The sequence below is a fragment of the Canis lupus genome, chromosome 17 (assembly GCF_011100685.1).
Source record: "Canis lupus familiaris isolate Mischka breed German Shepherd chromosome 17, alternate assembly UU_Cfam_GSD_1.0, whole genome shotgun sequence".
Classification (NCBI taxonomy): Eukaryota; Metazoa; Chordata; class Mammalia; order Carnivora; family Canidae; genus Canis; species Canis lupus.
The window spans coordinates 16,889,376-16,952,734 of NC_049238.1; the positions used below are offsets into that span (position 1 = coordinate 16,889,376).

Below are 63,359 nucleotides of genomic sequence, written 5' to 3' on the forward strand. Positions count from 1 at the left end.
CAAACTCTGAATTTCTCTTATGTGCAGAGACAGATTGTCCTTTTTAGCTGATGGCTTAGCAGCTATTAAAAAAATGAGGAAAAATGGGAAAAGCTAATTTCCAAACTCTGAGGAAGAGTCCAGTTGAAATATGATAGGGAGATTTTCACTGCAGCCTGGGTCATATTCTTTGGGCCTTTGTAAAATATCATGTTTTCAAGAATCTGACCATCTAGAAGTTAGTGGTAGGCTAGATGTGATTCCCCTTGTCTCCTTGGTGGAGCTTCTAATGAGGTGCATGTCTATTTGTTTTTCAGATGTATTTCAGTGCCTATAAGTTACCAGAATCTGGGAATATAAAGATTAATAACATGTGGGTGTCTTTCACCTCATTTTTTCCCCAATTACTAGGAGAAAGGTCCTAGTGCTAGTTACAGATCTGGGATATATGAAAATAGAATTCCCAGTGCCATGGAAAGGATTGATTGAAATGGGGGTACAAAATGCTTTTAAAGCACATGAAGTAAATGATTAAATTTATTGGAGGGGGTGGTGGTAATGAGGGGTATATTAGTATAAAACTTTACCAACTAAATGGTACTTTAAATTGATCTTTGAAATGAGAACCTTTTTTTTTTTTCAAACTGAGGAGAATAATATTCTAAAATACATCCTTGAACAGTATCAAAACCATTAGACTGTAGAAGGGACATTTAGAGGCTGAAGTCTGGAGTCCATGGAGACCAGGCTAAAGGTACCCAGGGACTTCATTGTAAATATATGGAGCTCATGAAACTAAGAGTGTGTGCTTTGTCCTGTGATCACTGAGGAGATAAAGACTATCAAGAATCAGAATTACATGATACATTTTCACTTTAGAAAAACTGCATTAAAAGAATCAACCAGGAAACTCTAAGAGAAGGAGAGAACCTAAACCAGAGTCGGGTCCACAGGGATGATTAATGGAGAACTTACTGGATAAATCTACCAATGGTAGAATTTAACAGGACTCAGTAGCCTATTCAATGTAAAATTAGAATAAAGGGTAAAGACTAGGAGGATGCCATGATTTCTAGTGGAATGACTGCATTATCCCTCTAGAGATAAAAGCAGTAGGTTGTGATGAAAGATGACAATTTTGGTTTTGCACATGAAAGGCCTATGGGACATCCCAGAACAGACACTCATGGGTTGTGAAATGAGGTTCTGGAACACAGTGAGAATTCCAGGCTAACACAGAGATTCAGAACACAGGCATCATATTCTAGAGATGTCAAGTAGGAACATTTGAAAAGAAGCCAATATACTTAATATTTAAGGTATTAGTTTCAGTGGATTAATGGGTGGTGGGGTTGTGGTATATTAGAACTTAAAAATGAAGACAAGGGTTTAAATTCAATATTTGGGTAATAAAAGAAAAAGAGGGTTTTTTTTTAAAGATTTTATTTATTTATTTAAGAGAGAAAGAGAGCACATGGTGGGGTGGGGCTGCAGAAGGAGAGGGAGAAGCAGACTCCCAGCTGAGCAGGTAGCTGGACACCAAGCTATCCCAGGACCCTGAGATCATGACCTGAGCCAAAGGCAGATACTCAACTGACTGAGCCACCAAGATGCCCCAAGGGAAGGGTTTTTTATAATAAAGAAAGAAATTCATATAGTGAAAGTATACTATTCAAATGTACTAATTCAAATGTACTACATAAATATAATGGACTGCAAAGAAAACATTCTTAGGATTTGGGCATACTTACTAAAGCCCACTCACCTTCTGCAGAAGGTAACTGGGAGAAGACTCCGGAAAACATGGCTTTTACTTAACTTCATGTATATCTTTTAGGGCAATGAACAGGTATGGAAAAATAAACAGGACTCTAATTTTCCAGATTTACCTCCATTTCTAACACATCTATAAATGTTTCTGGGAGTATACAATACTCTCAAGAGTCAGAGCACCCAGTCTTGGCATTTATAATCCTCAGCACTATTCTTTACTGGTTAAAAGTCCCGTGGAAGTTCTCTAGCTACTTCTGTTCCCACACAGGCTCATACTTAATGAGGACTGTATTTCTTGTTTAAATTCTAAAGTTTGTTTCTTACTGAAAACAAAGGGAACAGAAAACAAGCAATACTAAGTGCTGACAAGTCCCTGGAGGCAGGCGGTTCTCTTGTTCTTTTAAAAGCTCTCAGTAGCCTTTGTGGAATTACCAAGGTTCATTCCAGAGACAAATAAAAAATATAGTTCTGTAGTGACAATTCCATTCACCTTTAAAGAAAAAAAAATCAAGAAAACAAGAATAACTTAAAAGTGCAAATGCTTGGTTTCAGGCTATATTTTACTTTTCGTTCCCCTCCAATCAATCTTGAAAACCTATTTTAACTTTTAAAATATAAGACTCTAAGATATCAAAAGAAAAAACACACACCTAAAATAGAGTGTAACTATTGAAAAACCAGCCTTAGAATGATGGGATTGTTGTGCTTGTGATTTATCCTAAGGGGGGGGGGAACCAATCTCATTGAAAACAGCTATTTATACTGTCTATCCCAGTTTGAATCCTGTGCAAACTGATTTCTTATAAAATGACCGCCATTCCGTATTAAGAAAGAGCAGGAACTGATTTTATGCCATTTAGAATCAAATATATATTCCTAACTAAGTGTATATATTCCTAACTAAAGCTGTCTCCAAATGGATGGGTACACCACCAATACCTCCCTTAGGTTTCCAGAGACTATTTCCAGTCCTCACATTCATCCTCTCCAGACAAACTAAACACTTTGTGGAGTGCATATAAAACTATCCTCAGCCTGATGTATGCATATGTTTCCAGAAATTGGTTAGCATCATGTTATGCTATACCTTCACTCATTCTCTTTAGTGTATCTGACTTGACACACTGACACAACATGGCATGTAAAATTTGCCATGTTGACCCAGAGTTTCTCAACTGGTTGTTTTCTTAGAGGAACTTCAGAATTTGTCAAGCAACAACAATAAAACTAGGAAAATAATTTTCCAGTATTGGTCACTGAGAGCTCTTTCGGTTGACTCTATGATCCTTTTACATGCTCCTATCACTGTGTTATTTTCTGATGCTAGAAGACACTAGAGACTTAGATAAATAGAAAGATAGGTAGGTAGATAGAGACAAATATATATCTCCACATATCATTGTATATCTATGCCTATATCTATCTGTTAATCTATCTATCTTGTCTAAGTCCTAGCATCAGCCATTTCTCCAAGAAGCCTTAGTTCCTTTTATCGGAGAATAGCATTAGAACCCAAGATCTAGGAATACCTGGGTGGCGTAATGGTTGAATGTCTGCCTTTGGCTCAGGGAGTGATCCTGGGGTCCCAGGATTCAGTCCCACATCAGGCTTCCTGCATAGAGCCTGCTTCTCCCTCTACCTATGTCTCTTCCTATCTCTCTTTCTCTCTGTCTCTCATGAATAAATAAATAATAAATAAATAAATAATCTTTAAGAAAAAAAGAACCCAAGATCTAGGCCCTTGGTATGCTAATGGGCGCTGGGGTGTCACTGTCCCTAGGCATGATCAGCTCAGAGAACAAACACATATATATGTATAAACTAATTTTTGTATAGACACAAAACCATAAACAATCCTAGTGTCACCATCTACTAAACATGAGTTCACACTGATGTCTTCTGCTCAAATCCATTATTATCACATGGATTATTTTAGCCTTTATCCATTGATTATTTGTAACCTCCAATTCCAACAGTGAGAAACTTGGCTCCAAACTTCTCCATTTATTTAATTGTTCAAATCCAGTATACATGTACAGCAGTATTGGAAGTGTTAACCTGTGCCCCACTGAAGAAAGAATATAAACTAGAATGTAGTACTTATCGCAGTTCCTTTTCCCCGTAGTCTTATCAACTCATTTCTGAATTACTTAGGTCAGTGCTTACTTCCTCTATGTTCTCCAATAAGGTTCTTTCATAAATTTGTAATGCAAGTACATAGTTTTGTCACATTTAGCATTCTACCTTAGGATCCTCTGACTGCATAAATATATTTTCTTTTCAATTTGCATGCATTGTTTCACTCTTTCTGCCGTAAATTTCTATGGGCTGTGAAATACATAGTGACATATATCCAACATTACAGTATCATTCAAACGAATACCACTGCCCTAAAATAATTCCCTGTGTTTCATCAATTTAACCTTCTCCTCCAAACCTTAAAGCCCTAAAATCACTGACTTTTACCTGTATTATAGATCTGCCATTTGCAGAATGTCATATAAATGGAATCATACAAGATGTAGCCTTTTAATACTGGCTTCTTCACTTAACAATATGCATTTAAGATTCATCCATGTCTTTTTACAGCTTGATAGTTCTTATTTTTAAAATCATAGAATAATATTTCATTGAGTGGATACCTCAGTTTATCCACTTACTTATTGAAGAGTACCTTGTTTGTTTCCAGCTTTGGACCTTCATGAATAAACTACAACAAACATTTTCAAGTAGGTTTTTGTGTAGACATGAGTGTTCAACTCAAAAAAAAAAAAAAAAAAAGGTAAATGTCTAATGCCAGGATTGTTGGATCTTATGATGACCCTATGCTTACCTTTTTAAAAAATATATGTATTATTTATTTATTTATTCATGAGAGACACACAGAGAGAGGCAAAGACACAGGGAAAGGGAGAAGCAGACTCCCTGCGGGGAACCTCATGTGGGACTTGATCCCAAGACTTGATCCCAGGACTCTGGGATCATGACCTGAGCCAAAGGCAGGCACTCAACGACTGAGCCACCCAGGCTTCCTCTATGTTTACCTTTTTTAAAAAAACTGCCAAAGTACTTTCCAAGGAGACTTTCTTATTTTACATTACCACCAGCAATCATGAATGTTGTTATTGTTCTGCATTCATGCCAAAAAATGCTTTTGTCTTTTTTTCTTTACTTATTATAATAATTATGGAGTGGTATCTCGTTGATATCTCAATTTGAATTCCATAATGAGCAATTATATAATCTTTTCATATAATTATATACCATTTGCACATCTTTTTTGGTAAGGTACCTGGACAGATGTTTCACTCATTGCTTAACTGAGTTGTTTTCTTCTTGTTTTAAGATTTCTTTGTATATTTTGAATACAAGACCTTTATCAGATATGTGCTTTGAAAATATAATCTCACAATTTGTGGCTTGTCTTTCATTTTTGGAATGGTGTCTTCTACAGACCAAACATTTGTAATTTAAATCTATCAATTATTTGAAAGAAACATGGTTTTGGTGTTGTATCTAGAAACTCATTGCCAAAGCATAATTTTCCAAGTAAATTGGTTTTTCCAGATGAAAACAAGTTAAGTATTGTATATGCTTATCAGTGGGGACCATAAAGAAAGCAGAGCATAAATCTATTACAATAAAAATTTGGCTACAGATCGATCCAAAGTGTTATGTTTAGGTTAGGCACTACTCAAGGTATAACTACTTGTTAATTGCTCCCTATAGATATGACAAATATCTATTCTTGAACATTAGGTTTTATTTTTTTCCTTTAGCTTAGCATATTACAAGAATGGGTGTGAAGATATGTATTTTTTTCCCCAGTACTTTTCTCATTTTATTCTGATTGCTATTGGCCAAGACTTTTCTTCACTTTGGTTTTAAGAAGATTTGGGGAAAGTTTAGCTCACAGTTTACAAGTATTAAATTGGACTTTTATGAGCTCTGCTCCAATTATTCTGCCTAAGTCTTGGAGTTTTTTGCTTGTAGGGATTCTGAGACCATAGCTAATTCTTTGGTTATTTCTTGAATTATACAGAATATAAGTCTACTGACTTCCAGAGCAGCTATAATTTGATTGTATGCTGGAGAATTTTCTGGGACTTCTGAAAAGTGTCCTGCAGTACATTTTATCTGGTAGTCCCATTTACAAATAGTTCTGTACCTATTAAATTTGCAGGTTTTTCTTTCTTTCTCTTTAAAAAAAAAAAAATCAAACGGAAGAGGAACTGTTCTCCCATAACAGTCCTAAAGTAAGTTTCATGTAGAAACATGGAAAAGTGCTTAGGATAGTTGGAATTCTTTCTACTTGAGTGGATTAGTAATCAAAAGTATATGACAATCTATGATAGTTGAACCAATGGCATATATACAGTGACATTCATGTAAAACAAGAAAGTATAAGCTATTCATCTTTTCTCTATAGAAATACACTTTTATAATTTTGAATAGAAACAAGAAGGAAAAACAGGATGAAAACTACTTTACATGAAAGTAGGAAAGAAGAATAAAAAGCACATTCACTGAAAGAGTATTCACCCACATAGTACAACTCCAAATCTTAGGTCTAATTATGTTTAATAAATATCTATCTATATATATAAGGCCTTACAATAACAAAATAAATTCATAAAATACAAATTATATATTATTTTTGAATAAACTATATTAAATTTATTGTTCTAGAAAATTGAAAGTCTCACTTATGTTTCAAACTAATTGAAACACTAGTCTCAAAGAATCTGAAGATGAAACTAAGAAAACTATTATATTAACAATGTTATAAAATTAAATATTTGGAAATAAACTAAATAATGGAAGTATGAGATTTGTATACTGAAAACTATAAAACATTGCTGAGAGAAATTAAGTGTACTTCTCATAGTCATGACTCTTAAATTAATATCATATAATAATAGCAATTCTCTCATTGATTTATAGATTTCAGGAAACCCCTATGTAAACCTTAGTAGGATTTTCTGCAGTAATTGACAATCTGATCTTAAACTTTATATGGAAATGCAAAGGACCCAAGGTAGTCAAAAAAATCTAGAAAGAGAATAAAAATGTTAGAAGACAGGTTACTTGATTACAAAGCATATTATCAAATCACAGTAATTAAGATTATGTAGTATTGGCATATGGAGGGGCATATAGATTAATGGAGCTGAATTGATAGTCCACAAATAAACTCTTAAATTTAATTTTTTATTTGATAAAATTTTAACAAATGTGCCAAGACAACTCAATGAGAAAGAATAATCTTTTTCCTAAATGATGCTGGGACAATTGGATATTCACAGGGACACACACACACACACACACATACCTACACACTTAATCCCTTGCCTCACACCATATACAAATATTAACTCAAAGTAAATCATAGTCCTAATGTAGAGAATACTATAAAAGAAAATGTGAGAAAAAAATTATTGACCTTGAATTAGACAAAGAACTTTTTTAGATACAAAAACATAAGCCATAAAACGAAAATGATATTGTGAATCTTTTCACATGCTTTTTAACCATTTGAATATATTCTTTGAGAAATGTGTCATAAAATCCTTTGCCTATTTCTGAGCTATTTATTTTTTTCCTTTTTTTAAGATTTTATTTGTTTATTCATGAGAGACACACAGAGAAAGAGAGAGGCAGAGACACAGGCAGAGAGAGAAGCAGGCTCCACGCAGGGAGCCCGATGTGGGACTCGATCCTGGGATTCCAGGATCACACTCTGAGTCTAAGGCAGACACCAACCACTGTGCCACCCAGCATCCCGAGTTATTTTTTTCTAAATTGTTGAGCTAAAGAACATCTGGATGGTTCAATCGGTAAAATGTCTGGCTCTTGGTGTCAGTTTAGGTCATGATCTCACAGTCAAGGGATCGAGCCTGGCATTGGTCCTCCTGCTCAGTGGGGAGACTGAGATTCACTCCCTTCCCTCTCCCAACTCACACACTATCTCTAAAATAAGTACACATTAAAGAAAAATAAAATAAATAAAATAAGTACATAAAATCTTTTAAAAAATTATAAATTGTTGAGCTAAGAGCTATTTCTATATTCCAGACACAAATTTCTTAATATATATCTGGTTTCTAAATATATTTTTCACATTTTGTTGGTTGTCTTTTTTCTCTTTGTTGATTGTGTCTTTTGAAGCACAAAATTTTCAATTTTGACAATTTTTCTTTTTTTCAATTCAATTTATCTTTTTTTAAATTATACTTGTGACTATAGTGCCATATCTGAAGAAACTTTCCCTAATCCAAAGTTATAAAGATTATACTTATTTTCTTGGAGTGTTTTATTGTTTTGTATTTACATTTAAGTCCTTCATCCTTTTTAAGTTTTATCTTTGTGTATGACTTAAGATATGAGGTCCAATTCAATTTATTGCATGTGGATATCCAGTTGGCTCAGTACTACGTGTTGAGAAGACTTTGTTGTTCCCCTCATTTAACTATTTCAGCACGCTCTTGAAAAATCAATTGACATATGCATGGATTTATTTTTGGACCTTTCAATACTATCTCAATATTCAACATTGATTTCTACATCTATTTCTATTCTATGTCAGTAACATTTTTATTTCCTTTCTTTTGCTTTCTTAAAATTGAGTCTGTTGATTTTTTTTTCTTTTTTAGGTATAATGAGTAGCTAATTCATTTTGAAATATTCATACAGTATTAAAAGTCTACTTAAGGCATGATTTTGCTTCTAATTACCAATCTATTGAATCTGAATAAGCTAAGAATTAAAACAACAACAACAACAAAAACAATACAAACATTTCAGTTTTCACTTTGGTTTTTATTTTATCCCAGGAACTACTTAAGAACTTGTTTTGTTACATTCACATCACACACATAATTTCTGTTGTTTATTTGCTTGATTAGTTATTTTGCTTTCATTTTTTTTTTTTTGGCCATTGTTTTGTTTTATTTTGTTTTTAATTCTGGTCAAATATATGTTCTGTATAATCTTAAATGATTGGGATTTGTTGCAAATCTCTTACATATAAAAGACTATCCTATGAATGGTTTCCTGATTGCTGCAATGAAAAGCCTTGTGAAGAACTTAACCTAAAACATATTTTTTTTTCCTAAAACGTATTTTTAAGTTTTCAGTTACTAGAGATTCTGTGATGTCTCAGAGAAATTATTCACACAGCACCAAGAAAGGTTTTCCTGGGTACATTACTGATACTACCTATTGCTTGGGGGCCCTGAAGCTCACCTCAAGCTTTACTATAAGAAGTGAACATGGATCCAAAGTTTCCAATCCTCTACATACAGGGAGCTAATGCTGATGCTCTTTGAAATCTCCAGCCCCTAATAATGATATCAGATCCCTAGGGCAATGCAGCCTCATATTCCACTCACCAGTAGGTGCTTCCTTTCCACTTTTCTCTTTATTAAGTGACAATACATAGTTTAATGTGTATGTGTGCATTTATACATTTTATATAGCATTGTATGCATTTACAGTAAGAAGGGGTTATTTAGGCCTATGCCTAAATTACCCTTTTAACACAAAAACGTAGTGAATTGTTTTTTACAAGCATTATGAAGATTGATCTAATAATATTTTATGCCTTTTGCATGAAAAATGGTCTATAGTTCTGTCTTCATCACAGAATTTAATGAATTTATCTTTTTTTCCCTTAGAGAAAGAATATCATCTGAAACCTGATTTATAAATCTCCAGTGTGATAATTAAAGTTGGTATAAATATTCACTGTACATGTAGATTGAATATGCATAGTAGAGCTTAAGGTATTTCCCCAATCACAACCCAGAATGTACTCAATTTTATCTACCATCACATTAAATAATTATTTCTAATTATATAAGACTTTCATTTATAAGATTTTTCTTTTCTCTTACTACTGCAACTGTATACTTCACTGCCTCTACTGGGGTTAACAGAAATTCTCTTTGAAATTGAATCTTCTTTGTCAGCTAAAAAGAAAACAAATGCAGATATGCTATGTGCTAAAAGTAGAAATTGGAGGGATGTAACATTTAAATAAGGATAAAAAATACAGCATTCCCTCTCTTTTTTTCTCTCTAAATATATATATGTATATATTTCTGTATATTCTGTAATACATAGATATTCTCTTATCTATAAACTAGACCATAATTATTCCTTTTTAATTGAACAGAAACTAGGCACAGACTGGTTCATAACTTGTAAAAAGCCACATAGTCTATTTGATCCAAATCTGGTTTTACTCCATTCTTTCCATTGTATCTACTGCACTGCCAATAAGAATTACTAATTCTTGAACTTCGTAGTGCAATTAGTCTCTGTCTCTAACTGTGACATCATTGAATGTAGGATTTGTTCAGCCTTAATTCAATTAATCACTGTAGTGACTAGATATTTGCTCTACTTTTTGGCTCTGGAACCCTGAAAATACCCTGCTTACCACTCTTATGGTAGGTATAGTATATTAAATTAGTGTTCAGCAAATATTCACGACCTCCCTTGGACCCATATGGGAAGAATATATTTCTGTGCTTGTCTGATATTATGCATAGACATGTAACTTGCTTTGGTGACTATGATGTTAGTGGGCATGATCTAAACATAGGTTTTAAATAATCTTGCATAAATGTGCTTCTTTCATGGGGCTTTGCTATTGCCAAGACAAGAATATGACATGGGTAGCCCATTTAATTAACTCAAATAGGTCATAATTAAACTAAAAAGAGAAAAATATCTCAAAAAGAACTATTGGTGTAGCTTTAGTATATAGTGTTAATTAGTATCAAATCATAGAAAACTTAGAAAGTTTTTTTTAAAAAGTGTATTTGCAAATGTACTGCCAATCTGATCTAAAATGTTCTAGACCATTCAAGTCATTAAATATCTCTGATTGTTCAACTTCTGACAGACAAGAAGCAGGCTAAGAAAATTGCTCAGCCATCAGTAAGAAAATTTTCTCCACTGACTTTTCAGCAGTGTCCAGTAGGATGAAGACAAAGTAAGAATGTTGCAGAACAGAAGAGCAGAGTCAAGAGGTATAGAAAAAAATACACTGGGACGTCTCTCTGAAGAAACAGAATCAGAGCTTAATCAAAGAAACTTTCCTAACTTGAAGGTAATAGTACCTGGGAAATCTGCCCACTGAGATTTTGGGATTTCTATGGACTACTGAGTACTAGAAGCATCCCATCAATCCCCATTCTCACAGATTTTATTGAGATAATAACTTTTATATTCCTCCATTCTTTGTTGTATATTTATTGTCAAAATATATTTGTTTTTATAGTTTATAAACTTGTAGTCTCCCCCACCTTTTTTTAAAGGAAATAAAGGCATAGCCAAAGGTTCAAAGAGTCACTTGATGTGACTTTCTTTTTTTTAAGATTTAAATTATTTATTCATGAGAGACACAGAGAGAGCGAGAGACAGAAAGAGACAGAGGGACAGAGAGACAGAGACACAGGCAGAGGGAGAAGCAGGCTCCATGTAGGGAGCCTGAGGTGGGACTTGATCCTGGGACTCCTGGATCACGCCGAAGGCAGGTGCTAAACCACTGAGCCACCCAGGGATCCCCCTTGATGTGACTTTCGTGAATGAATCTTCACAGCTGTGGACTGGGTGATACCTCTCCATTTCTAGGAGTTCTTGTGGTTTTCAGTGCATCCTGGTCCTTCCTCTACAGGAAACTGAGTGGTGGTACATCTGAAATTAATGTAACATTGTGTACCAATTATACTAAAAAAAAAAAAAGTATGAATGAGAAAAATAAAATGGAAAGTGAAAAGAAAAGTAGATAGAAGAAAAGAGGAAAATACTCTAGAAGGACTAATAAAACCACACTTTTGTTTTTTACACAGATAACCAAAAAGAACCTGACAAGGTGAATCATGAATCACTAATGGTGTAATTACAAAAGAGCAGTGTCACTGGCTACTCCAAACACTGCTTATTCAGGAAGCCAAGAGGCCATGCAGCAATGGGTATGACTGCACATTTTAGATAATGTGAGCTCTACCTTAAAATAGACATTAAGGCTAGCTAGATGCCAAAGTTAATACTACAAACTGAAATTAAAATACTGTCTGTCAAGGCAGGGTGTAAATTCTAGATGCCTTGAATCAGGAATATGGCAATGGGTCTTCTCATCTACTTCTTATACTTAATCATCAATACCCTTTGTCTTAATCAAATCACCCTTCAGACATCCTACCTAGTTATTCCAGTTCTTACACCTATTTGATATTATTCTCTGAAACACAATCATAATTGCTACAGAAAAAAATTAATTGGAAAACACCTCATCTATTGTTATTTGAATATATCAAAATTCTTAACAAATATCTAATAAACATATCTTGAATCCCTATCACTGAGATTAATATAATATAACACCTGAGTTTATTATATTTACAGTCTGGCAGGGGAAATGAATGTATAACTAAAGAAGTATCATAAAATATGTCAAGTTCTATAATAGAGGTATATAAAAAATATTATTCTAACGAATTTGTATAAAAATTACACATACACAAGTATATATACATATATATTATACATACACACATATGTATGAGAAAAAATAAAATGAAATAAATGGTACTTGTACTCCATATTTTGTACGGAAAAAACATAATGTCACAAAATTGTCAATTACTCTAAAATTGCCATGTAACTTTTTCCTCAAGTAAGTTGCATTTTAACTTTATATGAAAAAAAATCCTAGAGATCAGCTAGTGAAAAATTAAAAATACCAGCAAATGAGTAACTGCTTAATAGACAATACTCTAAATACACTGATTTTGTATTGATAGATGATTAGACCAGAGTACTCAATTCTGACATTATTAACATTTTGGGTCTGATTATCATTTGTTGGGAAGGGACTGGCATTTATTTATTTATTTATTTATTTATTTATTTATTTATTTATTATTTTAGGGGACTGGCTTTTCTATGAGCTTTAGGATATTTGGTAGCATCCTTTAACTCTACCAACTAGAGGACACTAGCAGCTATCGAATTGTTTACGAAAAAAAAAAAATGTATCCAGACATTGCCAAATGTCTCATTTAAATGCCAAATGTCTCTAAACATCTGCCTTTAAAATCACTGATCTAGATCATTTGTTAAAATGTGAATAGATCATATCTTACTCCTTGAGAATCATTAATAATTTGTCAACACATGTAAAGTTCAATGTCATTACCATGTCCAACTTAACTTTACACGATCCAATTCCAGCTCCCTTTCCAACTTCACCTTCAGTGACTGATCCATTATCACTGCTCTGCAGTTGGCTTAGCCTGTGCTGTTCCTGGAGAGCCACACATGCCCCCACTTAAAATCCTTTACACTCAATGCTTCTTTTCTCTGGAATATTCTTTCTAAAAACATTTCTAGAACTTCACTCCAAGTTTCACCTCTTCATACTATTTTTCTCTGCTTCTCCACTAGAATATGAACCCTGAGAGGACAAGGGCTTCATCTTGTTTGCTGCTATAATCTTATAACCTAGAAGGGTGCCTTGAATGTAGAAGGCACTCAATGCTTTACTTGAATAAATTTTTTTGAAAGAATAAATAAATTTCTATAAATCAATAATGAAAGAGGTGATATTTAAAAAAGAGACAATTAATAAAGTATATATAAAATAGCCAGAGAAATCAAATTTTAAGGAAGTAGATTCTATATCAAATGCATATGTTTGGCAAAAGAAAAAAAAAAGAGTAATCCAAATTAATTTTTATAGGCAGTGATGAAGGTAAAGAAAAACTCTTATACACAGGTACTAGTGCTGTTCAAGGTTCTAAAATGTTTGGAATGCAAAACGGGAAAAAACTATTGTAGTTGGAAAAATATCATAATTGAAAATGCACAAACTCTGTTATGTCATCTATTTAAAAGAGATTTAACTAAGTTATAAGTAAGTTCCTTATAAAAATGTTGTACATTTGTATATGGAGATGTGTTTAATGAGAACCATAGTTCAATTTTTAGTAATAAGAAAAATTTATTAAGTCTACCAAAATTCAGTCAAGATACAAGAACATAAAAATTATGCTAGATGATTATAGCAACAAAATAGGCAGATTTTTTCTTAAGATTTTATTTATTTATTCATCAGACACACAGAGAGAGAGAGAGAGAGAGAGAGAGGGAGAGGCAGAGACACAGGCAGAGGGAGAAGCAGGCTCCATGCAGGGAGCCCGATGTGGGACTCAATCCCAGGTCTCCAGGATCAGGCCTTGGGCTGAAGGAGGCACTAAACTGCTGAGCCACCCAAGCTGCTCCAAAATAGGTACATTTTATATAGTTAGCTAGATTAATCAATCTTAACATAATCTCAAAATAATATAAAGTTATGAAGATGTCATAGAACAAATAATTTATCATTATATGTGCCTTTAGTATTTTGCTAAGCTAAAAAAAATAGTAAAGTATGCTATATAGTGTTTATTTAAAAATACGCAGAACATAAGAATATGGAAGGGAGAATACTCACCAAATTCACAATAATTGTCACATCTGAGAAAGATAATGGCTATTGCCATGGGTGAGAACTCAGGAGGTTTTAATTCTAACTGTGCTCTGTTCATTCTCTTTTTAGGAAACAAAACTCTGAAGTAAATATAAAGTATTAATATTTGTTCTGAATGAGGATACATGAGTAATATGCCGTTTTATAAACTTATTTTTTGTTTGTATTTTCAAAATAAAAATTTGAAGTACAGTTGTCTTACAATGATACACTGGTTTCAGGTACACAGCACAGTGACTTGACAGTTCTGCACATTACTCATTGCTCACTATCATAAGTTAGCTACCACTTGTCATCATACAACATTATTACAATATCATTGACTATATTTCCCAAGCTGTAATTTTTATCTCTTTGTAGTTGTGTTTTGCAGGAGAATAAAAGTGTAACAAGTTTAGGACCATATTTATTAAATGACTATTATTTGCTAAACAACAATATTAAGTGTTAAATCACAGAGACTGGGACCATTTTTTTGCATACAGAAGAAGTTGAAGCTGAATCTAAGAGTTTACCGTGAAAAAATGATGAGATAAAGAAAAAGAAACACCATTACTAACAGTGGAAAGAGCATGAGTAAGTCCATACTTTTTGAGGTACCTTGAGATTAATACTGTCTTAGTATAGACAAAACAATAATGTCATACTAAAATTTCTTCAAAGAGTTTTGAAGAATTCACAGATGGCTAGAAATGGGGAATTCTCACAATCTTTGCTTGGTTCACCATTATTTTTAATACACCTCTGAAATATTATAATATATGATAAGTGACTCACCCAGACTCAAAATATTAAGGTATATTTCTGGATGCATTGGAACTTAGGAGACTATGGATACTATTGACTTGATATTTTTATGATTGCTCTGTTTATATAGAACTAAATTTCTAAGGTTAGGACTGAGTCAAATTGACTAATGTTTTTTACGAAAACAGAAACAAAATATGAAGGTAAATATACCCAGCACATCTCTATCTGTAGGGCACTGTGAGAAGGTGCCAAAAAAATTTAGTAAAGGAAGTCAAGAATGTTAGAAGCATAGGCATTTGAAAATATTAGTGAACAACACATGGAGCAATTGATTCATCACTTGGGTTTTATGGAGAACACTTTCTTCAAACTATTATCTAGATCCATTTTCTCTAGCTGTGACACCAACTAGGGAAAAATAATTTGTTCTTCAACTATTTCAATTGTGCTGCAATTACAGAATCAAATACAAATAATAGAAAACTAACATTCATTCTGAATATTGTTGAGTGCAAGAACCAATTGTTTTTTCTTGGCTATGGCATTCTAACTAGCTCTTAGTTCTCAGCTTAACAGCAAAATAATTCTTTGTTTCTCCACAACTGATGTGTGAACTAAGGCAAATAACTATAAATCTGGCCTCCAAAACAAATATTATGACACTACAGCCATTGGGTTAATATTTGGATCTTTTAGAATGTAAGTCTGGGGATTCGTTTTACTTGTTATCTCTTATTAGTGCTGGTTGGTTGCCACTGTATATTGCTTGAATAAATATATCAATCTTCTTGAAATTGGATCATTGTAATAGAATACATTATTTTTGATATATGTATAGAGTATGCACTTATTTGGATGAACTATACAGTTTATAGAAATTGGTTAACTACTATAATGCTGATGATTACTACTGCATTGATCGGAATGTTAGCTGCTGAAGAATCAAAAGTTGTCAGTCTTGAGAAGTATTGCTGCCAGTGAAAAAGTAAAGGAACTTGCAAACAGAAGATACCAGTTAGAGGCAGAGTATGGAAGTAAAAAAAAAAAAAAGGAAGGAAATAGTGGAAATTAAGGAAAAAGTAAGAAAAAAAAATCAGAATGCACATCAGTATTAATCATTCCAATGAAATGTGCCAAGCAATGAAGAAACTCTTTCTCTTTACCAGCAGACAAGGATACTCTCAAGGTAACAGACACTTAATAGTACCAGGTCCCTTACCCAGCTGTCAGAGACATTCTCTATTGATATTTTCAAAAAATAGAAGACGTTTAAAAATGAACAAAACTGGAAAGTGACACCCCTACACAGCTACTTCAAGAAGAAAACAGAAAATGAGAAAACAGTTCAGCTGGAGAAAATATACTCCTAAGCAACAATGAAACAGGAGAAAACAAAAACAAAACAAAACAAAACGCAAATACACAAAAAATACATCAGCAAAAACTTAAAGCAATACCCAAGGAAAATAACTTAAAACAAACATTTGAGATATGAGAGTTCTAAATCAGAGATTTAAAAAATAAATAATAAACCAATTAATAAATGGGAAGGAAAATGGGGGAAAAAAGCCAAGAAGATGTGAAATGAAATCTTTGCACACTCAAAAGAAAAGGAGAAAAGGAAAAAAAAATTAACTGAGTAGGAAACATAAATTGCAATGTAACTTCTAAGGAAAAGTAGATTTAGTGGAAAATACACTGAGGCATTGAGAAAAGGCATGAAAAGAACCCAGAGAATAAAAAATAAAAATAAAATCATAAAAGAGGTAAAATGCATCAGATAGAAAGTTATATATATAGAAAACAGGCAAAGAAAGGTTACATATGTGTAACTAGATTTGTTATAGCAGAAAAATAAAACACTGAAACTTGATGTTTAAAAAGTTATAATCCAAGAAAACTCTGTAAAAATTAAAGGTCTGAATCTATACACTTTAAGGGCCCATTAGTGAAGAAAATAAATTGACAGAACATTCAGCCCCAAAATACATCCCAGTAAAATTACTGGACTGTAAAGATAGGAGAAAAAACAAAACAAAACAAAAACAAGTCATTTGAACCACCAGGCAAAAAAAAAAAACAAACAAACAAACAATAAATCACTTACAAAGAAAAGACAATCAAGTTGACATCAAACTTCTAGACAACAGCACATAAAGAAACGAATGGAGCAAAATTAAAAACAAAACAAAAACAAAACTTTAAGAACACTAAGTGCTAACCTAAGATTTTCAAACCAGTCAAAGCTGTCAACAAGATATCCACTCAGCAGAAATGAAGAACTCAGATGACTGGACTCAGGAGATTTTCCCAGGAATCCACTGGAGAATAAACTTCATTCAACTGAGATGACTTTGGACCCCGCAGAGGATCTAATGTTCAGCGACGAAACGTCTTTAATTGTGGATAAAGGATTAAAAACAAAAATGGGGATGAAGAGTAAAGGATATTCTACATACCCATACAGTTAGAAATATAAGCAGAATCAGGGATCCTCAGAACAAGAAAATGAGGTCCTTAGGCCACCAGCCATTTTCTCTGATCTATATAGGCCTTAGGATTTCTACTTGCCCTTCCGGTACAACTTCCCCAGAGGTGTGAGAATTACAAAGAAATGCAAAAACCTCAGTGTTAAGGATTCCAAGGGAGCAATGGGAGTGCAAAAATTAATCCTCTCTATCAGGCCTGGAAATAGCCTACCCAAATCACACACCATAAATCAGTGGTAAGACTCTCAGTGCTATTTTAAAAGTAGCAAGGCCTTTCATTCCTTGGCTGCGATGAAGGGTCCAAGACTCCATCCAGTTTATACCTGTCCTGGGAATTTGTCCAAAACCTTTTACTTTTGTTCCACAGTTCTCTCTCTTCATTATAATGTTAAAGTCTCCACCCTGGGGGGGAGCACAAGTTTCATTAACATAACACATTGTGTTATGCAGGTATAGGTATGTTTCCTAAGGGACCTTATGCTCACCTTTACTTGCAAAGACAAAGCTCCCCTTTCTGAATATTCATCCTAACCTTAAATAAAGAGAACCCATTCACCTCCACTTGGAGAGTCACAGATTTGGAAATTATCCCTCAGGATCTCCTTATTTGCTGTAAATAAAGTTTCCTTTATGTGACAACTCCACCTGGTGTAGTCTCTATCTGTAACTCACCCAGAAGCCAACTCGCATTAGTTCAGTTACAGAAATATAGGTTTTTTTTGTTTGTTTGTTTTAAGCAGGAAGGGACTCCAGCAAGATAGGAGAAACTAAAATAAACTCATGATTGCACACAGGTAAAAATGAAATGGTTAAAATTGAAGCAGGCAAATAAAATAGGAAAAGCATACACAAGGAAAGAGGGGGCTAAGGCCATTTCAAATAGTATTCTAAGGAAAGGTAACTATTCATATATACAAAATGTCCTAAATATGAAATTTTGGTTTTTGTGGGGGGGTTTTTTTGTGTTTTGTTTTGTTTTAAAGAGAATGCAAGAAAGCAAGAGAATAAGCCCACAAGACTGAGAGGGAGAAAATCAAGAGAAAAAGACAGGGAGACAGAAAGACTGCAAAAAGAACCACAATAAATATAACATGCAAAGGGAAAATTACACAGAACAATATGATGTAATTGAGCTAAATATATCAGATACATAAATAAATGTAAACATGCTTTATATTTCCTCTGACAAATTCTGATGATAGCATGTACCTTTGATAAAATATGATGCGAATGATTATTAATCTCCATTGTCCTCCCAAAATTTAATAACCACAATTTTACCATGAGAAAAACACTAGACAAACCCAAATCGAGGAATATTTTATAAAACACCTGAACAGTACTCCTCAAAAATGTCAAGGTCACCAAAACCAAAGACTGATAACTATCTCAGCCTAGAGAAACCTAAAGATGCCTGATAACTAAAAGTAATGTGGTATCCTAGATGAGATCCTGGAATAGAAAGAAAATATTAGGGTAAAGCTGACACAGAGAACCCAAAGGATTCCATTAAAACCTGCTTTTTGCTCCTTTTCCTGTTTCTATTCTTGCTAGGACCTGCACCCCCACTTTACACATGCCTCATAATGTAAACAGCATATGTTCCTACTTCTAAAGGACAAGAAGTTAATGATTTCTTTCTTTTTTTTTTAAAGATTTTATTTATTCATGAGAGATGCAGAGAGAGGCAGAGACATATCAGAGAAAGAAGCAGGCTCTCTGCAGGGAGCTTGATAATGTTGTGCCCAAGATTGCGAATCTGAGAAACCACCAAGGAGCCAACACCAATGCAAGCGCATGAGGGTTTATTTGCAAGCTCGAGCTTGGGTCCAAGTATACCGGACACAGCAGAGCAGGGACTTGGACCCTGAAGTGGGTTACAGCTGGGTTTTTTTATGGGCTGGTCTAGGGGATTTTCAGAAGGGGTGGAGGAATTTCTCAAGTTCTGTTTACATTCTGATATGGGGCTTTTAAGGGCATTGAGCTCTGTTCTCGTTCTAATATGGGACTTTCTGCCACTGGCTTGGGTTGTTGTCTTTCTGATGTGGGATTCTCTGCCGAGGGCAATTCTGAGCTCTGTTGTCTTTCTGATATGGGATTCCCTGCGGAGGACATTCTGCAGTTTTTCCTGTAAAGTTCAGCTGTTATTCACAAGGGCCTAAGATGGCTGTACTTGTGCTAATGCTAAACTTGAGGTGGAATGGCCTTAATTTTTCTCCGCCTCCACAGGTAAGGGGCTGGATCCCGGGACCCTGGGATCATGACCTGAGACAAAGGCAGATGCTCAACCACTGAGCCACCCAGGTGTCTGGATGATTTATTTAGGATAGATAACATCTAAGGAAGGATGAGGTGAAAATGACCAAACAAAGCCATCACTTGTGTATTTGAGACCACAGGAACTAGACCTCTCAACACCAAGACCCCTAGCTCCAAAGAATAACACTTGGGCCCTTATCTTTGTTCTAACCTGTTCCTGGATGCTTAAGAGGACAACACATATACCAGACCACAATCCTTAATAAAAACTTCCAGACCCCAAGCAAAGAAGAGGCTGTATCCTTTCCTTTCTGAGTCTCCCAGACATGCTGTCTGTACCTGCACTCTTTTTATACCTTCAATAAACTCTGCTTTCACCTCCTACGGATTCATGTTTGATTTCTATCCTGGACACAGCCAGAGACTCTTTTGTCTGATGTTGTGGGACCCCTTCTGGGTCTTCAGGCCAGCCTGCTGGCATCAAAACTAGTGGAACTCAAAGTATGGATTTTAGTTAATAATAATGTATCACAATTGGTTCATTAGTTGTGACAAATATACAATAATAATGTAAGATATTAATAGGAGAAATGGTATGTGATGTAAAGGAACTACCTGTTCTGTCTTTGCAACTTTTCTCTAAATATAAAGCCATTGGTTTAAAAAAATAAAGCCATTGGAAAGTTTATTTAAGTTTTAAAAGAATAAGAGAATATTATAAACAATTTTTGAATAAATGTTTTCAATTTAGTTAAAATGAACTAATTCCTCAAAAGACAAACTACCGGGGGTGCCTAGGTGGGTTAAGCATCTGCCTTTGGCTTAGGTCATGATCAGGATCCTGGGATGGAGCCCCACACCGGGATCCCTGCTCAGCATGGAGTCTGCTTCTTCTTCTGCCCCTTATCCCTGTTAATCCTCTTGCTCTCTCTCTCTTTTTTTTTTCTTTTTTCTTTTTCTTTTTTAGATATTTTATTTATTTATTCATGAGAGACAGAGAGAGAGAGAGAGGCAGAGACACAGGCAGAGGGAGAATCAGGCTCCATGCAGGGAGCCCAACATGGGACTCAATCCCGGGACTCCAGGATCAGGCCGTGGGCGGAAAGCAGGCACTAAACTGCTGAGCTACCCAGGGATCCCTTGCTCTCTCTCTTAAATGAATAAATAAAAAATTCTTTAAAAAAAAAAAAAACAACTACCAAAGCCCACTCAATATAAACTAAATAGAATGACATCTGTTAAATAAATTGAATTCACAATTTAAACCTTTTAAATGAAAAATATTTTAGGTACAATAGGCTTCACTGGTGAATCCTACTAAAGATATAAAGAAAAATAAAACCTATTCTAAAAAAAAGAAAGAAAGAAATCTTCCAGCAAATAGAAAAGGAGGAAACACATCTCAATTCATTTTATGAGGCCAGTATTACTGTGATAATCAAAATCAGACAAGGCACTAAAAGAACAGAAAACTACAGAACAGTATCTCTCATGAACATAGATGTAGAAACTCTTAATGGATTTTAGTAAACAATACAGCAAAATATAGATTGATAGGTAGGTAGGTAGATATTACAAACAAGATAGATTCATATCATGCAAACAAGATTGGTTTGACTGATCAGTATACCTAATCTATCATACACACAGAAACAAAAACAATCACATAATGATATGAATATAGTGAGAAAGCTCTTTTTTTAATATTTTATTTATTTATACATGAGAGACAGAGAGAGAGAGGAAGAGACACAGGCAGAGGGCGAAGCAGACTCCATGCAGGGAGCCGGATGCAGGACTGGATCCCTGGTCTCCAGGATCACGCCCTGGGCACGAAAGCAGGCACTAAACTGCTGAGTCACCCAGGGATCCCTAGTGAGAAAGCTCTTACTGGATCCTAATGTCCATTCAAATAAGAGCTCTCAGTAACTAGGAGTAGAAGAAAACTTCTCAATCTGCTAAAGAACACTACTTGAGGATACTTGGCAAGATTGGTAAGTAGGCAAAAATGTCAGCTCCCATCATCTTTTGTCTAATACTGACTGGAAGTCCTAGACATCGTGGCAAGGCAAGAGAAAGAGCAACTGCTTTAATAGTTTATCTCTGTGGAAGAAGTAAAGGAGAGACAGGCAAAGGGAAAGGACAGAGGGAGGGAGGAGTTTTATTCTTTCTTTGAAGCTTTCAGTGCCAGCTAACAATATCCAGGCCTCACCATAGTACTTTTCAAGGTATTTTTTTAAAAAACATTTTCCTTTATTTAATTAAAATGCCAGTTAGAACAATACTTTTACTTTCCACAATAATGGAAATGTTTCTAGGAATCTAAGCTCATCTTTCCTTGGCAAAAAATCATATAGATACAAAGAACGCTCAGTTGATCATTATAGTTCGGGTTGTCATCTAACAACAGGAATGAAAAAGTACAGCTACCCATTAAATACACCTCCTATTGACCTTCATGCCATGAATTCTTTTCAGAAATTCACTTTTTCAGTGTTTTCTAGCTGTTAGTCATGACCCATTAATGGCTCAAGGCTGTGACATCATTTTTTAAAATAAAGCAGAGAGAAATAGATCATGAAAGATATATCCATGTGAGTACTTCACATAAAGAAGTATTAATAATTGTTTTCTGAAAACTGTCCCTTGGTGTGTATCATCTATCTATCTATCTATCTATCTATCTATCTATCTATCTATCTATCATCTATCTATCTATCATCATCTATCATCTATCATCTATCTATCTATATAGACACACACATATGGGAGTTTTGGAATATTTAATTTTATGCCAATTAGCCATAAAAATGTTCAAAATAAACTATGCTAGGTATTTGCTAATTATTTATTTGGGAAAAAAAAAGCAGGACTTCCCCTACTGATAGCCAAATGCTTTTTTTTATAATCAAATCATATATAAATTTATATAGTTGTTTTATTTTTCATCGTGAAGATGGTTTACTATGAACATCATGTTTTAATAGGAGAAGGTTTTCTTAAATTTGTATTTGTGCAGTAGCCTTTTGCCTTGCAAGCTGGAAAGCATGCCTTTTGTGGATGTATATCATATAATAAATACTGTTAACATAGCCATAATACATCTTTACCTAATCTGAATAGATTCAACAAAGAATTTAATAGGCTCTCTGGGCAACCAATACAGTTACCCCAAATGTATATACTAAAATCTATGTACATTATTCCTAGAATTTCAGATTCTCATTTAAAACGAAATGTAACTATTTCTATTGATATACAACGCACATTTGGCTGAAGAGATTCCAAATACACTAACAGAATGATTGTTTTCTGAAACTATTAAATGTTTATTAAAGGGGGTTGAAATAAGAAAGAAATTTTCAACCCTTTCTGTATTATTTTAACTATAAAAGCAAGTCAAGAGCTTTCCATTTTAGAGCAACTAAGTATTTATTGTTCACTTGAATAGACCTTGTGTAGCTTAGGTTGACAGCTAAGGGTAAGTTTTATTATTTTGGGGGGGGGAGGGTAAAATATATATATATATATATATATATATATCATAAAATTTCCTCTTTTAACCATTTATAAGTGTACAATTCATTGGCATTAATTACATTCACAATGTTGTGCAGCCATCATATGACTATTTCCAAAATCAGTCAAAACACCATTTCCAAAACTACCCTATACTCATTAATCAATGACTCCCCATTCTTCCCTCCCCTTGTCCCCTGATAACCTATAATCCACTTTCTGTCTCCATGAATTTGTGAATTTTACATATTTGATATAAGTAGAATCATAAAATATTTGTCCTTTTATCTGGCTTATTTCATTTAGCATGTTTTTAACTTCATCCATGTTATAGCATGCATCCATGTTATAGTAGTCATTTTTATGACTGAAGACTAATCTATTTCATTCTGTTATATAATACCACATTTGTGGTGTTATAACCCATTTACTTTGATTTATCTATTAATGGACATTTGAATTATTTCCACTTTTTGGCTACTGTGAATAATGTTTCCATGAACACTGGTGTACAAGCTTTTGAGTCCTTTTCCCAATTATTTGAGGAATATAACCTAGAACTGGAATTATTGAGTCATATGGTGACTCTATGTTTAGTTTTTTGAGGAACTGATTTTTCCATAGTAGCTATCCCAGTTTACTTTTCCACACACACACACACACACACACCCAGGAGAATTCCAATTTGTCCACAGCTTCCACTGTTGTTGTTGTTATTGTCATCCTAGTAGATGTGAAGTGGTACCTCATCATGGTTTGTATTTGCATTTCCTAATAACTAATGATGTTGAGTATCTTTTTTATGTACTTTGCCACTTGAATACCTTCTTTGGAGAAATATCAGTTTAAGTCTTTTTCCCTTTTTAATTGGGTTGTCTTTTTATTCTGGGGTCATAGTAGTACTTGATATAATATGGATATTAAACCTTTACCAAATATGATATATTTTCTTCCATTCTGTAGTCTTTCCACTATGTTGATAATGCTTTTTAATAGACAAACATGTTTAATTTTGATGAAGATCAATTTATTCATCGTTTTTCTTTTGTTATCTAAGTTTTTGGTGTCTTATTTAAGAAACCACTACCAAGTGTAAGATCATGAAATTTTCCTCTATAATTTTTTGAATGTCTTCAATTCATTTCAAGTTACTTTTCCCATGTTGCACCAGGTAAGGATCCAAATTCATTTTTCTGCATATGAATACCCAGTTTGGCCAATATCATTTGTTGAAGGGACTATTCTGTCACATTAAATGGTCTCAGTACCCTTGTTGAAAGTCAACTGACCATATATGTGAGGGCTAATGTTTATAGTGTAAAAAAAACAACACATAATTGGCTACAATGTCTGTTATTGCTGGAAGTAACATTGGAGCAGAAAACGCTAACCTAAATATTTAGCATTGATAAAAGTCTAAAAGTGGGAAGCATTTAGAGTAAGAGAAAACAATTCCATAACAATTCAGTAAACCAACAAGATGAACACTGGCAAGCTCTTACTCTTTACCCAAAATATAAAGAGAATTCATTTTAAACAACTACCTAAAAGCCAAGCCTAGATGACAAATGTGGCTGTGGATGGTGGATATTTTAAAAAGTAGGAACAATTAGAAAGGAAATGACAATTTCTTTAATAAGTAAAATCAACATTCAGAGAGAAAGTTTCAGTTCCACTTTATAAAACTTTCTTCTGAAAAACTTAGGAAAGTGTCATTGCATAAAATATTGGTTTGTCAAATGCATTAGAATATGGGTCAGGCTGATAAATTATACTGGAAATGGCAAAACTACAAAATGTTATGTCTCATATAGCTACATCAAATGACTATTTGTAGAAAATTAAGCCTCATGCACTTAAAACTAGATTCATTCCTTTCTGATTTTATTGAACAGGATTTACCATTAGAGTGGACACTAAGAGACCTTGTTTTTTTTCTCCATATCCTGCCACAATTTTCTTTGACACCTTAGAAAGTAATTTAAACTCAATAAAATGAAGATAATTGCACTTACCTCACAGAGATGTAGAGAGCGTTAATGAGATCATGTCTACAAAGTGATTCAAAGTCTTTAGTTGGTAATATAAATAGCAAGCATAACTATATTTTTCCAGATGTCTAATAATGATAACTATAAATATGATGAACTGAAAAGTTAAAAGGCTGCCAGTAAAAGTAAAATGTTTTCATTTTAATTGCTAGGCATTTAAATGTTCCCTCTTGAATGTTTGGATTATAGAAAATGCACAGAAATGTTAATTATGAGTTCCATTTTAATAAGGACATGTCCCCCAAGTTTAGACTCAAGAGTACTTAACTTCTAGCCAAATAGGGAAAAACTGAACTATCTCTTCTTTGCAATTACATCTAATAAATCACTGTAGAAGTTAATAAAATAAATCATAGCATAAATTTTAATGAAACCTATACATTACTTCTTCAAAATGTTTCTTAATCTGAAATAGAAGATCATGGCTTTAGTTCCAAATCCCATTACTCAATTGTCATACTTTCAATGTGTCTTTATTCTTGAACTGATAAAGTCAAATACTAATATCCTCTATTCAGTTCCTATGCTGTTAAATTTTTCGTAGGACAGAAATACTTGTAATCAGACCCAAACTATTTTTAAGTTCAGAGCCTACACTATAATCCTACTGCTGTCAACCATTTGTGAATTAAGTACTTATCTTTGAAGCTGAATTGCATTTTACATTAAATGAGCCAGAAAAAGCAATGTTGATTCTAACGGGAACAGGCATGATAATCTCCTGGCAAAGACACTTTTCAAACTACTGAATCTTGGCAGCTATGGTGGTTCACTGTCTACTGTACTTGGCCTTGGGATAGGCATTGCAGACAGGGACTTTGAAATGAGACCAGACATTAGGTCTGGATTCAATAAATACCAGAGTAAAGGAGGTCATTCTCTACAGCAACCAGCAAGGTAATTGCATCCTAAACAACAGCCGAATTTCTTGTCATGTCCCATGAGGGCAGTCTGGGTTGCATTGATCTGACTGGTTATTGTTGGATCTCATCCAACAGGTTGTCAGGATTCAATAGTCCATCATGCTCTACACACACAAATAAGAAAAGCAGGCTGAGAAAGAAAAATTCCAGTAGCTTCCTAGAAGAGGAAAACAAATTTTATTTTAACATCCCTCAGTAATCCATAAAAATTAATGAGTTGCTGTGTATTAGAGTTAAAACAGATGCATTCTTTATTTATTCACCTTGGCACTACTTAAATAAACTTTCTCAACAAAAAATTGATACAGGGAATGTCTTTCTTTCCTCAAAGTCAGCCATATTCCTAGTAGTTACTGGAAAAATTCTGTTAGGATTTCAGGTTGACAATTGTTATTAATATTCAAATAGAAGATCATCATAGATTTGCCTATGCACACACACACATAGCCTAGTCCAAACCATCTCTCATCTCCATTTCTGTGAATGTTTCCAGCAGCTGTAGGAATTAGGATACGAGTTGGCCTCAAATGAGAAACAAGTGGCCAAGAGAAAATAGCAAATCTTTATTTGAAATTGAAGATTTCTTCCATAACACAAGATTAATCTTTCTGCCATCAATCAGAAGGTGAAGTAAAATAAACACTTTTCTAGTGAGCAATTGAGCCAAATATTCAATAATATTAGGTAGGAATTTTCATTTTAGAAGGAAATTAAGCAAAGATTATGTATATATATATATATATATATATATTCAAGCAAATGCAACTTTTAGTTTAAAATAGAGGAATAAGGGGAACTTTTTGCTTAGTTTATGGTAATTAATCATTGTTGTAAGAGCCAATTGTATTTCTACACAGTAGCAAAGAACAGTTCAAGATGAAATTAAGAAAATAAGTTCATTTACAATAGTACCAAAAACCCAGCATATGTAGGAGTACACTTAACAAAACAATGTAAGACTACTACACTGAAAACTACAAAACTTGTTGAAAGAAATCAAAGTCCTGAGTAAATGAAAAGACACCTTGTGTTCATGGATTAGAAGTCAATATTCCCCATATTGATCTACATTGAATATCCAATTCTTATTAGATTTTCCCAGCTAGAGATTTTCCAGAAATTGTCAGGCTAATCCAAAAATTCACATGAAAATTCAAGGCACTCAATTGTCATACTTTCAGTGTGTCTTTATTCTTGAGCTGATAAATTCAAATACTAATAGTTAAAACAATCTTTAAAAGAACAGAATTGAAAGATTCATAATTCCTTATTTCAAAACTAGTTGCAAAGCTTCACAAAGCTATAGTAATCAGGCAGTGTAATACTGGCTTAAGGATGAACATATAGATCAAACATACAGATAAAATTGGAAGTCCAGAAATGAACCTATATATTTGTGGTCAATTGATTTTGACAAGAATGCCAAGACAATTCAATAGGGAGAAATATCTTTTTTAAAAAATTGGTGGTGGGATAACTGGATATTTACATGCAAAAGGATGGAATTGGAATCCTACTTCATACACTATACAAAAATTAATTCAAAGTGGCTTGAAGAAACAGTTGGATGGACTAAAACTAGAAAATTATTAGAACAAAACAGGTGAAAATTTTTGTGACCTTGGGTTGGACAATTGTTTCTTAGCTATGACATCTAACATAAAAGCAACCAAAGAAAAGATAAATAAATAGGATTTTTTTCAAAATTAGAACTCTTTGTATTTCAAAGAATGCTATCAAGAAAATAGAGGGGCAACCTATAGGATGAGAAAAAGTATTTGCCAATCATGTATCTGATAAAGTCTAGTATAAAGGGAATATATATATATATATATATATATATATAATATCTCTATATCTATATATATATCTATAAATTATATCTATATCTATATACATATATAATACTATAGCATTATAATATATGTACATATATACTATTAAGCATGAAAAAAGCTACTCAATATCATTTATTGTTAAGATAATATAAGTCAAAACCAGTTGTCACCATCAGGATGACTAAAATAAAAAGCACAGACAGTAACAAGTATTGAGGGAATAAAGAAGTTGGAATCTTCATACAAGACTGGTGGAAACATACAATGGTATAGCCACTTTGGAAATAAATGTGACTATCCTTCTAAAAGTTAAACAGAGTCGCCATATGGTCCACCATTTCCACCAATCCTAATTCTACACCCAAGATAAATAAAAACATATAATCACATACAAAAAATTAACACATATATTTATCATGACCCTACTTGTAACAGCAAAATATTGGAAACAATTCAAAATTCTATTAACTGATGAGTAAATATAATGGAACACGATTCAGCCATTAAAAAAGAATGAAGTATTGATACATGCTACAACATGGACAAACCTTGAAAATATGCTAAATCAACAAAGCCAGATGTAAAAGGCCACATATCATATGATTCCATTTATACGAAATGTTTAGAATAGGCAAAATCCAAGGAGATAGAAAGGGAATTAGTGGCTGCCAGGGGCTAGTGGCAGATTATCAGAAAATTATATTGAATTACATGTCAATGAATGAGTGACATATCAATCAATCATGCTGTACAAATAGAAATCCAAATGATTTTCAATTCTGTCCTTTTTTCCCCCTGTGCTCCAATAAAAATTGATGTGAAATAAATGTTCTGAGAACTATGAACTTTGATATGAAAAGTAGACACTAGGCCTATTTTCAGTATTAGAAACATATAACTGTGTGATGGTGACTATGAAATTTTATCATAGGTCTGTGTCTTTTTCTCCTGCAAATATTAGGGAGACTTTTGGTGATTTGTGTTCATGATAAAGACAAGTTTGTCTAGTTATAAAGTAAACAATGTCACTATCTGTCAGCACCTGTCAGATGTATTTGCACTACTAATTATTTTTCTTCTTGATATACTTTCTTCAATTGACTTTGAGGAATCATACTGTTGGTTTTCCTCCTCTATCACTGGCCAAAACTACCATTTATTACTTACTCTCTTTATGAATTTATAATAGCAAAGGGAAAGCTAATCATAAATCTCCTGTACAGAGAAATGGGGAGATCTATTTAAAAGAATATAGATGTAAAATGAAAATTTAAGAGTTATCTATCAACTTATAAAACTGATTTTACCAAGTGACAATATCAAGATTTAGATGATATGATCATAATAATTTACAAAATAAAGCAGAATGCATGTCTATAAGAGTGAAGACGTTAATAGTGTTTGTCTTTGGTTGATAATTTTTAAAAAATTTCTTGTTTCCTCTTTCTTCCTGGTCCTCTTCCTCCTATTCTTCTCCTTCCCCTTCTTCTTCATGATTCTCTTCCCTCCTCTTTCCATTCCATTATCCTTCTATAGTCCCAGAATTCTACACATTTTCTGCAGTATGAAAGCACTACATTGATAACTTCAGTTTTTTTGAATTTTTAAACCTAAACCAAATTTCTTTTTTTTTAAAGATTTTATTTATTCATGAGAGACAGAAAGAGAGAGAGAGAGAGAGAGAGAGAGAGAGAAACAGACACAGGCAGAGGGAGAAGCAGGCTCCATGCAGGGAATCTGATGTGGGACTTGATCCTGGGTCTCCAGGATCACGATCACACCCTGGGCTGAAGGCAGTGCTAAACCGCTGAGCCACCCGGGCTGCCTAAACCTAAACTATACTTTCTAATGAGAATGAAGACACCAATCATAGAGAACCTAGCAGAGCCTTTAGCATATGGGAAAGTACAGCCATCTAGAGCTCTCAGCTCATCTTCATCTCCAAACAGTCCAAAGTTGTGCCACTTTGGACTGATTTTTTGAATTAATGTATTTTATTTTCTTTCTCTGTAAGGTAAAAAACATTGTGATTTTTTTTTAATTCAAATAAAGTAATGCATGAGAGAGCATAGGGGAAAAAGTTAAATTTCTGTATTTTTACTGCATACTTTGGATCTTAATAAAAGCTTTCTAGGAAAAAAATTGTAAGTATTAGAAAAACTGAAGAATAAGACAACAGATGCAAGGACAGAATAGTTTTAAGGCATGCATTGAAGGAAAGAGAATATTTCCCAAGTAGAAGTTGTCAAATAAGAGGAGAGACTTCCACAAAGCAAATTAAATAGACACATTCTATTCTTTAAGAGAACATCTTGTGAAAGAGTAAGAAAGAAAACTAAGTCCTCTGGTGTTCCAGTAGTAAGATGTTTGAGTCTCCCTGGCTGGGGATGCTACTAACACTGAGGCCTAGGGTAAATAAGCAGACACCAGGTCATAGGGCACATGAAATTTAGAGATGAGGATAAGAATTTTCATTTCATCTTTGGCATCCATTTTCCAGTCACTTGACACTGTTCCCCAAAGACGTCAGCAGAGCATCTGCTCTGTTGACAGCACTAGCAGCTTGACATTCCTTCTGAGGAATGAACTATTAGGGTTCTTGGAAGGCATGACGGAGCCCAGCAGGAAGCTCCACAGCTTTGGATCACTTCACAAATTGCCTCCCAAACGTCGTGGATACAATTACATTTATATTTTTCTCTTAATAACTAACTGAAGGGCTAAATTCCATTTAGCCCTATTTCTAATATCAAATCTGCTCTAGGCAAAGTTCCTAGGATTCCACATTGATCATAGGCAAAGATGAGTGAAAAGCTTTCTTTACAAAGCATGCAGGTCTAGTGCAGGCCTTAGGGTGGACATGGTCCAGACAGAGTTGATCATTTGTTTTTATCACATTTTCTCATTACTGAAACAGGTTTTGAATTACTATACTGCTTATTTCTTGAAAAATATATACATAATTGCATCAAATTCCTATAGTAAAAAATGCTAAAACCAGACAAGAGTATAATGAAAAATAAATCTGCCTCTAACTCCAGATTTCCAAGACATACCAAAAAGCTAACAAGTGATATGGGAGTTCTTATATACCTTTTACTTAAGCACTTAGTACTTAAAGGTTTACAGCATTTTTTTTTTTAAATTACTGCTTTGTATTACACTGCATCAAGATACTTTTAAATAAATTTTAACTAAATCTCTATATTATGCTATTTATGCTATGTCTAACATAATGCTATAATGTTGATAATGCTGCTATAAGGAAAATTTTCACACATCCATGTAAGGTAATAAAATTTGGTTAAGAGCCTGGAGTCCAGAGTTAGACTACGTAGAATAAAACTGGACCTATTTTTTTTTTTTTAATTTAGTTGACAGAGAGAACCAAGCATGGGGAGCAATGGCAGAGGGAAAAGGAGAAGCAGACTCCCCACTGGGCAAGGAGCCCTGCTCAGTGCTTAATCCCAGGACCAAAGGCAGACATTTAATGCTTAATGACTGAACCACCCAGACACCCTCCCCCTTTTCTTTTCTTCTTCTTCTTTTTAAACTAGCTTTGATGTTGGGAAAGTTACTATACTTTTGTTTTAGTTTCTTCATGAGTAAAATGTGATTATAATTGTACTAGCTTCATAGGGCTTTGTGAGGATAAAATGAGTTGATGAGTACATGTACAAGTGGAATATATAAGTCAGTATAGATGTACATCTTAAAAATTATCATACATTTCCACTCCCACCAATAGAATGTGAAAGTACCAGTTTTCATTCATCCTCAGTAACAGAATACTTTAATATATAAATTACCTTTGCCATTCTGATAGCAATAAAATTGCATTTCATTGTTGTTCTAAATTTTATTTTTTAATAATGGATAAAATAAAAGTTTTTATATGTCATGTACTGTTTTTCATTGATTTCCTGGTAAACTTTCTATTCCTCTTTTCCTCTTTCTTTCTTTTTTCTTTCTTTCTTTCTTTCTTTCTTTCTTTCTTTCTTTCTTTCTTTCTTTTTTTGTTGTGTTGCTCATCATTTTCATACAGATTCAAAGAAATGTTATTTATCTTAATAAACTTAACCTGTGGTCAAGAAAATATACAGCAAGCATATTTTCCTCAGTTTGTTGCTTATCTTTTGACCTTGGTTTTGAGATATATATATATATCAGGATGAAACCTGTAATGCTGTATCTATTTTAATAATACCAAGTCAAATTTATCATATTTTCATTTATGACTTACAGGTATTTCACCTGTCTATTTTAGTAGATTGAACAGAGAGCCCAAGAGGGAAATTACTCCAAAGGGAGACTGGATATCCATACAACAACAACAACAACAACTATTGTTTGGTCTCTTTGTCACAGTCCACACAAAATCAAACTCTGGTAGATTATATATCTATATGTGAAAATCACAAGTTTCAGAAGATCATATAGGAGAATACCATCATACTCTTGGGGTAGGAAAATAAAATGAATGAAATTGAAAAACACTAACTATAAAAGAATGATTAATTTGACTACCCAAAGCAAAAACTTATCTTCACCAAAAGCTACAATAAAGAGAACAAAAAAATCAAGCCACTGAGTAGGAGATATTTATAACTCACATAATCAACAAAGTTTTATGTCCAGAAAATATTAAAAGAAGTCTTCAAATAAGTATTAGCAAAAAGTTGAAAATAAAACTCCACAGAAGAAGATAACCAAATGGCTAATAAGAAAATGTGTGAAGACTCATTAGTAATCAGGGAAATGCAAATTAATTCAAAATAAAATGTCACTGCATATCTACTACAAAAGACTGACACTACCAAATGTGGTGGGAATGTGGAACACATTGCTTGTGGAATTGTACTACACTGGCAGTTTGACATTATCAAGGGAAAGATGATAGATAGTAGCTCGTTAAGGTGGGTAGTTAGGATGTCAGGAAAGAGTCAAATTTTGGATATATTTTGAAAGGAGAAATAACAGATTTGCTGTTGGAACATATGCAGTGAGGAAGAAGAGGGTAGAATAAAGGTATGGAAGGGAGAAGGGTGGAGTGAAGAATTATTCCAAGGTTTGGTCTGAACAAATGAATAGATAAGTTTGTCACCAAATAAGCAGAAGAAAGGCTGCATAAAAGCTTTAAATTTCACAGCAGAGAGGATGGATAGCTTCATAATTCAATTTCTTGCCATGTTAATTTGAAATGCCAATTATAAATCCAAGTGGTAACATCAAGTAGGCAGTTGTGTAGAAAAGTCTGGAGTTCAGTGATAAGGTTCAGACTAGTGAAATATACTTAGGGATTATCAGTGAAGAAAAGGTATTCAAAATCATGTAACTGGAAATGATTACCAAGGAAGTAAATGAAGAATAAAGAAAGATGATGAGACAACTGACCATTGAAGTTTAAATGTTTGTGGATGTGGGAAGAACCAGGCAAGGAAACCAAGGAGTGGTAGTGAGGTGGGAAGGAAAGCAAATGATGTAGTTACTAAGAAATTAATCAGAGAAAAGCATGTTTATAGGAGGAAATAGTAATCAATTGTTAGATGTTTTTGATAGGCCAGGTAAGACAAGACGCAAGAACTAATTATTGATTTAGAAATGCAGAGGCCATTGGTGACCTTGAAAAGAATATTTTTGGAAGACTCATATGGAGGTGAAATCCTGAATGCAGGGAGGGGAGAAATAAGTAGTAGTGATGACAACACTTGTGAAGAGTTTTGCTCAAAAGGAAAGAAAAAGGCAAAGCAAGAGAGAAGTAGGATAAAGAGAATAGGATGTGTGTGTGCTGATGGGAGATGCACAGTAATAAGAGAAAGTTTAATGGTACAAGAGAGAGCAGACCCTGAATCAGTATCCTAGAATGGGGAAAAGTCATGAAATCTCACGTGGAAGTTGATGAACTTCTGTTAGGAGCAGAAGGAATTCATTTGTAATACCAGAGAAGAAAGATCATTAAAACATAGCTGTAGATAGGTGGCCAGATGTAAAAACAGAGACTTACAAAATGCCTTTTTGAAGGCATTTTGTTTTCTCTGTGAACTAGGAAAGAAAGATACCAGCTATAAATAGAGAAAGGGAAGAAATTTTGAGGGTTTTAGGAAACAAATAATGATATGATACGATTATTATCTTCCAGAAGATCTGGGAAAAGAATGAGTAAGGAGATGGCAATAAGAATGTCAGCAAGAATTAAAATACTAATTTGCACAGATTTTATGTAACAATGGGACTTTTTAAATCACAAAAGAATATTTAATTTTTACTTTATGTACTAAAATCTTTTATTGTGTTCTCAGAATACCTGATGAACCACACAAATGTCATCACTGTCTTTAAGAAGCTTATAAAGTCTTCCTCCTTTGGGGTAGTCCTCTTGGAAAGCTAAATAATTATTTCCATTGCTTTACTACTGAGAAAAACAGGTTTTGGGACAACTGGGTGGCTCAGCTTTTGAGCACCTGCTTTTGGCCCGGGGTGTGGCCCTGGAGTCCGGGGATGGAGTCCCACATTGGGCTCCCTCCATGGGGCCTGCTTCTCCCTCTGCCTGTATCTTGCATCTCTCTCTGTGTCTCTCATGGATGAATAAAGTCTTGGGAAAAAAAAAGAAAGAAAGAAAAAAAAAAGAAAGAAAAAAAAAGAAAGAAAAACAGGTTTTGATCCATCCATTACATACATATTCAGAACTTACAAACACAAAAACCATACAAATAAATGTAACTTCAGATATATTTCATTTTAAAGAACATTATTCGTTTAAGTTATTTCAAACTAAATGATCTATTGCTTATTTCCTGTCTGTCTTCTGGATTTGAGGAGCACAAGGGACAAAAACAGAATTTTCAATACTGCTCAATCTTCAGATCCTGGAGTGATGCTGACACATGGTAAGAGCTCAGTAACTGTTTCTTGAACATATAAATTAATGGAAGGAATATAGTAAATCAGGATATATTACTTGAAGAAATACCTGAGGGGAAAAAAAGAATCCCACATAGTTACCATTTCTATATCCTACAGTGTTTTGTGAAGTGGTGGCTTAATAAAAATTGGATAAGTTTGATTAACTTATTCAAAATTTTGACTATAAGACATATGTAGCCCTAGAATATCATAGGAGTACAATATAATGGAACTCAGAGAATTTTGCTATATATTGTTAAAAAGATTAAGAAAAAAATCCCATCTCACTGAATTTTAGTCTTCAGCAAATAAAGAAAATGTCATTAATTATTAATCAAAGCCTTTTCATTTATTAATCTGTAAAGTATAGGTGTTGAAATGAATTGGTTGTTAATAACAAAATGCAAATGTGAAAGATATCAGACTCCACTATCAAGTTTGTCATAGAGGTCAAGTTCTGACCTCTCCTGGGAATGGATTTCCTTAGGAAAAATGAATTGGATATTGTTAAGGATGGAGAACAATCAGATATGGATGAGGAAGCTATGACATTGACACATATTCTTCTATAAATTCTGGAATTTATTCTGGGTATCATTTGATACGTATTTGCTAAAAATTAAGTTAGAGAATTTCATCAGTGATCTATGAAACATAAAGTGAAAAACATGATAAATTAAATGATTGATGTTTTAATGTTTTACACATCTACTGATACTGAAAAAAAAAGGTTATTTCTTTAGGCTCATTAATTATAAACTTAGGAATCATTTAGAGATTGAAAAAAACAGCTTGCAAATTAATCTTTTAGTTGTCACTTTTTGAATAAGTTACTAAAGAAAGCTGCTAAACTGGCTAGCTATAGAATCAAATATTTTCAGTTTCTCATGTTGTCTTCAATGTGAATGTATTATTGATTTATTATAAAAATACAATCTGTTGTGGTAATTTATTAAATATAAGCTAATGCATTTTTAAAATATAAAGACATCTGTAAAATATGTATAGATTTTACTGAATTAAGAAAAGTAGATAATTTTTATACTATCAGAAGTCAAACTTCTATATCACTGCATTGTCTAAAGGCCTTTAAAAATTTGTAATCATAACTAATTCCTTTTTTTAAAAAAGATTTTATTTATTTGACAGAAAGAAAGAGAGAGAAAGGACATATGAGTGGGAGGAGGGACAGAGAGAGAGGGAGAAGAAGACTCCCCACTGAGTAGGGAGCCCCATGCCCAGGCTTACCCCAGGACCCTGAGATCATGACCTGAGCATAATGCAGATGCTTAACCAAATAAGCCACCCAGATGCCGCATGACTAATTCTATCATATTGATTACTTAGTAACATAAAATCACACATATATAATTTGCTTTGTCTTGGCTCTGATCCAAGTACTTTGAATGACTGCTCAGTTCTCTATAGATGGTACCACTTTTTGATATGATGAAAAGACAACTAGTAAGTACATTAAAATCATATTCCTCTGAAAATAGTGGTCATTTCAGTAAGTTATTAATACTCATAGACTCTGACTAGAGACTCATAAGCTTCAAGAATGAGTTCTGATGGCAGCCTCACTTGCCTGACTTTCATAGAACATGCCAGTGAAGGGACCCTGGGCTTTTTGCTTAGTCTATTTTCTTTAAGTGGGATTTCTTAAGGATGGAATATGTTTCTAAGATAGAATGCTTAAAATCACTTGGTCATATATTTAACATACCCACCATTACACTCAGCACTTATAACTATTGCCTCAGTCCTGTTGGATCATTTTAAAGATTTTCGAATGCCTGCCCCAGCACTGAGATGTCATCTGTGTTTCCATTTGAGTTCCTGACTTTAGTATTGCCTTTAAGGCTATGGAGTTAGTAGCAACTATATCAGTCAGTCACCAATGCTTTCCCATTACATCATCATTTTGTTAATTAGGCATAGTTCATCATGAAGTTCCAACACGAGCAGAGATGCTCTTCAAGAAGAACTTGACTTTCTATAACGTCTTGCTATTGACAATTCCCTAAATTGAATTTTTTCCCAAGAACTGCATCCCCACTCCTATCTTCATGAAAGACTCAGCTTTTTCTGTGCTGTATGCACAACCAAAAGCAATGAGATGCAAGTATATTCTCTAGTTAGCATGTCCCTCAGTAAGAGGATAAAGGGGGCTGGCTACCTGAATCTAGTTCCTCTCTCAAACTCACCAATATAATAATTTATTCCATCTGTGTTTGGAGATAGTAAAGCCAAGAATTGCTACAATAACAGGTTTTTAACCCCATGTAAGAAATATCAGCTTGAGAGGAAGTATCCTTCAAATATTCTATGTCTTTCTGTCTCTGGGACTAGCTGCTAAGCTTATGGTCAACCAAAAATATGGTTATTCTTCCACCATGGAGGGGATCAACATTACTGCTCTACTCATCAAGGCCACTTTTCCAATAGAACCAACTATTCTCCTTAATTATCTTCCTGGAAATACTTAGTAGATAACAGAGATTTTGCAACCCAAAAGTCTAAAATAGATAACAAAAGCACATTTACCAAATCTGTTCTAGATCCATACTGCATCTCATGTCAGAATTTTCTAATTTTCCATCCCAAAGTATTTCAAGCTAATTTGTCCAAAGCAGTCTATCATTGATTCCACAATAGGACCAAATGACAACATCATGATTGATGTAAATTCCAATAAAGTTAAGGCTCAATTTGAATACAAATCACTTTCTACTGTTAAATTTTTCAGAATAAAATAATATACAAAGGCCCCAAAATAAATTAAAATATGTGATTTTCTAGTCAATCTAAAAAAGAAAATATTAAAATTAAACGAAATTCCCTGTTCCCATTTCTTACATTATATTTCTTCTTGAAAGCAAGAAATGACACATTTAATGTGTTCCCTTAAAAAGAGAGGATAAAGAAGGGAAGAAGACCAGGGAGATGAGGAGGAAAAAAAGAAAAAGAAGGACATTTTCTCAAGTTCTCCTTCTCCAGGAGGGAAGATGTAATCCTGCTAAATGAATATAAAATATCAAAAGTTGATTTCTGAGGATTCCTTCAGTTGCCCATACTCTGGCCCTAGCCAAGTATCAGAATGGGGAGTAATGAGCCTCCCTATCATTGATACTACTATTATTGGGAGTGACTGTTTTTTTTTTTTTCTAATTTCAAGTTATCTATTGATACTCTGAGTATCAAACATTTGAGTCTAAAACATCTCTACCAATGCTGTTTTCTCCTGACAGTGGGAGTGTTTATACTGATGATAAGCAATCCTACTGGCAAAATACAGTGATTTATAATATGGGCAACTCCAGTTATTTGCTCTCCAAATAGTGCTTGACCTTATTCAGTCATATATGGGTGTCTTCAATTTCTTGATATCCCTAAACATCTAAGTCATATATGGGTGTTTTCGATTTCCTGATATCCCTAAACATCTACTTAAATATCCTAAACATCAACTTAATTCTGTTTTTCCAACTTGGATGTTGCCCTCACAATATGCCTTGGAGTACCTCTTGATGTATAAATGTGTTAATTGTTTAGATTTGGGGGAAGTCAGTTGCACTTAATTTTCTCTGTGGAATGGTCTTTTCCATTTTTTAAAAAAATAATGTATGCCCAGGCCCCACTGGGATCCTCGAAATGTGTATGGGGTACCTGGGTGGCTCATATGGTTAAGCATCTGCCTTCCTTTGGCTCAGGTCATGATCTCCAGGTCCCTTGCTCTCAAATGAATAAATTGTAATATTTTATTTAAAGGTTTTGTTTATTTATTCATGAGAGACACACTGAGAGAGGCATAGACACAGGCAGGGAGAGAACCAGACTCCTTGCAGGGAGCCCAATGCAGGACTCTATTCCCAGACCATGGGAGCATGTCCTGAACGAAAGGCAGATACTCAACCACTGAGCCACCCACACACCCCTAAATTTTTTTAAAGAAAATAAATGTGTTGCTTTTCATTTCCAATTCTTTTAAAACATTTCTGCTTTCATTCTTCTGAGTAGGCTGCTCATATCTAAGTTATTCCTCTTTCAACCACAAATCTAGTCCAGGTCTGGATTCTACCTTTGAGATCTGCCTGTCTTCCCCTCATTTATATTGTTCATTTATCTTGCCTTAGATTTTTTATTTTACATAATTTCCACAACATGTTCCTTGAAGGAATAGTTAATATTTGTGTCTCTACTTATAATAATCAATTTACCTTAAAACTCAATCAACCATAATTTGAGCATTTTATACCAGTACTGATAGTTATACCCTATTACATTTGTGGAAATAGTTTATAAGCTATTGTAATGATCATCACAATCTTCAAATAAGACTGTTTCCCGTTAGCTTTTAGATGGAATTGAAATGGCATTTGTCCATAGTTTTTTGAGTCCTAGCTCCATTCCAGGGGGATTATGGCTGTCTAAGCTCTTATCTTCACTATATTCCATTAGGTTTCCCAATCCATGGTCATGTTTTCTAGCCTGGTTATCAATCAAAGTATTTCCCCTTTGTCTAGCCAAAACCTTAAAAGTAGTTAAATCTTGGTATATCATATCCCAAGTATATTTCTTTCCTTTCATTTGAATCACAGTCTCTGAAACCTTGAATTCTTTGAAGTATATATCTTTTCTCTTTTAGCTTGTTCTCCTAGATTCTACTCAGTCATTTTCAAAGAGATTTTTCTTAAAACACCATTTCTTATTCACATAAAGTGAATTCTTCAGTTTCTCTACCAGTTTCCTACACCCAACACTTTTTCTATAACCTGCTAATTCTCAAGATTAGGTCACCTAAAGTATAAGCTTTCTTGAATAATAATAATTGAAGAGGTAGTTCAAGTATCTCTGATTAGCTCTTTTCTACTTCTATCCAAGGAAGGTTATACATTTGAACCTGGCTGGAGCCTCCATTTCTATTTGTCTGCTCATTAATCAAGTTTATCATATTTTAGTACGTAGGACTACCATTTGAATTTCCACAAGCATAGTTATCAACTAATAAAGAGTTTAATTTTAAGAGTATGTTGATATTTTTAATTGGTCTTGTCTCAGTTCTAGTTAAAGATAGTAGTTACAATCTCAAAGCTTTAAAAAAAATCTCTTAGTAACCTACAGATCTGACTGAGAAACAAAACAGAGGCTACCAAGCATATTTTAAACTGGGTATTAATAAGTCTTAAAGGAAATCCTGGAGATAAGATACCATGTGCCTTGATTTCTTAGGATTTCTCCACACATAACTTTCAAATCTGATGTGGGGATCTGACAATACAATAAACTCATAGAACTTACCCCTGAAGGAAACAGGATCCATGACTGTAAACCTCAAGACAAAGTAGAGCAATTGCCAACTTCCCACAGATAGGATAGAGAAAAGAGGTGGGCCATACACACTGTATTCCTTCTTTTTCATTATTATTATTTTACAGAGAGAGACAGAGCATGCAAGCATGAGTAGAGGGAGAAGCAGAGGGAGAGTGAGGGAGAAAATCCCAAGCAGACTCTCTGCTGAAGGCAGAACCAGATAAGGGCTCAATTCCATGACTCCAAGATCATGACCTGAGCTGAATCCAAGAGTTGGATGCTTCACCTACTGAACCACGTAGGCACCCCATTGTATTCCCTCTTTCAAATTTGATAGCAATATAAATCTGTTTCTCCTCATGAGGGATAATTGATGGAAGGGCCAAAGAATTGGTATTGATGGAAATACCGGGATGGGAGTGGGGTAGAGTAGGGCTGTTCCACTTCTAGAACTTGTAAGCATACTTAGCCGTGTTTTCCACCATGTTTTTCAAAGAAAGGCATTTGACCAATAGAAAACATTTTCACATTAAGCTCCACTGTGTCCTCAAGATTTCTGTATCAAAGAAAATTCACTTGAGTCTTCATTCACCAAAATTTAAGACCAGAAAATCCAAATGTAATAAGATCTATTGTCATCTGATCCTACTGTTCTGTTCATTTGATCCAGAGCATGTCTTCTTGCCTGATTCTCTTCTGAATTTTCTTGATCTGTTAAGAGATAAAGTCATACGTTTTACCTGTAAAAGCTAGTTGCAGATCTCTGCTGCTCCTGAAGTTTCCCAATGGAGTGTCAGTAGGCAAAAAGAACTTTAACCTACATTATCTTGCCCATTATTTGGTAAATCTCCATTTGCAAACAAGTAAGCATCAAGGGAACAACAACACTGAGCATGTAGTTTTTTTTTTTTTTTTGATAAAAGGTGTGGTATAGAATTTATATAAGTTAAACTTAGTAGCAATTTTCTGCATTTTGACCAGCAGATAGTAGTTTCTGAGATCCCAGCAGCATTTATATTGACTTTCCAAAAATAAGAGGAATTGAAAGAAAAATTATTATAGACATATATCTCTAATGGTGAAGAACTAGAATAACATCACACTGTTGAAACAGTAATAATAATTAGTAATTATAATTGGTAATAATAATTTATAATTAGTTTTAATTATTAACATATATGAGAATTGGTTTGGTATTGCTAATTACCCCTTTATGTTATAACAAAGAAAGATGGCATGGTTGTTTTTACCTAAGAAATTATTAAGATATTTGCATGGTGTACATGGTGGTCTTCAATGGATTTATGGCTTAGTTTAGTGCCTTGAGAGTCACTTCCAGTTGGTTTTTGTTTCTGAGTTTTTCTAGAATGTGAGACTTAACTTAAATGCCAGGTATGGGGCTTATCATTTCAGTGGCCACACTCAGAAATTGATTCTATATCTCAAGAAAGGTAATATTTATGCCGAGATAATAGCAATGAGCTATTGAGTTATCACCTTAGGTATGTTGATATATACCCCAGATGTATTTTTGGAGCTGGACTAAACTTGAATGTACAATACTAGGTTCCCTAAATATTTCTGATCTGAGATGATAATAATAGTAGTATCACTTTAGTCTCAGAGACACAAAGTCATCTACTAGTTATCAGTTAAAATTAAACTGGGTGATGCTCTATACCTAAAAGCAGTTCATACACTCTTGCATTTATTCTTCCTAACAGCCTGAGAATTGGCTTACATTATTACATTTGTTCTAAAAGATAAGAAAATGAAGTGCTACGGAGAAATAAGGCAACTAGTACCTGAACACTCAGGAAATAAATGGCTAAATAGGAATTTGAAGCCAGGTTTATATCACTCCTAAATCTGCATCCTTAACAATTTCACTAAATGTTCCCTATGGAGTAGAATACTCTAGCATACAGGCTGATGAGGCGCTTCTTAGCAGAACCCAAGTAGCCTAGTTCATACAGTCCTTCATCAGAAATATGAGCAGTGCTGAGCAAAAATAAGTATAAGTCATGAACTGAGATGCCCACCAGATGTCTGCCTGATGACATAAAGTATGTCCCAACAGGTTTGAAGCCTTAGCAGATAGGGAAGTTGAGACTTGCTTCCCTTCTGTAAAGTACTCATTTCTGGTTTTGGCCCCATAGCTATGTCATGGTATATCCCCTCATTATGATAAATCAATACAGTCCTAGTACTGAGGAGAAAAATACTCTCACAACCTTGTCAAAGAGCTAATGAACATTTACCAAATACCTGCAGCAAAACGTAAAACCTGAATAAAGATTTGTCTGTGTTTTTTTAAAGATTCTATTTGTTTATTTGACAGAGAGACTTGAGTACACAGAAGCAGGGGGAGTGGCAGGCAGAAGGAGAGGGAGAAGCATCCTGGGATCATGACCTGAGCCAAAGGCAGATACTTAATCGACTGAGCCATGCAGATGCCTCCTGAGTAAAGATTTGAAGAAAATTATTAGAAGGATATTACATGAGGGCAAATACCACTACAAACAAAGAACATAACTTTGAGAATTTTTCATTCTTGGGAAATCCCATCACCACCCTAGAAATGGCCTTTGACTATCAGAGTGGCCACTCATCAGCACATTATTTCCTAGTCTAGACTTATAATCTGTGATGTGAAGAGAGAAGGAGTACCACCAAGGGGAGCTTGCTCTCTGGACAGAAGTATAGGATCAGAAGCAATGAAAATACAGAAGGTCCTGTCTGAGCATTAAAGTTCTTTCATGGGGCTGACATCTGATTACCTGGAGAAAAATTCTTTGAACTTTTAATTTTGAAAATAGAACTTATACAAGACAATGATAATAGGATGATAGTGTATTTTTTTCCCCTAGTCCAGTCCAATACTTGGCATCAAACAGTGGGGTGAAAAGTAAGAAAAAAAATCCTGGTCTAAGCTTTTTCTGTAATTATCTAAAATTATCTAGATTAAACTTGAATATATCTACTGTACCTCATTAAGCACACTGTTCCACTGCCTGCCCTTTCTATCTGAAAATGTTCTCTCATTTTCAAATTGAATTTCTCCCCCATTAACTTACTGCTTAGGTATATTTTAATGGCTTTCCTTTCAACGTAAGCCCGCTTGTTTTGGCTGTGAAATTATCTCATTTCATTGTATAAAGCCCAGCTTCATTTCTAATTTTCAGTAATTGTGTCCATTTCTAGGTGAAAAATGTAAGCCCAAACAAAAGGCCTCTTAAAACTGGCCTGTCATTTTCAATTCTTTCTCTTCTAGACGCTGGTTGTTAATTTTCCTTACAATAATGCATGTCTGTTCTCCCTCTCCAACGTACTGTTATAACTAATACAGTGAAGCATCCACACCTTCCTGTGTGAGGTCATCTCCTGATAGAAGCTGACAGCTTTACATAGCAATAGGCAGGGCAGGTGAAGTAGCCTTCAGGTAACCCATCACCCATTTGCCTTCTGAGTAAAAGCCTAAGGAGAACCACAGGCCCATCCTTATTTTTGCATTAACTAGAAATTCACCTGCTGAAAGATTTGACACTAGAAACTCTGGGCAAAGAGCACATTTTATTTTAATCCTAAATATATGTTCTGTCACACAGTTATGAAGCATCCATGCACACACACAGACACTTGCATGCATGCTTACTCACACACATATACTCCGAAAAGTCACATATATGGTACACTCAGTACACACAGTATCTTTATAAACTTGTTTGAAAATGACTTGCCAATCCCTTTCAATCTTTGATTTGTGTCAATCTGCCAGCTGGGGAGAAGGAATAGTAGATGACATTCCAAGTAGAACAAGCTTGTAGAAAGACACCATGTGCTGTAAGGACCTTGAGATTTTATAAAATGTGGGAAGGAAAGTACATCTGGTGCAGAAAAATAAACACGAAAGGAGTTTGTAGTTGTAACTTGGAGTAAAGCTGAGAAGACCCCTATATGCCAAGCCTCAGACCTTGGATGCAATCCAAACACACAGTATATGAATCAAGCATCTGAACTTAACCCAAGTGATACAAAGGGCATGAAAATCATTTAAAATAAAATAAAACTTATCAATAAATTTTATACATGCAATATTATTATTTAAAGTGAATTTACTTGTATTTCTTCCCTTAATGGTCAATAAAACATAGAGGCAAATAATTAAAACATAATAGCTATGCAGGAGTACGATAGACAGTAGGATGATTATCATCGTACAAATGAGGAAACCAAGATTCAAGGTATCTAAGTGAATTTTCAAGTTCACACAATTCCACTTAATTGATGTCTTACTCAATAGCTCGGATGCTACTACCCCACCCTGGGGGACATTGCTGAGACGAATTGGCTAAGGGGAGCATTGGCTTCTGGTCTCAGTGTAGATGCACCAAAAGATTTCTAAGTTCCCATAGAAAGATGAAGCACCAGAGCAAAGAAGCATAAAAGTGTGAAAGATTAATATTAAACCCAGATTCAGGGAAAGATTTTGATGGAAATATTTGCTAGGGGATCATTTATAATGAGAAAAATGAAAATAATGTATGTTACTGAATGTAAAGTCTAAATAAATAACGTGCATCACATATATTTGAATATCATCTGGGCATTAAGAACAATTTTTAATTAAATGGCAAAGGTTCACCGGATGTTAAGAAAAACAAAAAAATACAAAATAAGTTCAAAAAACGACAACAACAACTAAAACTCTACATGCACTCATGCTTTCAAATATAACTATCATTTATCTAGTCAATTAGATCTGTATCATCTACTGATCTCTCCAACTAATTATGCTTTCAATCTATTTACCAGATATGTACAGGGGACTACAAGCAAACAAATTAATTAGATATTAGGGCTCTTTCTTCTTTTTCATTTCTTATTTTTTTAGGATTTTATTCATTTGAGAGGGGGAGAATGCAGGAATGGGGGGAGGGGCAGAGGGATAATCAGACTCCCTGCTGAGCAGGGAGCCAGATGCAGAGCTCCATCCCAGAACCCTGAGATCACTACCAGAGCCAAGTCAGACACTTAACTGACTGAGCCATGCAGGCGCCCCTCTACCCCTTTTTATAATTGTTGTTGTTGTTTTCAATGTGCTTCCCAGTGTAGCACAGAAATTTGGTGAGGGGACACATACTCCACTAGTATCTAAGGTAGATAATTTTGCCTTCTCCATAAAACATACATATTTAGTAACTTACTGGCTTGTTTACAATTGGCAATTGAGGAGTCAGTGCACAAGAATCTAGCAATACGATTTAATTTCAGTAAGCAATTGTCTTAAGTGCCTACTATGTGCTAGGCAATGGAGATGCCCTGTTTTCATGTAGTCAAATATTGTCTACAGATGATAAAAAGAGCAATAACAATGCAAATGTGATAAATAGTACAAAGGGGCAATGCAAGGTATTTGGAGATTACATATTAGGAACATAGGATCTAGCTTAGGAAAAAGTCAAAAGACTTATATAGGAAGAACTATTACGATTCAGATACTAAAGAAATGTGAGCTATAATATGTGCAGAAAAGAAAGATCAGGACATATGAAGGCCCTGAAATGAGAGACCTCTGCCACATTCAAGGAACTGAATAGTATTCAGATTAGACTGTCAGGTGTATGTTTTAGGGGAAAAGAATAAAAAGGTGAATCTTTAGAAGTATGCAGTGGCAAGTCCTAGAAGCATATAGAGAAACATGGGATCTATCCACAGTGTAGGAAGATTTTAATGGAGCTAGTTGTGGGATAGAGGTCAGCATTTCAGTGGGTTTATTCTGGAGTGCTGACTGGTTGTAAACAAAACTGAATGGAGAAATGTCTGTTAGGAGGCTGCTTTAGTAGTCTCAGAAAGAGATGATGGTGGGCTTGATTATTGCAGTAAGAACAGAAATAAAGGAAAAATATAATCCATAGAGTTTAGATGTAACAACATAAATAGGGTAGTAAGGGTCCAGTTATAAATGGATTGCTCTCTTGAGAGTTTAGATGAGATGTAAGTGGCAGAAAGTGAAAAAACATGTTTATCCTATGGAAAATTTAAATTATCATTTAAAAAACTCTTGCTGTGGATGTTAGTGCTTATTTGGCAAAATTTAGAGAAGCATAAGCCATAAGACTGAATACTTTATATATGTGTGTGTTGGCAGTGGGGGCTATAATTTCACAAGTGGGGGCAAAATAAGAGAGGATGAAGAACTACAGAAATCTTTGAAGAGATGTGGGAAGCACCCATTTGGATGTTCCCAGAGATAATGGGCCCTGGGTCAGGGGCTACTTGGAGGTCTATGTTTCTGTCTGTGCTGGGGAAGAAAATGTAGTAGAAGATGAAATTGGAAGTGCTTAGAAAAAAATGGAATTGTGACATAGATGTAATTTATACCCACTTCTCAATGACATTTGGGTACATCTGTATTTTTCAAGTTTCTACAATAAGCAGATATCATAAGACCCTTGACATTTACAAGGGATAAATCCCAAGATCTTAGCAAATTTCTAGCTTTGCAAATACAGAAAAGTTTGTATAGTCTCTTGACTCCTCTAAAAATTATATTCCCTTCAAGAGAAATATGTTTTTAGTGCATTTCTTTTACACTAATGAGCAAGTCTTATTACTTCTATCTACAAAATACATGTGGAGTCCAGTCTTACCTCATAAACTGTCCTGTGACCACTCTGGTTTAAGTCATCTTTTTTTTTTTTTTTTCTTGAAGAACTACAACATCAACTAAAACTGTTACCTCTGTTTCTGTTTTTAAACTTTATATGGCCCAGAATATTTATAAAATGTACATCATGTCACTCTTCTGCTTAATATTTTTCAATGTCTTTACATTGCTTTAAAAACTCCATGTTGCTATAACTGAAAAAAAAATGCTCTATAATCTAAACTTCCTAAATTAGAACTTCTCTTGTACCACTCTTTTAATGTTTAATATGCTACAGCTACACTGGCCTTTGGAGGACAAATTGACAATAAACGACATATATCTTCACTAAAGAAAAAATATAAATTCATACTTAGAAATATTGAAAACAACTTCAAGTCACAGATATTCAGCAGTGTTCTTATTTTAGTTAGCATGAGCTAGGATATGCTGCTTTAACATATAACCACAAATCATTTTGGCTTCACAAAACAAGACTAATTTTTTTTATTTATAAAAAGTTCACCTTGGGTTTAGGAAACTCAGTGGCATTTCTCATCTATCTAGCCTCTGCCCTCCTGGGTCTTGGCCATCCATCACAACAAAAGGACTCCTACATAATAGCTGCAGTTGTAGGATAATGAGATAAAAAAAATCCTTGGGGGATCTTCACTGCCTCTGCTTGAAAGCGATTCATTTTATTAGCCAGAACCAGTCATGTGGCCTTACCTCACTGAAAGGAAGTTAAGAAGTGCAGTTCCTGTAAGTCAAGGCAGGAAAAGAGAACTTAATACTGATGAGTAATGGTAAATTTTACTATGATTTGCTCTTCCAGTTCTAATATGTTAAGTTTAATTTCCCTCCAAAATATATACCCCCTTGCCAAGGAAGACTCTTGGGCTACCAAGACTACTAATTTTGTCCAAAAACAGCTCTAAACTCTAAGTGTTGTGCAATAATGTTCTCTCCATCAGATTTCTATATGGTTCCTCTTAGACAGGAAACCTATCAATGCTACCTACAATCCTTCCCACACACATTTAGCATATAATAGTAGAATATAGCTAAGATAATTGTAATAAACATTCTCATTCTGAAAGGAAAGATGAAAGAAACATGAGTCATCAGTCCTTATAAATTCTGAAATCCCAATGGGCAAACGTTGTGTGAACCTATCTTGAAGGTAGAGAATATTCCTTGATGATATTCTTATCCTGCTCTCCCAGAAGTTCCCTTTCCAGTGTCCTTAGCAGCCTCCTAGTTCCATTTTCTAAAAGCATTTTTGCCTTATCTCACATCTATATCTGAAGTGGACTTGGAGGAATAAGATTTTCATAGAGACTATAACAGTTTCTCAATACACTACCTGCCTGTGGAAGCATGGGGGCCCAAGGATCATTTTGTCAATGAATGTTAACATTTATTGGATGCTTTCTATGTGATAGACATTATACCAAGCAATTGCATGCATTTAATCCTCACAATAGCCTTTTGAAATGGCATTATAATTATTCCTGTTTAAATTGCCCAGTGTTCCATAGCTAGTCCATAATGGAACTTGGATTCAAACCCTGCTCTGATATCAATCTGTAATGTTTCATTTATTTCTATTGTCTTTATACTCCTGAGTTAAATGGATTGTTCCAGAAATTGTTAGATGTGATTCCAGGAGTTGCTGAACATAATCATTGTTTTTGATAAATGCAAAGGTCATTTTTAAGTCTCAGAATCATAGGCTTTCTCCATCGAGGCTACCAGTTTCTTTAGCAACACGATACTATATAAACACACAGATACACTCACACTTGCACACATGCACACACACACACACACACACACACAGAGCAGGGCTTTTGTATATTGAGATCCATTCAGATCCTTGTACCAGTAACCAAACCCACAGTTGCTTTAAAAATATCCTTTACAGATATTCAGTTCCAGGTTTCTTCTCTAATTTTATTGATTTTTTTTTGTTCCCTTACTTTTATCTATCAACTTATTGAGTCTGTTTTGAATGGTAGATAAAAAATCTACACCATAAATCTGATATTTATCTCCAGCTATTTTAAAAATTGATATTAATTTATTGGGCATTGAACCCTAATCTGATTTGTTTCAAAGCACTTCAGTCTTTTGAGAAATTTTACCAAAATGTGGGGAGACTTTTATTATTGTTGCATAGCTGAGTTTTATAGTTTTTTTTTTTATTTTCAAAGCCACTGTAATGTTCATCACTTATAGTTTGAAATCAAAAGCAGTCATCTCACCAATATTGGAAAATCCAGAATGTTTCTAATTCCACCATTCTATATAGCCAATTCTTTCCTGAACTGATCAGTTTCCTGAAATGTCCTATATAATGTGGCCAACTTCATCCAAAATACACTATTAAAATACTCTTTCCCAGCTTTTTGCTCTAGACATTCAGGTTAAGAAGACAAGTTCATTGTCTACATTATCTAACTTGCAAAATTACACCAGGCAACAATTTTACCACTCTGTCATATATGACAAATGTTCTATCACTTATTATAAATCACCATATTTCCAGATACCTATAAAGCAATGCCACATTTGAGGTTTTTGTTATGAGAACATCTCACCTCCAGTACTAATTTTCTGTATTAGGGGAGTTTCTTGGTTGTTCTCAAGATCATTCCCAGGTCTAGTGTTCACTAAAAGGACTAATGGAACCCATAAGTCATTATACTCATGGTTATGGTTTATTACTGTGAAAAGATACAAATCAGAATCAGCAAAATAGGTACATCAGGCAAAGTCTGGAGGAAACTAGGGGCAAATTTCAAGAGTTTTCTCTTGAATGAAATGGAATCAACCAGGAAACACTTAATACTTTCTGCTATAAGCTGTTGCTACATGTATGAAGTGCTGTCTACCAGGAAAGTTTGCTTGAACCTAAGAGTTTTTAATGAGAATCACACATAAAGTATAGAATACCTTCATGACTGACTGTAGTTACCAAAACTGCAGAATTCCAAAAACTGAGCAGGTATCCACCATAAATCACATTGTTTGCATAAACTATCTAAACAAACTGCATATTGTTTCCTTCAAAACTCCAAGCATGCAACACACTCTTATCAGTGGGACATTCCAAGCATTCAATTCCCAGTAGCCCTCAAAGGGCCACTCAAGGATATAGGCTCTTCTGGGAATGCGCATGGTTTAAGGAATTCAGACCTGATGAGTTAACTTTCTTGTACATGTGTATCAGAATATACTGTGATAACAACAACAACAACAAAACTGATTTAACTGACTTAACACAAGTATTTCACCACCACTACCTGCTACCAACCCTATTTATATGAAGTATACTGAAAATCTGAAGAATACTCCAAGCCACTTGATCACTATACCCAAACTCAGTAACCCATGCAGCTTCTGTCTTTTGGTTCTGCCATGTGAGCACCAAGCTTTATCTGCCATTGTTGTGGCAGAGGAAGAAGAGATTAGAGACCCTCATGGAGCTCTTCATGGCATCAGCCAATAACATATGTTGTTTTTGCTTATGTTTCATTGGTTCTCACAGGGCCCCACCCAACTGCAAGGGATAGGGACCTCAGACTCCCTAAAAGTGCATAAGATGGTGTGAACAGAAACACCTGAAATGAAGTTAGGAACTCAAGAATGTCAAGGGGCTCTAAAATAGAGCTAGGAGGCCAACAGGGGGCTTAGTCTCATGCATGTCCACACCTGGTAAAAGATGAACATTTAGACTGTGCCAACCATAAACTGCCACATCCCGATGCAATTCTCAGACTGAGGCTTATTTCACTGAACTCCAACCTACCAGTTGGCATAGTGACTTATCCTATCCAAACTGTTAATTATTTTTGCCTATGCCAATCATAATTCTTTCAAAACAACTTACATAAGCCTGCAGCTTTTGCCTTTATCAACCTTTTTCTTTTTTCTGCCTTGGAACACATTTCAGTTTCCTCCTGCGTCTTTGTCTCCTGGATTCTAATTCTTCAATATCCCAAATAAACTTTTGGTTTGCTTTACAATCTCAGTCCTTTCTAGTTTGACAAGGAACAGAGATCCAGTTATCAGTGAGAAATAGTGGTGTCCATCATATTTATAAATTATCAGTATTATGCATATTAACACTGGACAAGTAAACAGGTAAAATAGGTAAATTAGGAAGAGTCAGAATGTGAACTCTGGTCTGTGTTTCTCTGAGACACATGCTTGTAACTACAAGGCAAATTGTTTCTCAATGGGAGATGACCTTAGAACCATGAAGAAGACTGTGTCACCAAGCGAGGACAAATGAAGCAATTGAGGATGTCACTTACTCTCAATACTTTTGTAGCCCTATTCATTTTTCCAGCCATTATCATACAAATGATGAACATGAATCTGGAATAAGGAAGTTTATTTACTGTAATTTCTTCTGTTTTTATGTAGACTTATTATTGAGCTTATGTTTCTTGAGGTATAGAGAATTGTGCTCCTAGTCAGAGGAGGGGATAAAGGACACAAGGAGGCATAGGAGGGCAGGGGATAAGAGAAGGCAAGGGCTTGGGGGCAGGGTATAAGGGTAATGGGGTCATGGAAGGGCAGGGGGTAGAATAGAGCCAGAGGTCACACAGGACAGGCAAAGAAGAAATAGCCAAGAATATTGCCCTGAAAGCCTTTGTTGCTTAGTCAGAGGAATAGAATAGATACATAAAAGTGATAGCCAGCATCTGGAGTCAATGCATTTTTTTTCAAAGAGTCTAATTGATTAGAACAGGATGTCCCTCAGTGGAGATGTTTATTATAGTCTGCTTCATGGAAGATGTTGCAAAGTAAGCTAATGAGGAAAGGAGATGATCAGAAGAAAGAAGGGTCATTGTGGTTGAAATGGGTAGAACATGGAATTCAGAATCCACTTTGAAACCAAGCTCTTCCTCTTAATAGTTACATGATTGATTATTTCATTATTTTTAGCCTCAACTGTTTTCTGTAAAATAACAGCTATAGCTTAGATTTTATGGAAAAGCCAATGAAATAACATATATGACATACTTAGCACCTTTCTTGAAACAATGTGAGCCTCACTCTGTATCTATTCTTCCTCATCCTTGCTTCAAGGTTGGAGTGATCCCTGTTCTGCCAATCAACTCCTTAATTAAGGAATCACCGATTGAATTCCTACTCTATAGTAGTCACTGTTCTACTTGCTTAGGATTGAGCAGTGAACAAACCAGATTTTCTACTTTCTTGGAGTTTACATTCTTGTGGGAGTTCCTTAAAAAAAAGAAAAAAAAATCCAAGTAACCAAGTAATTATGTATTTCTTATTTCAAACATCAATACATTTTATAAAGAGATTAAAAAGTGTGATGTGATAATGAAGGGGAGGCAGTATAGTTAGGGGAACGTCTCTGGTATCGTGATATCCATATGAGCAGAACTGGAGACAGCTTTTTTCAGTGGGACTAACATGTATAGAGACATGGATTTGATGGATGAACTTCAAGTTTTGGTGGAACTAGATTGGCTGGAGTATAGTTAACACCAGGTAGAATGACAGGACAGAGGCTGGCACGAAGGCATGGTCCAGATGACATAGGTCTTTTTCAACTGCAGTAGAGGGTCTGGATTTATTCTCAGAGGCAGCTGTGACAATGACAGAGGGCCATGCCAAAGAGTCAGAGAGGAGGTGCTGTAAGGGGAATCCTGTGAGTAGATGGTGAGGACTCTGAGTGCCATGATTGAGAATTTAAACAGTCTCATTACATCACTTCAAAAACTCGATCTACTTCTTCCCAAGCAACCCCAGAACCCTTTTTCTTGCTTGACCAAATGTGATCATTAGCCAATTCACATTTTTCTCAACCCATTTCTTCCAGGCCATTGATCCATGTGGCCTGGTCCAGCCATGCTGAATTTTCCTTCCAATGAATAAACTCCCTTTCACTGCCTCTCTGACTGTCCCCTGTGCAATTTCCCCGGCGTTTCTTCCATTTGGTTCCTGGTCATGCCTCTGTTACTGTTTTCATTATTTTAAAAATGGAGAGGATGTGTTTCTGCTGAAGTTGCCCGATCTTGTTTTCACTCTATTGGACTCCAAAGTGTGCTGTCTGGGCGCCGGCAGATGGATGAGGCAGAAAAGCCACTGATTTGATTTTCCCTTTCAATTTTCAGATCTTTCACTGCTTGCCTGGTTTCGTTTCTCTTCTAACAGTGCATCTAAATATGTGCCTTTTTCTTCCCTCTTGAGGTAGTCCTTTTTATTGCTTTTACCTGTAACATTTGCCTTTGATGGTTTCTGGATATGTGTTTAGGATCAAAGATGTTCTGTTCTAGGCTTAGTTATCCTGTCTGTGCTTTAACTTAGTTATTTCCCTTTGTTCTCTCTCTCTATATATATATTGGCTTGTTTTTTCAGTGCTCTCTTCTTAGAGATTCCTTTACTTAGGGTGTCATAATAGTGTTCCTTAAATAAACTTTTTGGCCTCCAGAACTTTTAATGTGTCAGATGGTATCCTATTGTTGGTATTTTGAAAGAGAAATACCACCCCAGAGAAGCTCAATATTCCTGCACAGGTTTTGATGTTTTGTTCTGGTTTTAATGCCCAACAATCAATTAGTCGGTATACATTCCCTAAATCAGATCTCCACTCAAGATAAAAAACATCTATTCATCTGGCTCTGTTGATGGGTAGCAAACCTAAGAAGCTTGTTTTAATAAGTGTCTGCAGGAAATTTAAAATAATTTCCTAACTGTTATTATTCCCTCACTTCCCAGAAATCACAACTGCAGGGATTCCAAGTAGTGTTGTATATCTATGGTGGGGACAGGATGCACACAAATTGCATGATTATGCTAAATATTTGGAATGAATATGAATATCTATATATAATTGCATAATGTCATCCCTTATTATTTCCTTCTTTTGTTTTATTTTTTTAAGGACACCTTGCTTGCTTTATTAGCTAAGTGAGTTTATTGTCAGCTATATACACTATGTTTTGTGACAATACTTTAAATTATTTGCAGTTTTCATGCTTTACTACACTTTTCAACCACATATAGAATTGACTTCTATGGGCATGCAACATTGCTTTTTTAATGTGCCTTTTCTTCAACTTTAACCCCAGATTTCAAATGAACATTTAAAGCTTGTCATGCAATATAACTATTTCTCTAGGTATTTCTAAAATTTGCTGGTTGAAGGGTGGTGGTACTGCTACAAATATAGACAGACATTAGTATGTATTTGCTTCATTTAAATGCATATATTTAGAACATTATAAAAACAGTATAACCACAGTATAAAATTATGAGAAACTAAAAAAAAAAAAAAAAAAAAAAAAGAGAGAGAGAGAGAGAGAGAACCTGGACACCTGGGTGACCCAGCAGTTGAGCGTCTGCTCTGCCTTCAGCTCAGGGCATGGTTCCAGGGTCTGGGATCAAGTCCCCTATTGGGCTTCCTATGAGGAGCCTGCTTCTCCCTCTGCCTATGTCCCTGCTTCTCTCTGTGTGTCTCTCATGAATAAATAAATAAAATCTTTAAAAAAGAAAAAAGAGAACTATATTTTCTTAATATAATCATACTACCTTAATAGAAACACCACTTTCATTTCAAATCCTACATTTCTGTTTTTGAGAGGCTTATGGTGTTCCTGCACACTCAGAACTTGTTAGACCCTGGGAATATAAAGAAGAAATGCAATAGTGTTTGAGCTTAAAAGGGATCCCAAGGGAGATGGCAGTCTCCTACAAAGCCTATGAAGAGACTATTTTAGAGAGTAATGCCTAAGACTCTGGGATAAAATGATTAGGAGAACCATAGGTTTTCATGAAAAGAGGCAGAAAAAGATCCTGAGGAAAGGGTATTCCCCAGTTTTATCTTAAGGGATAAATTGGGCTAACTCAAGACAGGAAGCATAGGAAGGTCATTTTAGGAAAAAGAAATACCATGAGTCAAGGCACATGCCACAGTTTCATTTGGGATACTATAAGAAATTCACTGTTGCAGAAATATAACTTAAGTGGTAGGAAATACTAGAAATCAAACTCTTAGCCAATTGTAGGCTAGTCTGTGCATCATGCTTTGAAGATAGTTTTTTATTACTTTAAAGATTTTATTTACTTATTCATGAGAGACACAGAAAGAGGGAGAAAGAGAGAGAGGCAGAGACACAGGCAGAGGGAGAAGCAGGCTCCATGCAGGGAGCACAATGTGGGACTCGATCCTGGGTCTCCAGGATCAGGCCCTAGGCTGAAGGTGGTGCTAAACCGCTGAGCCACCTGGGCTGCCCCTGAACATAGTTTTAATCAAGAAACATGTATGTATAGAACTGTTATGCATTCATTTTATATACATGTATGTTTATACCATGTTGCATTTAACATACAATCAGGTGACTATGTTTTACTTAATTATTATTAAATATTACATATTATTAAATAGTATAAATTTCTGAATAAATATTGTTAAATATTGCTAAGTAGATAATATAATATTATGGCTATTGCTTGAATTAATACCATTAATTCTAGATTTTGTTTTTGTTTTTGTTTTTTTTCCTATAGCCTGAGTCATTCTTTTAGAGTATGTTCCTAGGCCTGCAGGTACTCTAACAAAATGAAAACACCTCTATGATTCTTGATAGATATTAGAAATCACTTAATAAAAAATTGTTTTACTGATTTAAGCTCCCACCTATATACAGGTTTGAATGTATAAATTTCCCAACAGCTACTTTCAACTCTGGTGATTTTTTCCCCCTTAAGTTTCACTAATTTATTTGGCAGATTATTTCTTAGTCTTTAGTATCAGATCCTTGTGATACAATAAGAATTATTCTCATGTCTTAATGATGTTATGAGGATTAATTTAAGTAATGAATGAAAATTGCAGAGCACACTGGCACATACAAGTGTTCGATAAATTATAGCTATCATGTTATTATCTCTCTGACTAATAAAAACTATCTTGATCTATTTTTTCTCCTCCTGGATCTATTGGAGAATTAATAACTTAATGAATACTTAATGTTCATGTTAGAAAGCATTTTTACTTTTTATTAGTGATTGACTACCAGCACACAAAGCACACAACTGTGATGAGGTACAAAAAGTAATGTGATAATTTCAGATCTCTAAAAAAATGTCAGTCCATGTAGATACTAGTTTGATACAATTTAGTAAAATTCCATAGGTTCAAATTAAGAAAAAACTTAAATAAGGTAGCCCAATGAACTCACCACATTCTAGGTGAGGAAAATGACTATTAGGTCTATTTCTTATATCTAAGAGCTTCTCTTGTACTAGAAACTGTTCAAAAGTGGAAGTGCATTGTCTTAAAGACAAAATCTATTAAAGAAGAAGAATAGGGGAGGAAGGAGTATGGAAATAAATGTGTCCTTCTCAGATAGTAAGAGATTAAACTTTAAGCACCCCTATAGATTTTAATGTTGCCAAAAAATGTCAGGCTGAGGCATAAAAACAAAACAATAAATAAACACATTGGTGTTATTTATCACAGTGGTACATTTTGTTTCCTTTCCTAAGTCAATCTATTTATTTATTTTTTAATGAGGACTATTAACTTATAACTTATTTATAATAAAATTCTCCTTTTTTAGCTGTTTCTCTCAAGTAATCTATCCATTTAACCTGACTTATCAAATTTATAGTCATAATGTTGTTTATAATGTTCCTTTATACTTTGAATGTCTGTAGTACCTGAGGTAATGTTCCCTCTTCTTTCTTAATATTGATAATTTATGACTTTGCTTTTTTTTTTTCTTAATCAGTTTGGCCAGAGTTTGTTTTTCTTTTTTTAAGATTTTATTTATTATTTGTTCGTTTGTTTGTTTGAAAAAGAAAGTATGCGTGCACACAAGAAGGGAGGTGGGGCAGAGGAAGAAGAAACAGCAGCAGACTCCCCACTAAGCAGGTAGCCTGATGCTCAACTGCAGGACCCCAAGTTCATGACATGAGTAGAAGGCAGATGCTTAACCAACTGAGCCAACAGCAGCCTCATTTTAGCCAGAGTTTTATCAGTTTTATTATTGATATTTTCAAAGGACTGGTTTTGGTGTTCTTGATTTTCTCTCTTTTACATTTTCAATTTCACTGATTATTTCTACCTATTTTCTTTTTTTTCTTTTTCTTTCACATTTAATATGCCCCCTTTTTTCATTTGTGGGAAAATGGTTTTTTAATTTTTTTAATTTAAATTCAATTTAGTTAACATAGAGTATATTATTAGTTTCCTGAGTAGACTCTAGTGTTTTATTAGTTGCATAAGACACTCAGTGCTCATTACATCAAGTGCCCTCTTAACACCCATCATTCAATTACCACATGCCCCTACTCACCTCCCTTCCAGCAGCCTTCAGTCTATTTCCTATAGTTAGGAATGAATCTTATGGTTTTCCTTTCTCTCTGTTTTTGTCTTATTTTATTTTTCTTTCCCTTCCTCTATGTTAATCTCTTTTGTTTCTTAAATTCCACATATGATGAAATCGCATGGTATTTGTCTTTCTCTGATGGACTTATTTTGCTCTGGTTCTATACACATCACTGCAAATGGAAAGATTTCATTCTTTTTGATGGGTGAGTAATATTCCATTGCACACATAGACCACTCTTCTTTATCCATTCATCTATGGATGAACAGTAGGGTTGCTGGAGTAGCCATCCTTATATGAGACAGACTAGATTTTATTTTATTTTTCATTTTCCTCATTTTTTAAAGAGTTATTTGAGAGAAAGAGCAGAGCAAGAGAGAAATGAACAGAGGGTAAGTACAGAGGGAGAGGAAGAAGATGACTCCCCAAGACTCCCCACTGAACATCAACCCCAACATGAGCTAGATCCCAGGACCCTAAGACCATGAGCTGTGCCAAAGGCAGATGTTTAACCAACTGAGCCATCCAAGTACTGCAAGACAAACTTGATTAGACAAACTTAACTATATTTTAAACCAAAGATTGTAATAAGAGATGAAGAAAGATCCTGTACCGTAATAAAGGGGTGTATCCAACAAGAAGATCTAACAATTGTAAATATTTATGCCTATAACCTAGGGACAGTCAAATATATGAATCAACTAGTAACAAACTTAAAGAAACTTATTATGATAATGCAATAACAGTAGGAGACTTTAACACTCCACTCACAGCAATGGACAGATTAAGCAGATCAACAAGGAAACTAGGGCTTTGAATGACACACTGTGCCAGATAGAGTCAAAAGATATATTCAGAACATTTCATCTTATAGCAGCAAAATACATATCCTATTTGAGTGCATATGGAACATTCTCCAGAACAGATCACATACTGTGCCACAAATCAGGTCTCAACTGGTGCAAAAAGATTGAGATCATACCATGCATATTTCACACCACAATGCTATGAAACTTGAGGTCAACCACAAGAAAAAATTTGGAAGGATTACAAATAGAGATTAAAGAACAATTACTAAAGAATGAATGGGTCAACCAGGAAATTAAAGAAGAATTTAAAAATACATGGAAGCAAATGACAATGAAAACAAGACAAGACAGTTCAAAACCTTTGGGATACAGCAAAGATGGTCTTAAGAATGAAATACATAGGGAACCCTGGGTGGCACAGCAGTTTAGCGCCTGCCTTTGGCCCAGGGCGCGATCCTGGAGACCCGGGATCGAATCCCACGTCGGGCTCCCGGTGCATGGAGCCTGCTTCTCCCTCTGCCTGTGTCTCTGCCTCTCTCTCTCTCTCTCTCTCTGTGTGACTATCATAAATAAATAAAAATTTAAATTAAAAAAAAAAGAATGAAATACATAGCAATATAGGCCTTCCCCAAGAAACAAAACAAAACAAAACAAAAAAAGTCTCAAATAGACAACCTAACCGTACACCTGAAGAAACTGGAAAAAGAACAGCAAATAAAGCCTAAATCCAGGAGGACAAGAGAAATAATAAAAACTAGAGCAGAAATCAATAATATACAAATCAAATACACACATACACAAAGCTCAGTAGAATACATCCAAAAAACTAGGAGCTGATTCTTTGAAAGAATTAACTAGTTTGATAAATGCTTAGCCAGACTTATCTAATGCTATAGCTTTTTAAACACTTCTTAAGCTGCAACACATAAAAGTTGATATATATTCATTTTAATTTAATTCAGAATATTTCCTAATTCCATTTTTGTTTTCTTTTTGACATAGAGTTTATTCAGAAGAGTATTTTTAAATTTCCAGTATTTGAGTATTTTTCAATTATTTTCTATTGATTTCTAGTTTTCTTCCATTGTGGTCTGAACATTGTGCAATGTTCATTCTAGAATTTTTTGTGATTCTTGTGGTCTATATTAGTAAATAGTGTGTGTGCAATTAAAAAAAAGGAATTCAGTTGGGTTTCTCCCTTTGCCCTATGAAGGTAAATTAGTTGATAGTGTTGTTCAGGTCTTATATTTGCTCACTGATTTTCACCTTACTTGTTTTATCAAATACTAAAAATTATCCAGCCATAACTATGGATTTTAGACTAGTCATTTTTAAAATACCATGTATAGTGTCACTGATTCTTAAGGTCTAATAAATCAGCAAATTTTCTTTTATTTATTTAAAGCCATATGGTTCACCAAAATATGTCTGCTGATGCTTAAATTCAATGTAGTTTGGGTCTTAGTCAAAATAAGAAGCACCGGATACTTTTCTCTAAGCAGTACATGGTAACAACTATTTATGTACTCATAAATAATTAAATCAAAGACATATTTTGGTATGTGGGGATTTATCTCTTTTCAACAAATTTTCTAGATATGACTAATCAAAAGGCAACAAACTAGATTTCTTTCTTTTTTAAAGATTTATTTATTTGAGAGAGAATGAGCACACATGTGAGGGAGAGAGAGAATCTCAAGCAGACTCCTCAACTGAGTGCAGAGCCCCATGTGGGGCTTGATCTCATAACCTTGAGATCATGAACTGAGCTGAAATCAAGAGTCAGGCACTCAACTGACTGAGCCACACACGTATCCCAAAATTTCTTCCGACATTAAGATCCTAGGTAATGGTGTCTAGAAAATTCCCATTTTAAGGTTCAGTTGCATCAGTTGTAGAAGAGAGAAGGGGAAACTAAATGAGATTTTAAGAATCTTTACTTTCAAAAAAAAAAAAAAAAGAATCTTTACTTTCTATGACATAACTCTCATCAAAATCAGCATACTTATTTTATTTATATTTGTTTGACTCAATATGTGTTTTTGAGGACCTACCACTTTTCTTCTATGAGGTAATTTACTAAATTGAGCCTTACTCAGTCTGTTATAAAATAATACAGTAACCACAGCCCTGCCTATGTCCTGGGAAGTTGTAATGAATGAGATGAATAGGTCAAGAGTTGTACACAACCAAATTGATATTATCCTAATGATTATTATTAAGCAAAAACACTCACGTGCTAGTGAAAAGTGTCTACCTCTGAACCACACACACACACACACACACACACAACCACTTCTGCCCCAGAAGCTTAATTATACCTGTACTATCACTTGTATGTCTTTGAATGATCTTATATTGTTTCTAACTCAACATTTCATGATCTTTCTTTCCCTAGGCAGCTAATTAAATCAGCAACTGAACTCGTCAGTTCATACTAAGGCAATCAGGAATTTCTATTTCTTTTCAACTAGTTCCCTCACATAATTGCACAGTTCCTTTTCTAGAATCTTGAAGAAGCAAGATGGAATGGGTTTAATGAGTTATTTTCAGAGCCACAAACAAGACTGACTCCTTGAGACTTAGACCAAATGGTATCCATCTGAATGGAAGATGGTTTGATTGGTTGAAAATGAGCTAGTTGATGTCCTAATGTGGCTTTTGATAAATTCACGCCAATGATTCTGAATTTGTGCCATCTACTTTAAAAAGAAACCTAACTTGTGAAGCATTATTTCTTATTTTTCTTCCAGAGAGGATTAGTGGAGAGAAAATTAAGTTCCCTCATCTAAGTTAGTACCTCAGGGAACTATTCACCTATCAATGTATGGGAGAGTTTCAGCCTGTAACTTACCCAATTTCATTAGCATTAATGGGAGTTTTGTGTGAAATCCTGTGTGAATCATTGCTTTAGGAGATCTGTAAGAGTTGTTTGATTACTTTTATTTTGTAATGGCTCTATTCTCCAGCTCAAACTTTTAACTTGTTAGGCTTGCAAAAGATGCTACATTTTGAAAGGAATCAAACTTGGACTTCTGAAGGTAATTAAATCAGAGGAGCATCACATGGAATCATTCACCACTGTGAATATTAGATGCTTGCTGCATATAGGTTCCCAGATGTTCTACTGAATTGCTGTCTATAATGTTTGGGGACTCACATTTGAGTTTTTAGCATTCATTTAATTATTTTTAATATGAAAAAATAAAAATATGTTTTAATAACATGTACTCATTTAATATCCTTACTTAAAATATCCCTCTATTTTCCACTCATTGCTGGGCCATGAATTCTGCACCCATTTGGATGATCCTTCAAGCACCCATCCTGCCCTTGTGTTTCCTCGGCTTCTACTTTCCAGTGATTTTTATATAAGATGAAAAACGAATTTGTGTCCAAACCTGGGAAATTTTGAAAATGAAAGGGGAACCTGGTGGGACTACATGGCCTGGGAGCACAGGCATAAATAAATGCCCTGGAGGTGCACTAGGGGACCTCAGAAGCCTCAGTGATGGGGAGAAAGATAGAGCAAGAAGCCCAGCTGGTGGGCAGCCCTCACTCTTCTGATCAAGGTCTTGCTGCTTTCACTGCCGGGGCCTCCTCCTCTGGACCTACTGTCCTCCCACACATACAAGCCTGGGATAAAAGAATATTCTGGTGAATTCAAAAGAAGAAGAGATGACTTCTGACTAGATGAAAATTCAGATGAATTACCTGGTGAATGAAAAAGAAAGCACCAGAAATCTGATAGTATTTCCTTTTCTTTGATGAAAGCTTCACTTTATGTATAATAAGGGAGATATATTGTGAAGAAGCAGTAGCAAAGAATCCAGAGACTCCAGCAAATCCAGACCTTGATGCTGGTGTAAGTGAACATTCGGATGGTGGGATCAAGATTCAGGTTTAGATTACTTTGCTGTAGAATTTGAAGTTGAGTCTTGATTCAGAAGATTATAGTCTTAGTGAAGAAGAATAACTCTCAGAGGAAGATGATGAAGTATATCAAGGCAAATCATGCAGGAGAGAATGATATAGATTCACTTGAAGAAGATTCTGAAACTTTCTCAGCAGACTACTGGAAGTATAATTTATGAAATGAAATGAATCCTCCCCTTCCACCTCACTGCAACAGATGGTGGGCAATTGGTGAGAACTGGCTTCATAAAGAGAAAGAGAAAATATCTGTAAAAGCCAACTAGAAAAGTCAACACAAGTAGAAGAGGGCTTTGATGTTCTGATTGTAGAAACAAACAAACAAACAAAGCAAACAAACAAACCCACAAAGAACTACAGTAGATGATTCTAAAAAGTCATATGGTGAAGAAAATGATGATCACACAAACCTCCCAGTTCTAAGCACTATTCTCAGACATCAACTTCTAATTGCATCACATAGCAGCCAAGAAGATGTCAAGGAGTTTGAGTGTTAAAAAAACATGAGACAAAGAAGAAAATATGGAACCTAGTTTTGTCCTTAATGCCACTGATTCTCATGTGATTTGCCAAGGTTGACCTAAAAATAATCACATTGTCCATTGCAATATAGGACATCTTATGGCATGTTTTACATGTGCAAAGAAGCTCAAAAAATATGCAAGATGAGTAAGTCCTGGAGATCTGTTGTACAACATAGTGCATACAGTTAACACGGAATTAGGTACTTAAAATACTTTGGGGATTGATGTCGCGTCAAGTGTTCTTACACACTCAAACACACACAAAAAGAACACAAGGAAACTGAGGTGATAGATATGTTTAGGATCTTGATTGTGGTGATATCATAGGTGTATGCTTATGTCCAAACTTATCAAAATGTATACAATACAATAATGTAATTTTTTGTAGTTTATATCTATTATACCTTGATAAAGCTTAAAAGAAGAGAGAAGCAAGCCTTACCCAGTATGAAGACAACTAATTCAAATGACTGTGATATCTCTCTTAGTTGACCTGTCCATTAAAGTATAAATATACATTTCTAACAGTATATCCCTAAACATTTAAACGAACATGAAAGGTATCCTGTTTTTATATATGTCAAAGCAAGAATCTTAGTTCATCTATATTTCTTCTCATCAGTGTAATTTATCTACTGGGGTTGGTGCTGAATATTTACTTCCTTTTAGGAAAAATGTAAGTTCTGTTTATATTTTACATTTGGGTTTTGATGTAATTTGGATTGGA

General features: G+C 34.6%; 1 long non-coding RNA gene and 1 pseudogene across 6 annotated transcripts; both read left to right on the forward strand.

Moving 5' to 3' along the window:
* The first annotated feature begins 1,209 nt into the window (after nucleotides 1–1,209).
* Nucleotides 1,210–43,107, forward strand: LOC102155097. 6 transcript variants are annotated; one of them, XR_005372183.1, is made up of 7 exons: nucleotides 1,210–1,298; nucleotides 9,429–9,481; nucleotides 10,729–10,870; nucleotides 11,613–11,735; nucleotides 14,779–14,869; nucleotides 34,939–35,009; nucleotides 42,680–43,107. It is a non-coding gene; the product is annotated as an uncharacterized LOC102155097 (long non-coding RNA). The 6 variants fall into 6 exon arrangements; XR_005372184.1 differs by having other exon boundaries at nucleotides 34,942–35,009; nucleotides 42,680–42,705; XR_005372187.1 differs by lacking the exon at nucleotides 14,779–14,869.
* Nucleotides 43,108–61,176: 18,069 nt separating this feature from the next.
* On the forward strand, nucleotides 61,177–62,777 carry LOC100685810 (annotated as a pseudogene).
* Nucleotides 62,778–63,359: the final 582 nt, after the last annotated feature.